Raw genomic sequence first — 72,089 nt, forward strand, 5'->3', positions numbered from 1 at the left:
TTGCAGATGACCATCCAGTCCCTGTATAAACTGCATCATGCGGGATCTGTCCTCTGCAACTAACTCTGGACAAAACCTAGCCAACCGGTTGAATTCAGTATTATACTCTGTCACCGAGCGATTGTTCTGCCGTAGACTCATGAAATCCTGACGGCGAGCCATCTGATATGCTAGTGGAAAGAAACGGCTCTCAAAAGCCTCTCTGAACCTGGCCCAAGTAATGCTCTGCTCGCCGATGATGGAACGCTGAGTAATCCACCAGGCGTTAGCCTCATCCCGTAAATGGAAAGCAGTCAGCTCTGCTTTCTCCCACTCGGAGCAAGCCATATAGAAGATGGTCTGCTCCATAGTCTCTATCCATGATAGAGCTATACTCGGATCAAGGTCTCCTTGGAAGAGTGTGAATCGAGTCTTCATCGACTCTGCTAATACTGGAATCCTAGCTCGTGCCGCGGCAATGTCAGTGAGGTGTGTCGGGATGGCTGCAGGAACTGGCGGAACTACTGGAGCTGGTGCTACAGGTGCTACCGCTGAATAAACCGGAGGAGGTACTCCCGGTGCTGTTATATAAACTGGAGCATAAGCCGTCGGTGGCACTGCAGGATGAACATAGGTGGCCGCGGCTGGAGGTACGGTAGGTAATGGTACCGGATGTCGAGCAGCCGATATCGCTGGTGTAGGTGTTGCTGGGTATATTGTAGGTACTGGGGCACAGGTGTCACTGGTGTCGGGTACACGGTAGGTCCAGGTGGCGGTGGTGTCGAGTACGCCGTAGGCTGGTCCGGAGCAGATGCGAGGTATGCCGATAGTACCCCTGGTGGTATCGGAAATACAGTAGGGATAGGTACACTCGGCACAGCCGAGGTAGGTACCTCTATAGGAGCCATCGGGGTCTGAGAGCCCGACGCGCCCGCAGTATGCGGAGTCTGTCCCTGATTGACAGGCTCAGCCCTAGTAGGCATCTCTGGCAAATCCAGAGATCCCACGGTCCTCGTACGTGGCCGTCCAGCACCACGTCTCGCAGCAATACGTGTAGATCTCCTCATATCTGTTAAGTTATATCACAGATATTATTACCAGTATAACAATTATAAAATAACATCATACCTATTTGCCGTCTGGAGATGTTCCATCGTTGTCCAGTCCCCAATTTGACCTCAAAATTCTGAACGAGAAAATCACCGAAAATCCATATAAATCCGAAACGGAAGTCCGAAACATAACCATAACGGAAATCCGTACAAACCGAAATAGATATCCAAATATCCAGAACACCAAAAGCAGGTATCATAACCCGCTCTGATACCAATAAATTGGTATCAGATAAATCTTGAAAATCCAACACACGGAAATCAAAACAAATATCGCCAAATCTTGCCACTCTGATACCAAATGAATTGGTATCAGGTTATCCCAAATATCCAAAATATGAAAACAAAGATTGTAAAACTTAAGCTCTGATACCACTAAATTGTCACGCCCCGGAGGAGTCTCTGTCCGAAGAAATTTCGGCAGCATCTCCCCTGTACGGCGGACAATCTGAAACTCAACTACATCACCATATACCTCAGCCACATACGGCTGGATTAATAACAATAATAAACAAAACAATAACTCAGACATCTACACAGTTTATATCAATTTCAGCCTCTGGCTGACACAACCACGCAGTTTAATAGTAGACAAACTGAATAATGATAATATGACTTAAAATCCACCCTACTCAACTACACTCATAAAGCTCAAATCCGACGATAAGATCAACTTACCTCTTCTGCCGTCTAGGCAGGCATGTAGTAAAACAAATTCAAATTCAAACCCATAGATAAGTAAAACAATCCATACACAAGATCCAAGTATCAAAACGTAACAAGTCTAAATACAGTCTAATAAAGAAAACCACAAGATCAACGCTCATCCTCGTGGACTGCAGGGGACTAGCAACTGGAACTCTCTCCTGACAGCATCAACCTGAAAATAGTAAATATCCACGGGGTGAGTCAACTGCTCAGCGGGTAACAACTGATATACATAGTAGAGAAATAACATCTAGCACTAATCATGCGTACATTCTCCTGATATAAGAAAGATAAAATGCAACTGTAGTAAACAGGAGAAAACTGTACTAACCAGGACCTGATACAAGGATAAACAGTCCGAGAGGTATAGAAATCTTGTATGCATGTCAAGCATGGTCATCCAATCAAAATGCAACAAATAAATGCAGCAAACACAATCACAAGAAATAAATGCATCAATGCGTATGATGCCAATGATGTGTCCTGGTCACCCCTGACATCAGTCAACCATCTCACACACAATAGTAAGACAGAGTGGGTAGGGCTGTGACAACCGTGCACTCTGTCGTCACTGCTCCTGATGAGTGACCGAGTGGACGAGATGCTGTCGGAGTACACCTATCCTCCTACCCCAAATCATAAATGGGGGAGCGCAATGCTCTCAACTCCCGGTACACGATGACGGGGAAGAATCTCTGCCGGCTACCACGCTGCGTCACACTACCCATGAGCGGACCAACGAAGCTAAACAAAGTCCCTGCTGCAACACACTCTGCATGAATCGACCACTAACCCATGAGTGGTGGTGTGTGCAGATCCATGTAACTGGCGATGTGCTCAACAATAATGGAGTGGACTATCGCACAACATGCAATCATGCGAATGGTGCATGACACTAATCATGGAAATATCCTGAGCTAAACCATATATATATAGAAGGTGTACCTTAGGTCAATGAATCAAATCAAAGGTACACAGATAAGATAAGGTATAAAACCTAGGTCCTGAACATGGTGAAACATGGTATATCACTACTCCTATAAGCATGTATAAGTAGGTAAGGAATAACATGAGATGCAAATCAATCAACCAAGCATGTAACAAGTATCGGGTAGTGACTAACCAAAACAGATAAGAAACATAATTATTGCAATTTGTTAAATTCACTACTATACATATCAAACGACATAAAGTCAGAAGTACCCGCCTCCAATATAGATCGAGCTAAATGACCTCTGTGTCGAAGTGCTCGTCCGCGTCAAAGTCCTGTATCCAATAGATATACGATTATTTAGCTAAATTCCTATAAATAGCTAAATAAATTCTTTAACCCTAAATTAGGGAAAAACTCTAATTTCAAAAACACATAAACCTAATCAACATACACATGATCGTCTAACCAAATCCTCCAATTCGGAACATGATCTACAACAAGTATTCAAATACGCCTAATCCTTACCCTAATTCACAGATCTCTGTTATTGATCCGCAGCCAAAGAGGTGCTGCCGGAACCAAGATCAATCCACAGCAAAGCAAGCCCTATAGGAAACCTTCCCCACTGCTCGGATCAGATTGAGACACAAATCACCAATCAAAAATCCTAATTACATAACACAATTTCTTACCTCCCAGATCACAGTTAGGGCACTGAGTCAGAAATTAGGGCACGGGAGGACACCGGCGTTGCTGGAGAGAGTTGCTGCCGGAACTAGGAACAGGCCACAACACCCAATTCCTAAATCCACCGAACACCACAACGTGGAGACAACCTGCACTCGAAAGAGGAGAAGAAGGGTCGGCACCAGGGAAAGATCTCCCACAAGGGAGACAGCCTACCGGCGGTGGCTTGCACGTCGCCGGCGCGTGGGAAGATGAAGAGAAGAATCGGGCGGAGGATGGCTCAGCTAGGGCACAGGCGATTGGTACCGAACCTGGTGGCCGGCGCTCGGCCTCGTCTCGGCGCGGCAACACAACTCGAGAGAAGGCGTTGGTGCTGCTCCGTGCGGCGCCGATCTAGGGCAGAGGTGTCGCAAGGGAGGAGGAAGAGGGATTCGCCGGCGATGCTGCTCGGTGCTAGGGAAAAAAAGGATTGGGGAGAAGCGGCTATCGGCAGAGGGAGAGTGGAGAAAAAGAAGCGAGAGGCGCCGGTTAGGGGCAGTTAGGGCACGGGGTTTCAGCGGCGTCGGGCGCAAGAAGGAAAACGAAGAGAATAAAAGAAATAAAGAAAAAGGAATATGAATAAACAAATTCGACTTTTCCTCTCTTTAAAATGGGTAGCCTAAACAGGCTTTCCCGGACCCTGTTTTTATCCCCGTTAACTCATCCGTACGAGCTCCGAAAAATTCCCAAAAAATTTCTAAAAATTCCAGAAATTTCCCTTATCATTATTCCCCATTTTTTCGGTATTTTACAAAGGACATGAGACAGAGTTCAGGATCTAGATTCTTAATTGACCGATCAAATGGGTCAATCAATTTAGACTCCTGAAAATTAAGAAGATTTATTTTTCTTGATTAATAATATTGGTTCTATGCATGTATAAATTGAATTAAGATGGTTTTATACTGGTTAGTTGATTTTGTACTGACTTATTTAATTTCAATTTATAGATGGTACGGATGATTATCAGTCTTGGAAACTTGAACAAGAAGAGTTTTCAATCCTAGATAATTACAGGATTTGGACGTTGATTTGTTCACTGTTGGAGAATCCAAAAGTGGTAGCACACTAGATATAGAGGCTCGCCAAAGGGAGACTCTTATATGCATAGTTGTATGTGGAACTATTTCACCATGAGTTCCTGGAGGAAGATCCTGAAGAATTTAAGAAGGATCTAGAGGAGGATCCTGAAGAATCTGAGGGGGATTCTGAAGAAGTTTCGATGATAGATCAAATTGAAAATCTTAAAGTTGGTCTATCTGAGATTGCCTTAAATGAGTCCAGGTTGAAGAGGATTATGTTGGCCACTGCACTAGTGTCTGTCCTAGTGGGAATGATGTTAACCTATGTAGTTTGTTAAAGTTCTGTTATTATTACTGTCATTATGTATGAACAGTATTAGTCCATTTAGTTCATGTTAGTTTGTTATATGTTAACAAACTACAGCATGTTTATGTTAATGATATATTCATTCCTATGCCGATTGCTCTATATGATGTCATGAAAAATGATTAGTTTATTTAATTAAAGAAATCATGCTAGAATAATGATTAAGTTTATTAGTTGGGATGTGTGTAATAGTATTGTTCAATGTTGATTTGATTGGACGATACAAATAATAAGTGGAAACATAGTTATTACTTGATTTTGTAAATCAACTCAAATTAACAATGAGTCAATCATAAATTGTATGCATGTGAATTATACTGAATACTAAATAATAAGTTTATTTATGTTAGATCATGGCAAATAAGAACATCATAGCTAAACTCAATAATAGAGAGAAATTATATGAGGATAACTACAAAATCTAGCAGCTAAAGATACAATATGTTCTTGAGGAAAAGAAGTTCTTGAGGTTGTAAAATAGGTTATAGAAGAACCTGTAGATGATCCTTCTATACATAATAGACGAGATCTTGATGCCTATAAGGCATGAAAGAAAAAGGACTTCATTGTAAAGTGTATATTGATTAGTTCAATGGTTGATGACCTAGTTTTTTAGTATGAATTATATCTTACGGCTCATGTAATCTAGGTAGCCCTTAAGAAGAAATGCAGTGGAGTAAGTCTGAGCAAGTTTCGACAACTGACGATTAAGTTTGACAGCTACAAGAAACGTCTGAATCTTACAATGGTTCAACACCTCAGGGAGATGTCGAACATGATTTGGGAGCTTAAAACTGTTGGTCATGAGTTAACCGATGAATAACAGGTTCAAACAATTATTCGTTCTCTTCCAGATTCTTGAGAGACCATGAAGCAGACCCTAACTCACAGTGAAAGTATTAAGACTTTCATTGACATCTCATGCCATGTAGAATTGGAGGCGGAGAGAGTTGAATCCGTAATAATTTTTGGACTAGCTTATGTGGCTATTGGTTCTGTTGGATCATCTGGATCTAAGAAAAATAAATGTTCAAGAAGGGAAAGGGAAAGAAGAAAGAAGTTGCTACTGTGGGACAAGACCCAATCAAGAAGAAAGAAAAGAAGACCAGATTGAGACAATGCAAGTGTGTCTTCTTTTCTTGAGCATTTTATTGCTAGTTAAATATTATTAGCTGATTCTTATCCTTTGTGAATTATAGATTTAGGAACAACCAACCATGTAGCTCAGGAGTGAGTTACATTTGTAGAGTACCAACGGGTACTAGCTGACAATAAATTGATCTATATAGGAAACAATGCAAGAGTTGAAGTCAAAGAAGTCGACACTTGCAAACTCAACCTCCATGGTGGTAGTGTTTTGTTTCTACACGATGTCTTGTATGCTCCTGAAATTCGACAGAATCTTGTTTCATTATAGGTCATCTTGATTTAGGGTATTGTATTAATTTTTATAGCCGGAGTGTTGAACTTAAGATTTACTCAGTGCCAATCGAATATAGTTTTTATCAAATGGTTTTATGGTTCTTGATATAGAACCAGATATCAATTGTGCTATTAAGGACCATTTTTCAAGCATTGCTCTAACTAGTGATGTAGATATAACTAATGAGGTTTGACATGTTAAATTAAGACATATACAAGAACGTATGAATCGGTTGGCTAGAGAGGGTCTATTGGGAACTCAGGCTAAGATTCACTTGTCTATATGTGAGCATTGTCTTGCTGGAAAAGTAACTTGGAAACCATTTGGTAAGGCTATAAGTGTTGAATCATCATTGCAATTAATTCATTCGGATATTTGTGATCCAATGAATGTGAAGGCTAGACATGGAGCTTCATATTTCATTATATTTATTAATGATTTCTCTCATTTTGGTCATATGTATTTGATTTCTCATAAGTCTGAAGCATTAGATTGTTTCATTCATTAAGTGAACGAAGTTGAGAATCAAATGGAACGTAAAGTTAAGACTTTACACACTGATTATGGAGGGGAATATTTGTTTGATATGTTCAAGATAATATGTAATGATAGAGGGATTATTAGACAAATGACAATCCCTGGAACTCCACAACAAAATGGGATTGTTGAAAGAAGAAATATAACTGTTCTAGATATGGTTAGGTCTATGATGACACAAGATAATTTACCGATCTCCTATTGGGGAGATGCATTATTAGTTGCAACCTATATTCTTAACAAAGTGTCTTCAAAGTCAGTTTCATTTGTCCTATATGAATGTTGGACAGATAGAAAATTAGATTAAGTAATCTGAGACCCTGGGGGTCAGCTGCTTATGTTCATGATAGTTTTCACAAATATGAAAAACTGTGACCTAGTGGTAAGAAATGTATCTTTATTAGATATCATAAAACATCCAAGGTTATGTTTTCATAGGTGAGCAACTAGATGGAACCATCTCCGAAATAAATTTGAGAGATGTGATTTTTCTCGAAACAGAGTTCTCAACCAATGGTGATGTTGATAGAAGTGTGTTTTTTTTAAAAGGATGAAATATTATCAACAAGAGAGGTGTCAAAAGAGATGTTTGAGTCTAGTCAACCCAAAGGGAGTGATTTGCCAAGTCATAAGTTGACTTCTCAACAACCCAACTTACGAAGAAGTATTTGTAAGATTAAACCTTAGAAATGGTCTAATATTGAGAATAAGGCATTAATAACACTCTCATTAACATAATTAACCTCGAACGGTTGAGGAAACATTAAGATGCTCAGTTAGAGAAAAAAGGTAAGTTGCAATAGATGAGGAAATGGAGTCGATGAGAAAGAATCAAGTTTAGGGTTATAATTGATCTTCCTATGGGCCGAAGGGCTATTGGGAATAAGTTGGTTCTCAAAATCAAGAGGAAAGTGGATCGATCGATTAATCGATACAAAGCTCGACTAGTTGCAAAAAAATATACCCAAATGGAAGGTATTATTTTTGAAGAGACGTTAAGTACATATTAGGAGTAAAGATCATGAAAGATTGATTAAAAAGACTTTTGAGTTTGTCTCAAGAGACTTATATCACTAAGATGCTACAACACTTCAATATGTCAGATTATAACATTGTATCCCAAGACTCCTAAAGAAATAGCCAAAATGAAGGTAATACCATATGCCATTTCTATTGGTAGTTTAATGTATACTATGTTGTGTACTTTTCTTGATATAAGTTATGATGTTGGCTTAGTTAGTCATTTCCAGTTAAATCTAAGATCGAAACACTGGAAAACGATGAAGAGAATATTTAAATACCTCAAAAGGACAACAAATTATGTATCTATTTTTAAGGATCTAAGATGAGTCTAGGTGGTTACACAGATGCAAATTAGGCGTTGATGACAGAAAATCCACATCTGACCATACATTCTTGTTAAATGGTGGTGCCATCTCATGAAATAGTAAGAAGCATGCTTATGTAGCCTTGTCGATAATGGAAGCTGTGTGGCTCGGCTTGTGTAGCCTTGTCAATAATAGAAGCTTTATGGCTAGGCTTGTGTAGCCTTGTCAGCAATGGAAGATGTATGACTTGCGCATCAGTTGTGTAATAATCTGTCTGGTTGAAAAGATTCCTGAAGTATTTGAAGATTGATGAGGACAGTGGGAGTTCTGTTACAGTGTACTGTAACAGTCAAGCTGAGGATCCCAAATATCATAGCAAAGACGAGCATATAGAATTAAGCATAATTTTGTAAAGGATATTGTGGACAAGAAAATGATAATTCTTGATTATATTCCTACACGTACTATGATTGTAGATCCTTTTACTAAGTCATTGACTAAATAGTCATTTCAAGGATATGAGAAGTCTTTGTGACTTCGTAAAATGTAACACATTGTAAAATGTCATGATCTATTCAGTGTATATATTATTACATTTTAGATTAAAATCTTGATGAGCATGTTGGCAGATTGAGATTGGTTCACTCACATAGACAATCATCTCTATTTGTTAAGTATAAATAAAGGTAAGACTGTGACTTATGGGACAACTTATGTAGCTGTGAATAGAGACACACCTATAAGTTAAGTCACCTTGATAATTGTGTCAAGATGAGATCATTCATGTAATAATCGGAGTAAATATACCCACTATTTACTGAATTTGTTTAAGGCAAGATTGGAATTTATATGTTGAATTCAAGATTAGACATTAGGTATGTCTAGATCAAAATCTATATGATGTTAAAATTTGAGAAAAATATGCCCTCTTTTTAGTAAAGAAAATAACATCGTAGCATGTGATTTATACCACATGTGCTATGATGACAAGAATGGTAGTAGGAGAATGGATCTCTGCTTCTCTACTATGTGAGACCCTTGAGATTATAAGTTAATCTCAATTTTACCCTTAGTGACTATTTGGCTGTCTACTTGAAGTTATAATCAGTGTCTACTACTTTAGCATGTTTCCTATTGGCTATAGATGATTTGGTTTATGGAGCATAACTAGGGAAGCGACTGATTAAAATGAATAGATTCTAGCTAAAAAGTAAGATTAAATAGATTTGTATTTTTTGATGTTATTCATCGGTTGACCCATTTCTGTTATATATAGAAATGATTGTGAATATTAAATATGGAACATGCTCTTGACATACTAGTCATTATGAGGGATTAGAGATGTTTATATTGATGTAAATGAAGATTATTTAATTTGGATAAATAGCAAGACATGATTGTTGTGTGCCACTGGGAGATTGTATGTTTCCTGGATAACGGATATATACTGCTAGGCGAGAGGCTATGCACCATTATGAGAATGTCTTTGATTCATTATTTAGAGCAGCTATGTAATGTGTAACAATTTTCTTAGTAATAATTGTTGTGTACTTACTGTCGCATGAACCATTTTTCCTAAAGTATAGATTGGATGTTCTTACTTGATATTTGTGACTAACTAGTGTTTTCCTATGGTCTTTGTGACTTGATTATAATATAGTCTATGTGACTTACATGGTCTTTGTGACTAGATGACCTTTATGGATTGACTTGGACGAGTGCGAGATGTTGGAGTTAAGAAGATGAAAGGGCACCCCTTCATCTTCTAACTCATTTAATTCCTCTATTAATAGAGGGAGAGGAAGAGTCATCTTCCTCTTATATATATGCGTCCAAGCTAAAGAAGGAAAAAATGGGGAGTTTTGCGGGAGCTTGTTGTGTGCGAGGTTTGTGAAAAGTCAGGTTCGTCCCATATGTGAAAGGTCTCTGTGTAGGGTTCGTCCGTATGCACAAGATTGTAAGAGGAGAATATCGATTAGAGAGGGATTTGACTCGTGAAATCTTAAAGAGCTTTTCGATTTGTTCGTGATCGTTCTTCCGACGACAAATTATTCTTTGATATCTTCTCGAATCTTCTTCTTCGAGTATCACTGTGAGTTTTTCGTTTATACGAAAAGTGAAGATCAAGATCTACTATGCGAGATCATTGTAAATTTTATAATTTTTATATTAACCTTGGAACGAAGATAGTTTGAGAGCTTACATAGACTCAAAATGTATATAGGTTGAGTCATAATACCTTAGTCGACTAATATTAAGGTAACAGTTGATTATTAAACAAAAATATATAAACCTTAAATTCAAACAAAAATGATTGGAGTCAGCTTATCGACACCATGGATGATTATTGAAATTATGATTTATATACAGTTGACTGATATCTAATGACTTAAAACTCTATTGTATATGTCAGACAGGATAATACATAAACTCAGAGAACAAAAAGCTTTATCATTTTTTGTCTTTTAAATTTTATTCACTCCTTAAAAAAACATGATAGACCATTTGCATCTGAATAAAAATTCGATGTGATGTCCAAATCGTTCCCACGCATATAATTCTTATGAGGATGTTATCATATCTCCTCAGGATGATATTATAGTTAAGACATAAAATATTATCATACGAAGTCTTGAGGTTTAAATTCGATATGTCCGAATATACATAATAGTTAATAGTTATCTATAATTTATTTCCCCTAGATGGACCAAGAAATGATCTGATGAGGAAGGAATCAGCTCTCACTGCATGTAAGAATATTATCATCGATGAGTCCGGGATAGATTTTCAGTGGAGGTGAAATGCTTCATTAGGTACCTCGCCTCTGGCCTATTGCTGGGAATGAAATCCCCATAATTTATCCCATTTCAAATAATGTGGAGCCGCCACCTTGACCGCTTTTGCCAGATGGGACGCCCAAATCCCCTAATTGGTACATACGATAATCGGCGCCAACGGCCGTTCAAAGGCGAAGGGAAGGGCAAGAATGTGTCGCCATCCACCCACCATTCGCGAATCCCTAGCCTTCCTCCCCAAACCCCAGATTACTATGGAAAACACATCGCCCACACAACCCAAAAATCCACCGCCATGGACGCCTCCTCCGTCGTATGCGTCACCCTCTTCGTTGCTCTCCTCTGCGCATGCATCCTTATCGGCCACCTCCTCGAGGGATGGCACTGCCACCGAGGCCATCGCCTCCTCTTGGTTTTCCTCTCTACCTCAGTTATTATTTTCGTTTTTATTGGAACTGAATGCGCTGTTGAGCTTACTTTGCTCGTTTCAGGGATTGTGTGCCGGTATGGTGACACTGTTGATTACAAAATGGAAAAGCTCAAGGATACTTTCCTTTGACGAGGAGCTGTTCTTCATTTTTCTGCTGCCTCCTATTATCTTCAACGCTGGGTATTTTTCTAAATTACAGCTGGCTGTTATAGTAAGTAGATGAGGCTGGAAGGTAATGTTGATATGAGCAAAGAAGAAAAAAAAGTACCAAAGGTGGTTTTTTTCTTCTTTCCTCTTATGCTATTCAAATATATACTTCTAATACCCTCAGAAAAATATTCCCTCAAAAATTATAGAACAAGTAAGAAAACATATGATTGTATTGGATGTTTAACAAATAGGTTATTCATTTCAGATCTGCAAAAATAAAACTGAAACTGTGAATGTTTTGTTTGCATAAAATTAGTTGAGAGGTACCAATTTACTGATTCTGATAATTTCCTTGCTGATATTCCCTTCCCTCATTTCTACCAAACTTTCCCTGCAGCTTCCAGGTCAAGAAAAAACAATTTTTTCGCAACTTCTCAACAATTCTACTATTGGGTGTATTTGGGACACTGGTATCCTTCTGCATTATCTCCGCTGGTAAGAGTTGAGACTTAAAAGGTTGACTAGCTAAATCTAGAAATCAACTCTTTCGTGATTGTCATGTTCTTTTCTTTCTCAAATTGTTCAATTTTTCCAATTAATGAGGAAAGAACTATCAAATTTTGTACTCTTCTGATCCTATGGAGTAAATGGTGCAATGAATAGAGGGAGACAATATAAACCTCTAGGTAACATAATAAAACTGTATAATTGATTTGTATATTACTAGTGATAAGCTTTGCACATGGTTCAATGGGAGATAGGATCCATCTAATCAACACCAAATTGTTGGGACAAACACAATGTAGATGCTATTTTACTTAATCTTCATGGTATGGTAACGTTGTATGTTCCAAGTTGTATTTACATTACTTTGCCTTTCCCTATGAGCTTTGGAGCCTATGACAAACTTGGAATGCTAGTGCAAAGGTAACCTATATCCAATCCAACAAACTTTGCAAGGGTATTAACTTAAAACACTATCTTTGTGATAGCAAGTTGATTGTCATATCAATTAGTATACATTTACATTTGTTACAACCTCTTAGAGACTTGTTAACAAATTTGCTAACTAATCATTAGAGCTACCAAAATGAAGTGATGGTCTCCTTTTATTACACCTTTTCCATCACAAAATGACAACAATCTCTATATTTTTTATTCTAAAAGATTGAATTGGATGCAATATTCATGATAGCCTAATTGCCACAATATAGGTTCATTAGCTTGGTGGTACAATTACCCAACTTAGTTGTTAATTATCTGAGCTAGATAATCTCACATATGGGTAGAGTCACAACCTTGTATTTTTTCTTGTGCATCTAACCGGCCATGATCATAGTATTTTGCTTAATTTTCCAAGATATTAGGTTTTCTTCTAGAAGAACTTTTGTTTAATGTTAATCACCTATTCATGGAAGAATCTATCCAATCTTGTGTCCTCACCTATTTAGAGAGAACCACAAACATAATATAAGAGACATTAAATTATAGCATTCGTAAAGTACCACATAATCCTTAAAGTTGCCTCCTAATGTTAATGACATAGAGCCTTAAGAAATTAACTATTCACACTTACAAGAAATGTGATGTGAGGTCTAGTGATGTATGATAGTTCAATTTTCTAAAAAATATTCAGTACTTTCCTAGATCAGATAATAGCTCCCTTATCATGACATTAGTTGACATTTGGGCCATCTAGCTAATAACATACTTATCTTTTTCAAGCATATTAAATACATACTTCTTTTGTGAGATACGTATCTCCTTTTAAGAGAAAACGTCTGAAGTAGTACTTTAGATTTCTCAAATCCTTTTTTGGAAGTGTTGATGAAGATATACTTGGAACCTTATGATCCTTATAATGCCATCATTAGTAATGATAATGCCATTTATATAGACAATTAGAAAAATCTCTAAGTAAGGTGAAACATTATACACATATTGGGGTGAGTAAAAAGTCGATTAAACCGAATTAACATATTGAACCAATTGAACAAGTTAAAAGTTTGGTTCTGTAAATTTGGAAATTCAATTTTTTGTTGAAATATCGGTTATTTCGATCAAATTGGTCCGGTCTTAGTTTAAAAATCCGGATTCGACTAGGCCTGAACTAGAACCAGAGTTTAAAATCCCTAATTCCGTAATTCGTGACTTTCCTCCTAATTCCCAATTTAACCAGAAGTTCGTTTATTTTGGTTTTTGATCTAATTAACTGATGTTTTATCGGCTCGGTTTGTTCTATTTTTATACAATAGTTCGATCGGTTCGGTAGGTAAAAAAAAATTGGCTTGTTCGGTTTCAGTCAGTTGGTTATTAATCGATTGCTCACCCTTATGCACATAACCTTACCAAGATAGAGAATAAACTAAATTTACCAAATCATGCACTAGGAGATTACTTTAGCTTTTTTTTGTTTACACACAAGTTATAGTCCTTTTGAATAACAAATCCAAGAAGGTAATATACATATACTTTTCGCATTATGATCACTATAAAAGACATTTTTTTTATTTCTAGTCGATAAGTTAACTAAGTTAATGTTGCCACCAAAGTGAAGAAGGGTTGAGTTGAAGCCATGATAACAAGAGAAAATATGTTCAGTTTAAGTCTATTCCTCGACCACTATATGGCGTACACTACAATACTTCGGTCATTATCTTCAAAATAAACATCCACTTACTACTATTTATATATTTTCTGGGAGGAAAATAAAAATTCAACTATCAAACATGGTTTGAAATTTCCTATTGTGTCGAGCGGCATGGTCAAAAGGTATCATTCCGATAAATTAGCTAAATTCGAAACTACTAGGCACATATAATCTATCCTGTGTTGTGTAAATTTTATTCAATATTTTTAGCTTTTATTGATGCAATATAATGTTAAAATTATACCATTTTATGTGGGAGTTTGTTAAGAGCCGGTTGGACGATTAACATTCAAAAGGCGATTACAGTTCATGATTCAGAACTGCTGATTACGATTCAGTTCATTTTTCGTCACAGTTCAAGATTATTATTATTATTTTTATGTTAAAAAATATTTAAAATTTTTATAAATTTGAAAAATAAAAAAATATAAGAGGACTTGCACTTATTTAAATTGTTTAATCCCCTTAGGGTATAGGGGAATTAAAGCCCAAATAGGTTTTTTTTATCTTTTTATCCTTATTATCTTAGGAAGTGACATTGTTACTGACTCTATTTCCCGTTCCCGTAGTGTTAGTTCCTTCAGTATCAAACTCTTCTACCTTGTTATCTGAAAGTTTCATTCCTTGCATTATGTTTTGTAGCTCTTGTCCAATCATCAAGTAATGCGTGTGCTTAAAAGAGTCGGAAGACAAAGTATATCTTCTTTCATCCAATATATTACCTTTGGAGCTAAATGTGTTCTACAATAACGGTTGACACTAGACAAACTAAAATTTCCTTTGATATGATGGAGAGAATGGAAAAACTTTAAGTCATTTGTGATGACAGAATATCGAAATTCGGCTCACTCACTATCTGTTTCACTAAAATCATAAATTGTAAAATTATTCTCAAGTTCTTGTCTAGAACTTGAGGATCTTCGTGGACATTTCTTCCATTCTCTTAATAAAAATTATGTTTTGTGAGTTTTAGATTAATAGTGCTACTGATAGTTTGTGTTTCAGCCTTTTAGATACATTAGTTTCTAATTTATATTTCAAACTATAATCTTTATAAATATCATATAAATTATTTTTAGTATTTTCTACAATATTAGCTGGCAGGAGAAAAGAATAATCTTTAAATTAAATTAAAGCATCATAACACATAACTAACATTTCATGTAAAATATCTAATTTAAGTTTAGGATCTAAAATAAATGCAACTAACTAAATATCAAAATATGCTAAAAATATTTTTCCTATTTTGCCTTATTTGCTAACATGCAAGGAGATAAAAATTTATTTGTTATATATTCATTTAAAATTACAGCTATGTTACAAAAATTCATTCTAAATGAGAAGTAGGATAATAAATATCGGAGAGTTGTTCAGTTGCATTATTAAGCGTAGTTATTGTTTAAAAAAATTATCAAATAATCACAACCATTCAAAAAAATATAAAATTTACTTTAAACGGTTGGAATTGTCGGTTAAGGGGCGGTTCCAATGATAATTAAATTAAAAAAATTAAATGTTTGAATTGACGGTTCAAATTGCCGATTCACAGTTAAAAACAAGACTGAATCGTAATCATCCCATTCCTAGACAAGTTGATTACGATTCCAAACCCCTCTAATAAGGTCAACGGCTAATCAATCTATTGACTCGGTTATGGGTCCGGACGGGGTTTGAAATGGGCCTGACCCGTGGTTAGGTCTAGCACAGTTCAAAATTTAAAGCTTGCTCCTAAATATCATTAGAATGTAAATATATGGCTTGAAATCTTGTATTACTAGGCTGTATGATCAAAATTTATTGTTTCGGTAAATTATTGAAACTTGAGACTACTCGACACAAGTAATCTAGCCTATGTCATTGGGTCAATCATGTTGATGACTATTATATCATGTTGACATTTGATATCCCTTGGCATGTTATAATGCACATATCAAGAAGAATTGAAATAATAATATTTTTTTACCTCGTGCACAAATAATACAATATCATATTGTATCATTCTATATGGGCATAAAGTAACTTAGGTATATGGTCGTGTTCTTTTTTTCTTTTTTTTTTCATCTTCTTCCTTCAGCCTCCAATTTGCTATCTTAGAAATACCTCAAACACTGGTATGGTACCCAAACTTATGAACAACTCGATTTTTTGGACCTTGTGTCAATGTACCATAGCCTACCAACATGGATTAAAATGTGCCTATGTGACAGTGTTGAATGAAATGTAAAGGTAAGAAGAATTAATGTCAGATTACATGGAGATAATGAAGCATAAGAAATGTAGCAAGAAAAAGGATGCCCATAGTGCTTTTGTTAGATTCTTATCGAAGAAGAATAAAGGTCCAAATTAAAGGCAATGTCTGGAATTATTGATTGTGCTGGAAAAGGAGCAGAATCTTGAAGAGTGGCTGTGATACGGTCCTGTGCTGGCCTTCTGTAGTAGCATCACAGTGACTAAGGTATAGTGTCTGTATTTTTATAGGGTAAGATGATGAAATAAATAATCAAGTAGCAGCGAGCAAAACCTCTACAACAGGCAAAAAAACATAATTAGGTGAAAAAAATGTCTCATCTGCAAAGATAAATACACGTTTTAACTCAGGAGATTACCAATGTTACCTCTTTTTGCATGCAAGAGTAGCCAAGGAAAATACACAGGTGTCTCCTACCAAGGAAGGAAACTAGAAAGGAAATATGGTTACTGAAAATTTTTCCCAGCAACATTTTATATGATTTAGGAGATAGTTTGTCTCGATTGAGAGATAAGAGAAGTACAAAACAAGTACAACTAAATACACAATAGTATATGGCATCATGATCAAAATGAATGGTGAGAGAGATTTGATTATTAAAAAAAAAGAAGATATAAGGTGGCATGCAGTGAGAATTCTATTATTTTATGCTGGGGAATTGCATTATTCTGAAAAATAGTAAGAGATTTGATTTGAAGTAATAACATATAATTGTCTCAAACATAGTTTTAAAAATTGGTATATGCCGCATTGGTGAAACATATTGTTTAGCTCGCCGATCGACACATGAAACAAATTTGAGATAGTGATGACCATGGCAACCAGAACAGTGGTGACGACCACACCAGAGCAATCATGTGAGGCTTCCATGAGCTACACAAGGCTTTTGTGAGGGCTAGAGTTTTCCTATTTTGTGATAAAGCTTTTACAATATGAGGTGATGAAGGATCTTTTGCAGTTCTACCTCTTCTCTTCTTTCTCTTCTCCCTGTCCAAGTCCTTCCTCCTCCATAGTTCCTCCGTCGTTGCATGACATGAGATCAATATCAAATCATTCTGGCCAGGTTCGAAACCCAAACTCAGAATTGTATTAAAACTTGGTCTCGACTAAGTGTATAATTTATCTTTGAATAGTACCATTTTGTCGGGGTTTATGTGTGTAGGATGACTGATGAAGGGTACTTTGGCTAGAAAAGTCACTCCTTAAAATTATAAGGAACCAAAAGGAAAATCATAATGCTCTTTCATTAAGAAAAGCCATTTCCTTCATGAGCAGTCATTAATAAAGGAAACAAAGTACTTAAATTAAGTTTTAAATAATATCCAAAGCATGCTTATGGATATTATTAAAGCATGAAGGCAAATCATGAAATTATCTAAGCGATAAGACAAACACTCAAGGGTTTAATGATTTAATAAAATAGGGACCTTTTTTTTTGTGTGCAAGTTATATGGTCTCAAATGACATGGGTGATTGTGTTTTTGAAAACAAGATAATTCATCCACAATTGCTCATGAATATGGGGGCACAACCAATTAATAATAATAATCTTGGAGATTTATTCTCTACACTTGTCAGGCCACAGAGGAGTCTGCCAGACAAAAATCCGACAACATCTCCCCTGTACCGGTGACAATATGAAGCAATATACATACACACAAACAACATATAACATATTCATCAGCCCACACGGCTGGAACATACATAACCACGCAGTTAATATTCAACCGACACAGCTATATTAAAAGCACAGCGGAAAAACGAAGAGAACACCCCCGATCCACAATTAAAGCTTACTAGCCAATTAGGCTTACACAACCACAAGAGCACGAAAACAAAACACCACGAATCAAACTCCAAACACAGACCAATTCATACAATACCAAAATCGCTGTATACTAAAAATACAAGTAAAGCGGAAATAAAATCGATATAACGCAGGACCCAGGACTGGCAGCCGACATCTCTCCAAACATCCATGAATCATCTACTGCTACCTGGCGAAAGAAAAATCATTTTGTGGGGTGGTGAGTATTGGAACTCAGCGGGTAAAGAAAGATAGTGCATGAACATATATAAACAAATAGAGAATACCAAAGGAATACAATCTCATAAGGGGAGTAGCAGATACTAGAATAAAACCATAATAAATACTCATACCTGAAACTATATCCTAAGCTAGTAATAGAAGGTCAGAAGTGGTACTAACCTGCTACAATACTGCTCACAGCTACAGAGGTAACATGTAAGGTATATACACATTTCCAATAAATAAACCAATGTCTAAACACCTACGATGAGAGCATATCTCCACATAAGCATGTCAACATAAGGGAATAACAGCAGTAAGTGATGACAGCATAAATATACCACAGCAGCATAAGTAAGCAACAACAGTATATGTAAACAGCAGCAGCCAAGCCAATATAATAACAGCGTATGCACAGATGGTCACCCCGCCCACCTCTCTGCACCACGACCCCTGTATGGTCGAGAGGCCGGATCGATGACAACTGTACCACTCAAAGGCCGCCACTCCTATTAAGTGACCGAGTGGACAGGTGCTGAGTAACTAACTAGCTACACAGCGAAGGGGGTCCCTGCTGCTCGCAACTCCAGCTACCACCAACTGCAAGTGGCCGAGTGCGGCACGACAGGACAAGCGGCATCAACTCCAGCTACCACTCTGTCGAGTGGCCAAGGATGCGGCCCTGGTCAACGACTCTCTCGACCGCAAGGGAGAATTGGTGGTTGACATATCTGCCATGATATGATGCACCAAATGCAACAGTCATCATATATATCTATATAAACAAGAATCAGATATGCTACTGGAAACCAGCATGCTCAATACAAAACATAACTAAACAACAATCAAAATATGCAAACATGGTATCTAGTATCTGCTAAATATCATAGATGACGACAAGAGACTGTATGGATATAGAAACGAATAACTCAAAGGTTTGAGTGGAAGTATCAAGCGCAAGTAAATAAGAGTGGAGTCAAGGTAAAACAGTCCTTATCCAAAAATAGCTCATGCACTAAGTTCAAAGAACTAAAGAGATAAAGTAAGAAGTACCCGCCTTTATACGTAGATCGAGCCAAAACACGCCCCGTCGCATCAACGGTCTCAATCAACGTCCTGCACCAACGCACACAAATTAGCTATCTTCTGTCCCAACAGTTCACTATCAAAAGAAACCTAGTTTAATATCGAATATAGACTCCTAACTCTCAAATCAAATCTGTCCAGTAGCTTTCTGATTCAATAGAAATCGGCAAGAACACATCAACTCTCAAATCTCGTTCTACCAATCGATACTAGAAGTCCGGAACCATCATGAAAATAAAGCGACAGCAGAGACAATCCCCAATCCACTCAAATCTGTTACAGCATCCTTAAATACCACAAGAAGAACCCAGCATCAATTTACTATAAGTAAAACCTCAAACTAATACACATTGGAAAACATCAGCGAAAAATCATAGAATTAAATCCAGATTCTGCTACAACTATCTAGCTTAAGCAAGCACAATTTGGAGAACATTAACAACCAAAGATGAAGCATTAAATCCAAATTTTGCTGCAACCAATAAAACACTTCAAAAGAAATGAGTTACGAACTTCCAAATCCGTTCATAATTCATTCTACGCGAAGGAAGCAAGCACAGCTCCAAATCAGAATCGAAACTACCAACACCAAAAATAAAAGCACCATAAAAAGCCATTTTAACCTCTTCCAAACTGTTTGATAATACCGCAGCCAACACTAGATCAAAGCACCATGTATAGCCATCCTAAATGACTCAAATCTATCCTAGCAATTAAAATCCAAGAGTGAAACAACATTGGAAAAGAAATAATCGCGACCTTCCCAAATCCATAAACCTAAATCACAATTAATACATTCACATTCAAGCATTAGACCTAATTCTTAACCCCCAGTCTAATTCCAACTTCTAATCAGATCTAACGTAGGTTAACAAATCTAAGGCTAGGGAATTTGTTACCATTCAGCATCGGCCTCCACCAATCGAGGCTAGGGCTCGGCTGGGAGGGAAAGAACGGTGTCGCCACTGCTCCGATGACTACCCACAGCAACAGATGTTGGCCACTAGCAGTTGGCTATGGTGGCTTTGCGTCGGCGAAGAAGCGAGATTGGTGGAGAAGGGGCCTCGGTCGGCGATTCGAGAGGAAGAACATCCACTGGACAAGCTCCGTCGATGGAGGAGGATCGTCGTTGTGCTGCCCGCGTGAGGGAGAGATCCAACGGCTAGGGCTCGACTCTGGTGTTGTTGTGAGGAGGAGAGGCCGACGAGGAGGCGGCGATGGCACGGCGCACAGCGCCATCTGCGCGTGCGAGTGTGAGAGGGAGGGAGGAGGGTCGGTGGGGTCGCGATGAAGAAGGGGAAAAAGGGGGGTCAACCGCGTGAGGGATTTAGAGCATGGGAAATTTCCTTTTATAACTTAGGGATTTATAAATTAAACCCTAGATCAATTCCTCAATCAACTTCCACCTCCGGATATTCCAAACAGGTTTTTCTCGAACCCACAAGTGCATCCCCTCTAAATACGTCATAAGAACTCCAATTAAATCCCAGAAAATTTTTAAAAATTACTAAAAATACCAATAAGATTATTTCCTCAAATAACCTTATCATTTAATCATTAATTGTTCTGTATTTTACAACACTTATCACCTTTCATAAATGTGATAAGCAATTCAAAGATTTGGTGAGTTTGCTTATTGACAATAAATTTAAAGAAAACTCATGTAACATACAGCGTGAACTAATAGGGATAGAGCAATAGAAACTTATCTAATGCCTTTTACAAATGAGGGAGACCTATTGGCAAACATGATGTGTTGGTGCAGCGGGCCGGCAAGAGGGGAGGGGTGAATTGCCTGAAACAAAAAAATACCTTTCTCGTTCTTTCAACTCTTAAGGTGCAACAATAATAAATAAAAATAAAAGAACAGAATTAAAGAAGAGACTCAGGATTGACTTGGTTACAACCTAGGTGGTTGTTAATTCAAAGCGGTTGAAAAGCTCAGTCAGAATCTCATTCTCTGAAGGCGGAGAAGCCATTTACACAATAAAAGCTTAAGTAGTTGTTAGGAAGTTAGTACAAGAGTTGATTCTTAATTCCCTAGCTCCAGGGCCCTTTTTATAGGGCCTGGAAACTCTATCTTCGGCTTGAGGGCACCTCCCATAAGCATGGAGGGCGCCTCCAGCGTGACATTTGGATAAAGTTTTATCCAAATATGAAACGGTCACTTTGACTGGTTTGAGGGTGCCCTCAACTCTATGGAGGGCACCCTCAATGTGGAGGGCGCCCTCAATGCTACAGCGTATAAATAGCTCCAACTTTCCTTTGGGTCTTTCGTTGCTCCGTTCGCTTGGGTGATTGTGGCCAACCGAAATAGGGCTCACCCGAACACAATTTCCGGCCTTCTTCTCGAGCAGGCTTCCGCTTCGGCTTCTCGTCTCTCGAACGTCGCGTACGTTCTTCTCATCCACCGATGTACTCTTCCGCAGCTCTTTCGTCCCTCGGACGCACCGAGCTCGTCGGCTCCCTTCCCGTGCCGTTCGTCTTCCGCTCAACTTCCTGCATTCTTAAGTTCCTGCACAATTAGACACAGGGATTAAAACAAAATAGGACCCAACCTAACTTGGTTGATCACATCAAAACAACCACGGGGTCCAACAATCTCCTCCTTTTTGATGTGTATTAACCCAAGTTCAAGTTAGGGTAAAACAAACAAGTAATAATTTAAAGAAATTACCATACTAATAATTTAAGCATAAAAATTGCAATAAAAGAAATTGCAACATTTAAATTAAAAATTTTCTAAGCTAAAATAAAAATATTCTTCGAAGTTATAATAATTTTATCCCCCTAAACTTGTACTTATTTCTCCCCCCTTTGATCACATCAAAAAAAAAAATACAAATGTTTAGAAATTCCGAATAAAAATTTTCAAGTTACAAATTTTTAATTTTCAAGTTAAACAAAATTTGAAACAATTTCCAAGTTAGAAATTTCCAAAAAGAATTTGAAACGTTTAAATAGTTAACAAGAATTATCTTAATTGCTTATCAGTTTGTCAATTAAATATTTAATTCAATAATCAGCTTCCAGGCTGTGGCCAGACACTAGGCCTTTTTGGTTATTGGATTATCAACCACTTCTAGACAAAGTCTTTTAAGGAATTTAAACATTTAATTTCTTCTGAAAGCCTTGATTAACAGAAAGTTTAATCTAGATATGATTTTGTAACCCAATAGAGGTTCCTTCCTACTGGGTTAGTTAGATATCTAGGGGGTACATATCCTTTAGGTATTCTTCTAAGTTGTCCTTGATGTTTTCTAATGTACCAGTTTAATTTTCCATAAATCTTAAGTTTTGACTTTTGAAAATTATTTGGTTTTTGACAACATGTATCTGTTTTCAAATTTTCAATTTGCAATTTTAATTTTTCATTTTCTGATTTCAAGTTATCTAACATTCTGTTTAACTTAGCATTCTCTTTTTCTATTTTTACTAAATCTTTTGAAAGTACTTTAATGAACTTAAAAGAGTGCTCAGGTGAAAGAGTACGTACCTCACTTACCGTAAGTGCTAATGCTCTCTCTTCATTGCTGCTTTCTTCCGATGATCCTCCCCCTTCATCTATGCTCATCTCTGAGCTGGTCTCATCTTCTTCTTGATGGATTGCAGTTAGGGCTAGTCCGACGTATGCTTTGACTTCAGATTCGGAGGATGATGAATCATCCTACGTGGCTTTGAGGTTATGTTTGGACCGAGCTGGTTTCTTGTTCTTTTCCTTATCTTTCCTCTTCAATTTTGGACAGTCGTCTTTGATATGCCCTTCTTCGTTGCAGTTGTAGCAATGGACGGTCCTTTTGTTTCGCTGATGCCTTCTTGTCTGCGATTTAAACTTATTAGATTTAAGAAATTTATTGAACCTTTTTACTAGTAGAGCCGTTTCGTCTTCATCGATGGATGTCTCGGACTCTTGATCTTCCATTCTTGCCTTTAGGGCAATGTTGAGGTTTGTCTTTTCTATGTCTTTTGAATCTGTGATTCGAGATTCGTGAAGTTCGAAAGTAGAAAATAGATTTTCTAGTGTACTTACCTCAAAGTCCTTAGAGATGTAGTTTGCATCTACTAAGGATGCCCATTCTGAAGTTCTCGGGAAGGCGTTGAGCGCATACCGGATTGAATCTTGGTTTGTTACTGATTCTCCTAGATTGTTTAGCTAAGTTATTAGCTCCTTGGTTCGTGCTTGGAGTTGTGCTACCTTTTCTTCATTGTTCATCCGGAGATTTGTTAGCTAAGTTCGGAGGATGTCCCGCCTTGCTAGCTTTGTTTCTGAAGTACCTTCGTGGAGCTCCAGGAACTTCTCTCATAGATCTTTGGCGGAGACGTAGCTGTCGATCCGGTTGACCTCCTGGGGCTGAAGGACGCTGAGCAGATGGAACTCTGCTTTATCGTTCGCCACGAAATCGGCTTGCTCTTTCTTTGTCCACTGATGTTCTTCTTTCTCGGCTCTTTGTTGATCCGTAGGTGCTACAAAACCGTATTTCATTGTTAATAGAATATCGAAATCTGTTTTAAAAAATACCTCCATTCAGTGTTTCCATGTTGGGAGATGAATACTTGCACCGACCATTGTCTTGATCTTTGTTGCTTCAGATGACAATTAGTCCTTCTGAGGCTGTTGGGCTCTAATACCACTTGTTGGTACAGCGGACCGACAAGAGGGGAGGGGTGAATTGCCTGAAACAAAAAAATACCCTCCTCGTTCTTTCAACTCTTAAGGTGCAACAATAATAAATAAAAATAAAAGAACAGAATTAAAGAAGAGACTTAGGGATTGACTTGGTTATAACCTAGGTGATTGTTAATTCAAGGCGGTTGAAAAGCTCAATCAGAATCTCCTTCTCTGAAGGCGGAGAAGCCTTTTACATAATAAAAGCTTAAGTAGTTGCTAGGAAGTTAGTACAAGAGTTGATTCTTAATTCCCTAGCTCCAGGGCCTTTTATAGGGCTTGGAAACTCTATCTTCGGCTAGAGGGCGCCTCCCATAAGCATAGAGGGCGCCTCCAGCGTGACATTTGGATAAAGTTTTATCCAAATGCAAACTTTATCCAAATGTCACGCGGTCACTTTGACTGATTTGAGGGCGCCCTTAACGCTATGGAGGGCGCCCTCAATGCTGCAGCGTATAAATAGCTCCAGTTCTCCTTTGGATCTTTCGTTGCTCCGTTCGCTTGGGTGATTGTGGCCAACGGAAATAGGGCTCACCCGAACCCAATTTCCGGCCTTCTCCTCAAGCAGGCTTCCGCTCCAGCTTCTCGTCCTCGAATGTCGCGTACGTTCTTCTCGTCCACTGGTGTACTCTTCCGCAGTTCTTTCGTTCCTCGGACGCACCAAGCCCGTCAGCTCCCTTCTCGTGCCGTCCTTCTCGCCAGCTGCGTCTTCCACTCAACTTCCTGCGTTCCTAAGCTCTTGCACAATTAGACACAGGGATTAAAACATGACCCAACCTAACTTGGTTGATCACATAAAAATAACCACGGGGTCCAATATGATGTTGATAGGAGGTGGTGGTGATGCAATGCTAGAAAAGGAAGAGATGTTTCTAAACATATGCCTAGAGGCTTTGAATCTAAGATCAATAAAAATTATCTAGAGGAATGCATAAGGCATCCAATGAAGCACCTCAATGGAACAAATGGTCTAAGATTTTGTTGCAGCATAGAACTGAAGGAAGTGAGAGTAATCCTCAACCAGGATAGTGATAGATGGTTCAGGATAAGCTATATGAGCCACATACAAGGGATGGTCAAGTGGAAAATTTATGTAATATATCACATATTGTTAACATATTCAAGCTTTCTATAGTATGTGCACTTAGCTTAGGTCTTCCATGCCCTTCTTCACAGTCTCCACGTCCTTGCTAATGGCCTCCACCATCTTCTCCTGATCTTCTTCATTGTGGTAGATGCACAAGAGTAGAGTGGTCCAACATAAGCTGAAAGGGTGGAGCAGAAATATAAAAGTATACAACATCCTGTAATTAGCAGATAGGGAACGAAAGGGCATGCCCTAAAGAATCTGAATCTTCACAGAATCTTCATTGGTTTGAGTTCATGATACCAAGCATAAAGAACCATAAAAATGAATAGCTTAGCAATGTGATCTCTTATAAATTGAGCATCTGATTTGTATAATATGAAAACTTAAAGCAAGTTTCTAAGTCAATAGTAGATGCCTAAAATGGACCAACATTGGTTTGAAGATAACTTTGTCAAATTGGCATAGATGAAAAGATTCCTAATCACCTTCATAGGCACAAGGGGTATCACTATTGTAAAAATGTTGCCTTGGTGTATGTCTCGTAATGCTCATATGGTTAGGATTAATGGGGCTTGCCAAAAGAGCAAAAGCAATTATGCTTCAATTATTTCTCACATGACTTTGTTTGGTCCAGACATATTTGTAGCCCTTGTTGTATGAGGTGTTCCAGCTATTTTTGATCCATAGACCACACTTTGATTATTTCTACCTCGGAAACATAATTCTTTCCTCAAAGGAGTAGCAGATTGAAAAGATTGTTATCAAGGATCTTGGTATTTTTAGATGGAAGACAACTTTTCATAAGGCAAGAAGACCTTTTATTGATATTAAGAATTTACAAAAGGAACCCGTGAAACAACATAATAAGAATGAAATCACATCTTAGAAGCAATAAGGAAGTGGCATACTGAGAAGAGATCATCGAATGATAGCAAAAATAGTCTTTGTAAAAGAGGTGAAGATGCCAAACAAAAAAACAAGTAGATTGACCATTGTGAGAAGGTGCAAAAGAAAATAGCCTTGCCTTCTGCTATGGGATTGAAGAATAAATCATGAATGTTGTGATAAGAAGTCACAACCTGGGGCGAAGTGTTGTATGGAAGAGAGAAGAAGGATGATCTAAGTTGACGAAGGTTGAGAAGAATAGATATGAGATCCATGTAGAACAAATTATGTGATGTGCATTGGGGTGAAGTGTTGTAAAGGACTATCAGGATGCACACCAGAAATGATGCTTCTGGGCCTCACTTGAACAAATCCATGAGTGACTATTAGGTATAGGCATTTTGAGATGAAAATGGGCATTAAATAAGGAGGTAGAGACCTCTGGGTATCATGCAGCAGAAGAATATGACACTAGAAGGACAAAACACCTAGTGTTGTGAGTTTCTATGGGTGTTGTATATGAAGGGAGTGACCATATTCCCTTTTCATACCATGTTGAAAGGGAAAAATATTAGGGTTAATTTTCCTTGATAATTCATGTATTATCTTATTTATCAATTTGTATATGCACTTTATGTTATTTGTATATTTACAAATAGGCCTCTTTCTAATAGTATCAAATTTAATTCTAGATTAAGAAAACCTGAACACTTAAACTTTCAATTATGGATGATGAGTTTTGATCTGAATGATTTTGCTATATCGTGGTCACATGATGTTGGCACATGGTTTGCTCTTTGCTGGGGCCATGCCAGCATTTAGTAAATAAATTTTTCTTTAACAAGTTGGCATGGACCAGATGGCATGCTCTGCTGTCCAGCACATAGTGATATGTTATTGACTTCTTGATTCCATGGTTAGAAGAAAATCCTTTTTCATGTCACCTTACCTTCAGAGTGTTATGTCTGTAACTGATATTTTTTTAATATACTTCCAAAACTTCTTAATGTACTTCCAGAACTTCTTAATAGGCTCATACTTTTTACTCAAGAAAATTGGTATTACATCCTTGAAGATTCAAGATTACTTAGGTAAATTACTATTATTTATCTTATCACCAGGTCTGAGTGTAATATTTTAATTTGCTCCTCTGATATGACACCTTAAACTAAAACTCTTGTAGCTATTGGTGCTATATTTTCATCCACTGATTCTGTATCCACATTACAGGTACAATCTACAAACACTGTACCAAAACCCATAGTTTTCTCTTACCTCCATTTCTAATTCTTTATTTATTTATTTTTTGACTTTTTCTCTGAAGGTTCTCAACCAAGAAGAAACACCCCTACTTTACAGTATTGTCTTCGGGGAGGGAGTTGTTAATGATGCTACCTCAGTTGTACTTTTTAATGCAGTCCAGTCACTGGATCTTAGCAATGTTAACACTATGACTGCCTTTGAGCTATTCGCAAAGTTTCTTTATTTATTCTTCACAAGTACTGCACTTGGAATATTGGTGAGTTTTTATTAATAGACTGGACCTACAATGAGATCATCCCCTGATTAGATATTGCTAGAGTTGCAATAATTATGTCTAACTCCTTGTTCTGAAATAGTAGAATGGAAACTTAGCATTCTCACTTGACTTCATCATGTAAAAGTCACATTCAAACTAATTAACCTTTATCCTTTTTTAATGGTCATGATTTGAGATTCTTCTCCTTTCCAATGCCAAAACATTCTAAATGTTGTCTTCTGGACCTTTCAGGTTGGACTTATCAGTGCATATAGCATAAAGAAATTATACATCGGAAGGTCAACTTTACAAGTTCTCCATTTATATCACTTTTGCATGGAGTAAATTTGTACAGTTTCTTTCTGTGAACATGTCTTTAAGCATGATATAGTTCGTCTGCATATATTTCTTCTTCCTATTTCCATTTTTCAGAAAAATGAAAGGCGCAAGGAATCCTTACCTTCTATTATTCTCATGATTTTTATTATTATCAATTGTGTTCCCAGAACTAGGTAAACAACTCTTCTTAAGGACTGTCATGAACAGGCTATGTTTGCTTCTCTCGGCGAGTTAGTTTTCTTCATGGAAACCAGAATTCTGAAACTTTGCTTGTTATACATCTATTGACAACTAAATGTGCTGCAGCCTGATATCTTCAATCCTCACCTGCATGTCAGCTCAAGTTAAAGGTCTATGGTTTAACAAGCTGTTTGTATTTGCTTGAAGCACATTACAGTATTTTGTCACACCTAAGTACCTATGGGATGAAGAGGTGACACAATTGCTTATTTAACTAACTCACATTGTCATATCAAGGTTGCATTTCTTCTAGACTTGTTTTCCCAGTGGTTGGATGGGACTAATGAAACACTTCATATTTAGGTTGAATCAAGGTTTGAAATCATGGTTTCTGATGCAAGCCATGCCAGTTGGCATATGCAAAATTTACCATTCCACTCACCGATTAGTGCACGAGACAACATCAACACTAGTGACGTATGATAGGCCAACAAAATAGAAAGAGAGAGAAAAGAGACTGAGTAAGAGGAGGGAGGAGAGGGAGAAGGAGAAGAGATGGATGGTGACAAAAAGAGAGGGAGAGGGGAGGAGAAGAGAGGAGAGGAGCATGGTTTAAAATCTCAGCATGCCCAAAAAGTATTATTCCAATAAATTACTAAAACTCGATACTACTTAGCACAACTAATCTATCCTTTATCATCATGTCAATCATATCGATGAGTATCGTGTCATGCTGGCATCCAATTCATATTTGCATGCTACAACATATGTCAAGATGAAATGAAAAAAATATATGTTGGTTTTTTTAGTTTGTCTCTGCACAACAGAATGTCAAAATTATACCATTCCAAATAAAACATAAAGTGGAACTTAGCTATATATTTGTGTTCCTTTTTTTCATTTCCTTCCTCTTCCCTTTTAATTTATTATTGGCACCATTCATTGGAACACAAACACAGTACCGAAATAGTCTCGTTCAAGTGAAAGACCAAAACACATGCTCTTCTTGAGATTTTAAAGCATGATATTTTTTAATTTTTTCTAATAATCCTAAAAATCCATCTTAGGATTCTCATACTACATTAACTTTTCACACTTTGTTTCCTAATTACCCAATATTTATCAAGAAAGTCTAACGAATCAAATCATAGTTTTATAACAATTTTTTTCTCCTAAGGAACACTTGACGATCTCACAGATTTCAAAATGGCTATTCTCTAGTCTATTAATAATATATTTATCAGTATATTCTTTGTGAATGATAGAACCAATATATCTAAAACTCATACTTACAGTCATAGAATTTCATATCCTTCCATCTTTAATAGTCTCTCTCTATTTTCTTATTTCGAAACTTTATGCTATATATTTAGTCCTAATTTTACTTAAAACCTTGAAGATTTGAGTTTAATCTATTTACCTCTCAATAATTAGTATTGTATCATCTTACATACACCAAGAGGGCTTTTATTATGAATATGATCGTGTGTTTATCTAGTCATGTAAAAAAACAAGAACTTAAAGATGACCATTGATGTAATTTGGTAAGTTTAGAAAAATAATTTATTACATTCCTAGTAACTCTAACACTAGTAAATACATTATAATTTGTATCAGTTCATTCTTTTTTGAACCCACCATGATATCATTTAAGAACTTACCTTCTAATTCATTGAAACTTATATATGAATCATTCTTAGTTTCTATATATTTATCCATTAGTCATCATTTTAAATTTAACATTTATAGTTGGCTTTTAGACATGAAACTAATTAATTTTATAATTTGTTTCTTCTCTTAATCACCCTTTCCAAAGATCAATGGTATAACTCATCAACATGATCCCTTTATAATTTAACAACATTATACACCACCTTTATTCTTATAAATTTGTACTAAATAACTTTTTCCTCGAACATCTTTATTCTCAAAATTTTATTGAATAACTCAGTTAACCAAGTTATACCTTAATCTCCAAAGCTTGTCCAAAGTGAAGGTTTTTTGGATGTACACTTTTCCTTATTTTCATCTTTCTTAAAGTTTCTTTAACATCATTCTATGTAATACAGAACCAATCTTTGATACTCAAGATTACCATAATTCTAGTCACTTAAGCCAAATCTTTTGTGGTATTCTCATTAAATAGATGTTGAAGATAGTTTTTCTATTTGTTCTTAATTTATTTATCACATTAAGAGCATTTTAATTTTTGTCTTTTCTGCATCCAACAACTATAATTAAGATCCATGCTGATAGGGTTTAGATATTCTATATTGGGCTATTCATGTCTAAGACAACCCTCATTTTGTTTTTTTAATCAGTTGTTGGAATAGTCATTGTCTTTTTTATAACAAACAATATTTAGATATTGCTAAGCTTTTGACAGAAAATTTGAGGCAGTTTATTCATTTTTATATAGCATGACTCCATGAAGAGTTTCATTATACATTTAATTTATCTTGCATATCATGAAACTATTGTTTGCATAAAGATGGTGGCTACCATAGGCTTTATGATTCAGGCCAGGCACTTCAACAAAGGGGAATGTAAAAGATGATATATGGTTATTATATATATGTTACCATGGGGCATAGCCTTATGTACAGTGTAATGGAAAGAGAAGGTTCATAGTTCACAATTTGTTTGTTGTTTTATGCACATGTTACTATGGCAGGACAAAGAATGCTTAACAAGCAATCTTTCTTTACTTAGTTTTTTTCTTTATTTTTGTTAGTGGCCACAACTTGTTAATAAATTATGTTTCATGGAATTCATAATTTTCAAAAATGTGTATCTATCTATCTATATATATACATATACATATACATTAGTATATATTCATTGTTACTATTTTTAAATGATGTGTGTTGGATCTTATGCAGGCATTCCACAAATAGGGAAGTTGCAATTATGTTACTTCTTGCATATCTTTCATACATGATTGCAGAGGTAAGAATGATCAAGAGTTTACTCTCCACAATTAGTTTGGTCTATTTCTAGAAAATATTTATTTTATTGGTGGATTTTGTTCCTTAAATAGATATTTTTTGCTGGCTTGTTGTCTCTATATTTGAAAATCTAAAGAGATTGAATGTGAGATAATTTTTTTGCTTCATATAAAGGCTTACTTGTAATACACAACTAAATTTAATCATTCCCAGTGTTTGATGCTTATGTCCTACATCTATGAGTAAATTTAACTTGTCCTTACTGAAGGAGAAAGGAAGTAAAAGAGGGTGAAAGAATGCATCTCATAAGGACTTCATTTGTTAACTTGGAAGAGATAAATAGAAATTTTGCTAGGCAATAAAGTGTCTTTGATTTAATCTCTGGAGGGTTTGTGTACATTTGGAGCATTTAACTAGAAGGATCTTGGAAGGGGAGTCTTGGCGCAATGGAAAAGTTGTTGTCACGTGACCAAAAGGTCACGGGTTCGAATTCTGGAAATAGCCTCTTGCAAAAAGCAGGGTAAGACTGCGTACAATGGATCCTTCCCCAGGACCCAGCATGGCGGGAGCTTCGTGCACCGGGTTGTCCTTTTTAACTAGAAGGATCTTGCTTAGTAATATTTCCTTGCATAGAGCTCCATGGAGGCTTGATGATGATGTTGTTGTTGTGCTTAGTAATATGAGAGAAATGGATTTTGCACAAGCATATTACTAGTAATCGCATATTTTCCCTTAAAAAATTATTTATCAGTGAGTTTTACAGTAAGTGTTGGCTGTATTTATTTTGAATTAATCAAATGTTGTTTTGTGGTTATCAATAAATTTTAGCAAACTAAATGTGACACTCCAGTTTAGTCCACATGAGTGTGTGAACTGTTAACTATCAACACCAATAAAAAAACTAATAAGCATCTATACTTGAAATTTTTTTGCACTTATTCAAAGATGTATCAAAAAATTCTTGCACTTATTTGAAAAACACAAATCATTTCAAAAAACAAAGAAAAAAACAAAAAACAACTGCTGCAGCAGTAGATAGGTATTAACATGTATCAAAGGACTCTTGCGCTCATCTAACGACACAAATTTTAACTCTTTCATTTTTTTTCTTCTCATTTGTATGTTGATCCCTACACATAGGTGCAGTTATTCCTAACAACACGTTTGCAAGATTATGAAGAGTTCACCTAAACATACCGTTGAAAAATTTAAGACCAGTTCACTAAGTTTTCATTCAAAGGTTTTTGTTTGGTTTAAGTGATTAAGGTGCGATAATTTTTTATTGCTAAAGTTAACTTTTAAACTTTTAATTTTACAAAAAATTAGTAGGATTATAATGTATACTAGTTATTGTACTAGTTTTACTGTAAATTTATTTATCACAGTAGTAGTACTTTTATTACTATTAAATATTTGTTATCTATTTTTGATTTGCAGATACCCACGGATATTTGAGCCTGTCTGAATACAAACATATAGCTGCAAATACCCAACTTACCAATACCTAAACCAGATCTGCCATAGCAAATGGGCATCTAAATCCTACCCATTTAAGTTGGGTACCCACAAGTACCTATTGCCATTCTATATGTCATTCAACTCCTTGTTTTTCTTCTTATGTCCTTGCTTCTTTTCCCTTCCAGCAACAAGTGTCGTTTTCTAACACTTCTTGGATTGTCTTCTCTAGTTAGTTTTATGACATCTGACTTCTTTCCCTTGTTCTCTTCTACTTGTTCTTCCTGAAACACTTCTCCCAGAGCCAAGATATCCTTCTTTCTCCTAGATCTATAGTTCTTCCTCTGGCTTCTGTCCAAGTCTGTATCATCCCCTTTCTTTAATTCCTATATCTTCTTCCTAATCTTTAGCCTTAAGACTTGTTTAGATTTCCTTCTATTCTCCATGTGCTGTTGTCTGCACCCCTGCTGGAGATGCAGAATCAGTTGCAATGAGTGGAATATTATGTTCACTCAACGCTATTGTTTTTCCTTGCTGCAATTGCAATGTTTGAACCAGTGATGACCTGAACAATATGGTATCTTCCTCCAACATTCAGGAGAAAATATCATGTTCTTAGTTTCTACTTGGCTATGCTAAGCTTCTTTTCTTTTCTTCAATTAATTTTTGTTGTTGTATGTAGCCATTTAACGAAGAAGTCCACTTGAGGATTAGTTTTTGAGATCGCTTTTCAATCTCAATTCACTTTCTTCTTTCTTTTTGTCTATGTGCTAATTTAAAGATAAAGACATCGTTGGTTGTTGTGGTTGAAGTGATCATTAGTTGCATGTTCTATTAACCCACTAAATTTTGTTTTGCCATTGTGTGAGTATTATAACTCCGCCCATGATGAACCAGTCATGGTCGGTCCTAAACTCGAATAAAGGAGGAGGGTTGCGTTAGGTTGCCGGTCAGCGTTAAGACTATAACAAATATTTAATGAATGGATCCATTTAAATATTATGCTAATGCTAGGTTGCTCCCCAGAAGGAATGTGTTGTAGGGTCCGATTGTAACGTCTCGGCAAGGATTGCTACATCCCCAGAACTCAGGTGTAGTGCTAAATATGCAAGATTTCCTGTTGCAGGGTTCGATTGTAATGTATCGGCAAGGACCGCTACATCTCCATGAGAACTTAGGTATAGTGTTTGTTGTGATGTATACTATAAGCCTAGCTTTTGTATGAACATCTGTTTTGAAATATTTTGAAATGAGAATCACTTTGGTCAAATATTTGCATTTTATATTTATATATATGTCAATGCAGTTGTCCATTTAATTTATATTGTAAATAACATGGTGTGTGGTGCCACACAGAAGATCATGTTATCGGTTCCTTATAAATGATAAATAGTAGCTCACAACCAAGATGGATTGGGACAAACCATTGGAACGGTTGTAGTATAATTTGGTATTAGTCTATCTTGACTATAAAATTATACTAGTACACTATGTGTGTATTGAGCAGGACCGTTTCAGGTTGTTCGATTTGTATTGACTACATAAAAGAACAGAACCTCTATTATTAGAATGTGTGTCCTCTTAATCGCTATATGATAACAAGCACGTATACATAGTATTTATTTCTTTACCTTATCAATGAGTGAGATTTATTCGTTAAATCAATATGCCCGATGAGTTGGGAAATAATACTATTTATATGGTGTGTTATTGATTATAGAAGGAATCTGTGTCCTAATTATTTAGGCTGATGATGCCCCCTTAATGAGCTCATAAGGATTATCATGTAAACCTTGCAGGTGGACTTAGTCCGACATGATAATAAAGTTGAGTGGTACTACTCTTGGAATCAGATGTTAATTAATTGAGTTGTCAGTAACTCATTTAATTAATGGACATATGATATCTTAAACACAGAGAGATTAACGCACTCATGATAAGAAGGAGCTCATATTGTAATATGGGATTGATGTGGTAGTTTAATAATAATCCTTTAGTGATATATGTTATTATTGATGAACTTGAGTTGGGTGTTCGGGCCGAACACAGGAAGCCCAGGAGGCTTAAACCAATTCCTCCTCTAGGTTAGCCTCTATATAAAGCCTCGCATCCACCCCAACAGAATTCGATTATAAAAAAAGGGAGATTTTTTCTAAACAGAATTCTGTTATTCTTCTTTCTTTGTAACCGATGGCAAGGGTTATAAAAAGGGGAGGTGGCGCCCCCTAAACATAAGTTTTCCACAACTCTCTTGCTTAGGGTCGACAGCACAAGGTTCTCCTTCTCCACCTTAAGGCCGGCGTCGCAAGTTCTCCTTCTCCACCTTAGGGTCGGCGGCACAAATCTCTTCCAACTCCACCTTAGGGCCGACGGTTTGGAGGAGAGGAAGAAGAGGAGAGGGCACCCATCCTAGAGCCTCCTTTTGGTGGTCGGCGGTTTGGAAACAAAGAAGAGAAGAAGGGTGGTTTTTGTCTTGGTAGATCATCGCCCACATGACGTTCAAGAAGAGGAGAGGAATACAGCAGAAGATCAAGAGGTCTTTAGCTACAAAGGAAAGGTACAATTAGTTCTTTGATTTTGCTGCGTAATTAGTTTAGTTTTCTGTGTATCGATTTTGAATACCAACACAAGAGGCCAGCGATCTTGTACTTCGATCAAGGTGTGCTTTGATCCGTCAAAAATTTGCTTGATTGATCAAACACATGTCTGATCGAACATGCGGGTTTCTAGGAAAAGTTCTGTACTTGTACAATTTTTGTATAGGGAAATTTAAACAGAACGGAATTCCAACGCCTTCAGTGTTAAATAGGCAAGAGTTCTCACACCATAGGTTGGATAAGAACAAATATAATAGAAAAACTAATTGTCTAAGATTTGGAATATGGAATATAGAAACCTTTACTGGTAAATTAATGGAGGTAGTTGATACGATGATTAGGAGAAGAATTAGTATTTTGTGATTCATGAGATAAAATGAGTAGGTGAGATGACAAAGATTATAGAGAACTCGGGTTTTAAGTTATAGTACATAGGAAAAAGTAAAGCAAGAAATGGAGTGGGTATTTTATAGATAGTTGTTAAAGAATAAAGTTGTTGAGTAGTTAGAAAAGAGGATAGAATTATAACCCTTAAGATAATAGTGACGAAAGAAACTATGAACATAATTAGCGTATATACACCGCAAGTAGGATTAGATGAAATTACCAAATCAAGGTTTTGGGACTACTTAGATGAAGTATTACAAACATTTCGCCAAATGAATTGATTTTAATAAGAGGAGATCTAAATGAGCATGGCCGATTGAAAAATGAGAAATATGAGAGGGTACATGAGGTTATGGTTTTGGAACGAGAAATGAAGAAGGGAAAACTATGTTAGATTTTGCGATAGTATATGACCTTATAATGCTAATACATTTTTTAAGAAAAGAGGACACTTAGTCACGTTCAAAAGTGGAAATAATAAATCGCAAATTGACTTTCTTATGATTAGAAAAAAGGATAGAAAGATTTGTAAAGATTATAAGGTTATTCTTGGAGAAAGCTTAAGTGCTCAACATAAGTTAGTAGGGTTGGATATACGTCTCAAGTATAGTATCAATAAAAAGAAAATATATATGACTTATAGGATTAAATGGTGGAAGTTAAAGGAAGGGAAGCAAAATATATTTAAGGAGAAGGTACGAGTACAAGCATTAGGTGAAATATATAGTGACTCTAATACGACATGAGATAAGATGATATCAAAGTTGAAAATAGTTGCTAAGAGTGTACTCGGTAAGTCAAAGGGACTTGCACTACTAAGTAAGGAATCTTGGTGGTGGAATGAGAAAGTAAAAGAGAAAGTGAAGGAAAAATGAACAGCTTATAAGGAATTATATATTTGTAAGAACGAGGAAAACTTAAAAAAATATACAATAACTAAGAAAGAGAATGAAGCAAAGAATGAAACTTTTGAACGATTATATTAAAAGTTGGATACAAAAGAAGGGGAAAGATACATTTATAAAATAACTGAAGTGAGAGAAAGGAAAATAAGATATCTTATTCAAAAAATGTATTAAAAATGAATATAATAGGGTACTAGTAAACGATGGAGAAATAAAAGAGCAGTGGAAAAAAATATTTTCATCAACTTTTTAATGAAGGTTTAGGTGACCAGTTTAGCTTAGGTAATTTAAGTAGGTCAAATGAATATAGAAATTTAAATTTTTATCGTAGAATTCAAACTTGAGAAGTAGAATAAGCTTTAAATGGGGTGCACAATGGAAAAACACCGGATGATATTTCGATAGAGGTATGGAAGTGCCTAGGAAAACAAGATATTGAATGACTTATAAAATTATTTAACATAATATTAAAAATGAAAAAAATACTCGATCGAGGGCAAGTACTCTAGTTCCCTTATATAAAAACAAGTGAGACGTATAAAATTGTGCAAGCTATAGGGGTATTAAACTAATGAGTTATACCATGGAACTTTGGGAAAAAGTAATAGAAAAAAGATTAAGGAAAGAGACCACGGTGACCGAAAATCAATTTGGGTTCATGCTTGGAAGGTCGATAATAGAAGCTATACATCTTCTTAGACAACTAATTGAAAAATATCGGAGCAAAAATAAGATCTACATATGATATTCATTAACTTAGAAAAAGCTTATGATAGAGTTCAAAGAGAAATTATATATGGAGAATTCTAGAAAAGAGAGGTATTTGCGTAACATATATTGAACTAATTAAGGATATGTACGAGGGTGTAACGACCAGAGTAAAACCTTCAGTGGAGTAACTGAAGCATTTTCAATAAAGATAGAGTTATATCAAGGATAAGCTCTAACTCTCTATCTTTTTACACTAATTATGAACGAACTCACTGCACACATTACCCATGTTTGCAAATGATATTGTTTTGGTATATGAAACACGTGAAGGAGTAAATGCTAAACTAGAATCTTGATGGGAAAGACTAGAAGAGAAATGTTTTAGACTTAGTAGAATAAAGACTGAATATATAGAATTTAAGTTTAGCAATATTAGACGTAATGAAATAATTGTTAAGATAGGAGATGACAAGTTATCCGAAATCGAGAGGTTTTAATATTTATGATCATTTTTGCAAAATGATGAAGGGATTGAGAGAGATGTCTTATATATAATACAAGCAGGATGGTTGAAATAGAGGAGAGCGTCGGGTATTTTATGTGACCGTAAAGTATCTTTAAAACTTAAAGGAAAGTTTTACAAAACCTGCTATGTTGTATGAAGCTGAATGTTGGGCTATGACTTGAGGATAGAAGATGCGAGTTGCAAAGATGAGAATGTTAAGGTGGATGCGTAGATATACGAGGATAAACAGAATAAGAAATGAGAGCATTAGAGAGAATGTCAAAGTTGCATCTATTGAGGAAAAACTCCGAGAGACATATTTAAGATGATATGAGTATGTACAACCAATAAATGTTCCAGTTAGGCGATATAAAACTATGACAAATACACCTATCAAACAAGGAAGAGGTAGAAAAAAAACTTGATTAACAACAATAAAACAAGATAAAATTTATTTAAGTATAAATGATGATATAGTAGGAGATAGAGCTCAATGGTGTAAAATGATCCATATAACCGATCCCACCTAGTGGGATAAGGCTTGGTTGTTGTATTGTGTGAGTATTATGTTTTCATTTCATTATGGTCAATGTCTTAAACTACATTTTCTATTTCCTGTAACACACTGGAACATAGTAGCTATATTCCTGCATGAGAGGTGTATTAAGTTAACAATAGGATATTGCTTGGTGGATTTGGTCCATATGGGAATTTCAGGTTTATGGTTGTGTAGAGTACTAGTTAAAAAGATGTGGGATGCCATTATCTAAATGGTTATCTGTGAATTCCTTTTTTCTCTCATTTTTTTTTTTCTTTTTCTCCTTGTTATCCAGATGCCATCTGAATATGCATTATGATTATGGTTGATTACAATATTCTCTTTCATTATCTAGACATAATACTAATTTTATAGGTAGAGTGCATTGCAAATAACTTAATTTATTATGCCTTTTGATAATGCCAAGCTTTTAAGAAATATATCATTGACAGAAAAAGTAAAGGTTAATTTTCTGTTTCTACATCACATTTCTAACAGTTTGCTTTATTACGTCAGCTCCTTTCTCTCAGTGGAATACTGACCATCTTCTTCTGTGGAATCATCATGTCACATTACACTTGGCATAATGTTACCGAAAGGTCAAGAATAACAACTAGGTAACTTTTTTTGACCAATTCATGATTAATCATGTTTAGATAAACAAGGTTTCCCACCAGTTCAGATTTGACAGTGGACTGAGCTGCAATAGAAAAGTTCTTGAAACAAGTTGTTTATAGTTATTTTCTTTTGTGATCTAATTAGTCTATTACTATGTGAACTTATGCCTGTAAGTTTGAAAAACTTATGAAAATTAAAATTGGTTTAACACATTTATTTATTTAGTAAATGAATCATCAGTTCATCTTTTGAAGAACCAAAGGAAAACAATGATATTGCTAATGACCATTCTAAGCTTTGAAGAAATGGCTGAAACTTGCATTCAACGACAGCAACCTAAAATCTCAAATGATCTATATAATTGTTTGCTTGATATCCATAAAAGAGTCATGTAAACCAGATAGTTGGGACTTGTATATTTTTATTGTTACATAAACAAGGACTTAAATTTATTTCCTTTTTCTCCACTTATGAGTTCAACTAATTGTCCGACCTTTGAATGGAAAAAAAGTATCTGTTCAAATTTGAAAAGACTGTTTGGTTGATGTTGCATATAGGTGAAGGATTACATAAGACAATAATTAAAAGTAAAACCTGTATGGAGAGATCAAGGTTCAAAATCTCGAGTTGTGAGTGTTTCAGTCTTTATGGAACAATAATGTTTCAATATCAATATCGTGCTGACTTTCCTATGTATGGTGACAATAGCAATTAGAGGTGGAAGGATGAATGGATGAAGAAGAAAAAGAAGATAAGACAACTATATCAACATTTATTTTCCATGAGGAATCGTATTATTTTAGCATCATCTCAATTCATCTTGAATTCTGTTTTAGCATGTTCTAAGGTGTTCAGTGTTGGTATGAAATGATATTAATCGACATGATTGACACAAAGACATAGGAGATATTATCTATGCCAAGTACTATCGAGTTTCGATAATTTATCAGAATGATATGTTTCGACTAAGTTGCCCGGTATGGACCAAGATTTTAAACAATTATGTCAAAAATCTTATGCCTCTGGATTTACATTTGCATGTGTGATTTTGGAAATCAACTCAATGCCCACATAGATCACCATTATGCAGAATGAATAACTGGAATAAACTTTGGGCTAGACCATTTTTTTTGGAGAAGAGGGCTGTGCGTTAGACAGCTAGTTTTACATAGGTGGGAGGAGACAAGAAAGTATCAACAGCAAATGGATGAGGGACTCACTATACATTACCCATTCTTTCTCTTGGTATCAAATATCCAATCCTCATAGCCAACCAAACTTAGGTCTAACCACTGTAAAAGTGGTCTCCATTAGGATTTTTTGGAAATTCAAAATGCATACTTTGAGTTCTTAATGTTTTGGTATGCAAAGCATAAATTCTTTTCAGCCACCTTATCATGGAACTACTTTACTCTTTATTACTCATCTCTTAATTTTCTCTTGCAGAATATATGCAATTTCCAATTTTTTAGGAACATACAGCTATAAGGTTAATAAGGCTGTTGTATCTATTTATTTCTTCAACTTCTGGAGTGCATATATTGAAAAATTCTCTTCTTTGTGATGTTAATACAGGCATGCATTTGCAACAATGTCATTCATTTCAGAGACTTTTATATTCCTCTATGTTGGTATGGATGCTTTGGATATTGACAAGTGGAAGATGAGTGATGCTAGGTAGGGAAGAAGTTCCAGCAATATCCAGTTATGGTTCTACTTCTTTGTTGCTTCTCATGGATATGTATATGAAGATTGATTGGTGTATTAACATGCCCTCTATATTTCTCACTGATTCACATAGTTAAGCTAGTGAACTAGTGGAAGCCTACTAATTTTATATCTGTATTATGAAAGCTGCACACGGAAGTTCAAATTTTTATTTTTATTTTTTGTGAACTAGAACTCTGTAGCCATTATCTATCAACTTTTCCATTTTTTGGTGTGTGTGTAAACTCATGTCTTGGTGCAGTTTCATCCATTGTTGAAGGATTTTGCAATAAACCTTGGGACAACTTACTGTTCTCCATCCAACATATTTTCTATTATTTCTGCATTATAATGCTGCACGCGTCTCATTTGTCTCAAATTTGCCTCAGTGTTGGAACAACGATCACTGCTAGTGGAACTTTGTTTTCTTTGGTTATGGTTGGAAGAGCTATATTTGTCTTTGCTTTGGCAAATGTTTCAAACTGTTTTACACATCGATCTAATGCTAAAATTGACCTTACATCACAGGTATCAACATTTTGTAATATAAAACTTTGAATTATTATGATTGTTACTGATTGAAATGCTTGTTCTCTCAACTCTTCTTTAGTTTGTAATATGGTGGGCTGGCCTAATGAGAGGTGCTGTAACTATTGCTTTATCATACAACCAGGTCTTCCCTAGATCACCGATATATATATTGTGAAGGTTACTCTTAGTATTGTCATAAACAATTTTGTTTTTTTGTTGTAGTTCTCATCAAGTTCAACATCAAAAGAATATGCATTCATGATAACTACTACAATCATTATAGTGCTCTTCAGTACTGTGGTAAGCCAGCAACTCCTGCCATATAATTTTCAAAAGATATGATTGGTGAACTATTTTAAAGTGTATGCTTGATTTGTTAATAAATTCATCCGAATGGAAGTAGGCAACATTCCAAAATAAATGAAAAAATGGAAAGGTCCTTTACTATTCCTTGGGCATTAAAAGTTTATGGATTTATTCTATCATTGTAATACTTTTTATTTCTCTAATTTAGGCACTTGTTCTTCTTTTGGTTGGAATGAATAACAAGTAACAATAGAGCAAACAAACAGGCCAACCAATTAGAGAAAAAATTAATAGGGTGTTACTTGAAGTACAACAAAGAACACTTACTGTACAGGTCACTATGTATTCTTTAGGGCTTTATGCCAAATCAGCCTGTATTGATCACACTGAAGATGGCTGATTTCTACATTTGTTCACAAACAATCTCTCGATTCAGAGATGATATGCAGTAGCATTTAGCAGTAGCCTCTTTTAAAGTGCATTTGAACTGTTATGGATAAACCAGCTGCCTCTTCTTTTAGTGTATTTTATGCAAGATCAGACATTATATTTAGCATTTTGCAGAATATGATTCCATACTTAAATAGAGTAAGCACGTTGAGAAAAAGTAGGTGGATTACTTTATTTCTCAGAACAAGGTATACAAGTTTAGGGTTCTAATACCACATTTTGCCAATCTAATCATTATCAGTCTATATGGAAATGAAATAGTAGCCAAGAGACAAATGAGAATTTGAATATGTTTACTTTATAATTTACACCATACCTTATGTGACAAGGAGCATGGTGATTGGTGATCTATTTCCGCATAAATACTCATAAGGTTACTAAGTGAAGAGTTTTTGTTGGAAAGTGTTGAAAATAAAATCAATCAGTTAAGACATTGGCATGATCTTAGGAATATTCAAGCTGTACAAATATGTAGTTTTTAAGAAAGTTAATTAATTGTAATTAACTATTTCCTTTTTTAGTTCCTTTGTATATCTTTAAATACAAGACATGTAAACTGTTTTAAAATTGGAAAAAAAGATACAACAATATTTTTAGTATCCGAGCTACTTCTCATCTTTTTTTAAAACCCTAGCAGTTTACATGTCTTGTATTTAAAAAAAGATACAACCCTAGCAGTATCCGAGGTGTTCTAGGCGCCTGGAGGGGGATAAAATTTTATCCCCTTCACAATGGATCGCGGTCAAACGCAATCCAGATAAAATCCGGTTCTAGGCGCTTTGACTCCGCGCGCCAGGATCAGGGAAGTCAACCAAGTTGACTTTTTTAGTCCGGGCCTTCCGCTCCGGTTTCGCTCGTCTCGGTCCGGGTCTTCCGCTCCGATTCCTCTTACTTGGGTAATCTTGGCCATCCGGAATAGGGTATGAGAAGCCAGGACGCTTAAGGAGGACTAACCGTCGAACGAAGCACACGAGATGGTCGAACCGATCATCTATCCACCGAAGTTCAAGGGGGAGTTCGCGAGTTGGAAAAAGAAAATGGAGGTATTCTTTAAATCCAACTTTGAATTACTTTTAATGATGAAATTCGGTTTTGTAGCACCCGAAAGAAAGGAAGAATACCAGTGGACGAAGAAGGAGTGGATCGACTTCATGGCAAATGACAAAGCAAAGTTCCATCTGCTGAGCGTCCTACCGCCACAAGAAGTCAACCGGATTGGCGCCTACGACTCAGCAAAGGAACTTTGGAAGAAGTTCCTTAAGCTACACGAAGAGACGTCCGAAGCCAAGCTCGCGAGACAACAGAGCTGGGTTCACCTATGGAAGTCTCCCTGATGTTATTCAACAGTGGGAGACTCCTTATGGAAGTAAAAATACGAGCTATACTACGGTATGATATCACAAACATATAGGCAAAAGCATATAACAATAAAAAAAAAAATCTAGATATGAATCAGAATAAAATAAGGGCAAGCATGTAAAAGGTAAGTGTTAATTCAAGAATAACAAAGAATAGAGTACCAAGATAAAAGTAACTGCGGCCTAATTAATTTATTTAATAAATTATTCATGCACTAAAGATAAAGATTCTAGAGAGATCAAAGGACCCATATCTAAATATAGCGGTGTATTGTCAAACTTTTTTGTTCTTAAATCCTATTACATGTTAAAATAACTTAATCTTTATGCTACATTTTATAAGAGTGAAATAAATCAAAAGTTAGGATTTTCAACTAGATTAGGGGATATTAATTAATCATTTGATTAATCAATCATTTATTAAACCAATTACTAATTTCATTGATGCTTAATTGATATCTAATCAATTATTAATCTGATTAATAATTTAATTAATCACTAATCATTTATTAAATTGATTAATAATTAAATTTCAAGTTAATCAATCGATAATTCAATTAATTACTTCTTAATCAATTATTAAATTGATTAATGATCCAATTAACTCATAATCAAATTAATTATCTAATTACAACTAACTAATCAATTAAATCTTACTTTAATTAAATTAACTAATTAATTTTCAAATTCATTTAGGTGAATAGTATTATAATGGTAAATCAATTTATCTTGAACTAATTAGTAACTTAATAAATTATCTAATTTGTCAATCAAAATGATTCGACATCTAATTACCAATTATTAGCTTTTTCATCAATTAATCAAACTGATTAATAGCTTAAGTAATTATCTAAAAAAAAGGGCAATCCAGTGCATGAGGCTTTTGTCAATTAGGGATGACAATAGGTCGGGTTTGGGTCAGATTCCATATTCTCCGTCTCCACATCTATCGGGGATCGAATATCCATCGGATATCTTCTATACTAATACTTTTTCTTCTTTCCATTTAACTATCTTCATTCAATAAAAAGTATATTAGAATTAACATCCTATTAAAAAAATATAATTAAAAAATAGATTAAACATCTATATAACCTACTCCTAACATCTAAAAAAACAGTAGTGGATTTTGGGGATATATATTATTTAATTAGGTATTCGTGTTGAATATCGGATATCGGTAGTCTCTCCATACCCTCCTCCATTCGGGTTGGATTTCAAATCCTTCATCGGATTCAAAGGAAATTCCATCTCTACTGCCAATATGGAGTCCCAGGGAAGGGTCTATTTTATGCAACCTTACCCTACATTGCAAGAAGCTATTTTAGAGACTCGAACTCATGACCTCCAGATTACACGATAATAACTTTATTGTTACGCTAAGGCTCCCCTTCAACTTAATTAATTTCTAATTTATTAATTAAATGAATTAATCGTCATTGATTAATCAATTAAATTGATTAATTGTTTAATTAAACTTAATTAATTTCTAATTTATTAATTAAATGAATTAATCATCATTGATTAATCAATTAAATTGATTAATTGTTTAATTAAACTGATTAATAATTTTAATTAATCCTCTAATTAATTTATCAATAAATTTAAATGGATAAAGTTAATAATGGATTAAGAGTCTATTAATCAATTAATCAACCTATTAATTAATTAATTAATTAATTGATCTATTAATTATTAAACCCTATTAAACCTTGTTACCTCCTCCTCCTTCTTGGAGGTTGATTAAGGTTTAGGGTCTATGGTGCAACGAAAGGGCGCTAAGTTGTCACCAGGCACTTGTGGTTCGATCCCTAGCTACGATCCATTTGTATGGAATTTTCCTCCAAATGATACATGCAACCACGGGATAGTGGACTTCTGGGCCGTCCGCCATGAGTGCTTCCCGATTTATCCTTGTGACGGGTGGCAAACTTCTGTTGGGCTGGGTCGGTCGCCCCAGATTCGATGTTACCAGGCACTCGCAATTCGATCCCTTGTTGCACACGCGGTTCGATCCCTAGCTACGACCCATTTGTATAAAATTTTCCTCCAAATGATACACGCAACCATGGGATACTAGACTTCTGGGCCGCCCGCCATGAGTGCTTCCCGATTTACCCTTGCGGTGAGTGGCAAACTTTTGTGCGGCTGGCTTGTCATCCCAGATTCGGTGTTACCTGGTTCAACATTTCTTGGAGGTTGGTTGTGGCAGCTCGTAGTAGTTGAACTAGGTAAGGTTGGTCATCAGCAACGGGGAGGTTGGCATACGGTGGTGGGGACGCACAAGCATGCACGTGAGGGACATGAGTAATTAAAACTTAGGTTTTGTAATTAAAGCCTAGATTTGTAATTAAAACTTAGTTTAATAACTTCAATCAACTTAAATAGGCTATAAGCCTAATGGAATTATCCCATTGATCTAAAATTTTCTTTATAAAAAATATTCCAAAAATTTATAGATTTATTTGTTTATATACTTTATATATATTTATATATATATATATATATATATATATATATATATATATATATATATATATATATAAAGAATGTTAGCCTACACACCCAATGGTGCACAACTTGTGAGCACCATGTGTAATTTTTTTTTTTGTTTTTAGAGCTTAGGGTTTAAAATTTATGATTTAGTTTTTAGGATTTAGGGTTTGTGCTATAGTATTAAAACTAAATAAATTTTTAAAAAAATTACACATGGTGTTCACAAGGTATGCACTATTGAGTGTGTAAGCTAACATTTCTCATATATATATATATATATATATATATAGGAATGTTATGCCGCACATCCACCACCTAATAAAATTTTTTTGTGTGCTTAATACTATGCCCTAACCCCATATAGCTAAAACCCTAATTGGATAAACCGTAAGCTAAAAAAAAATACTATGCATATATATATATATATATATATATATATATATATATGATGTCGCACACCCCATGACCACCTAATAAAATTTTTTTGTGTGCTTAATACTATACCATAAACTAAAGCCAAAACCCTAATTGGCTAAACCATAAGCTAAAAAAAAATGCTATGCATCGATAGGCACGTATTATGAGGTGTGTAGCATAACTTTGATGTGTGTGTGTGTGTGTGTAATAGACACATGTGTTTTTTACCTTGGGCTGCCTTTGTGGGCGGCAATGGTAAGTGACACAATCGCCGAGCATGGTGTTTATATATATATATATATATATATATATATATATATATATAAGCTTTCGGTTGTGCCAATAAAATTTTTTCCTTTAAGGTTTAGAGGTTGGATTATAATATTAAGCATAAAAAAATTTTAAATCAATTTTTTTTAGGTGTATACACACACACAGAGATGATATCCTAGGTGACTTATCTCGAGTGACGGTGAGTAACATCCAACGTGGATGGTTTGACGTGGCCAAAATTTTTTTTTTTTTCCTCTCATCTGCATGCAATTTTTTACTCTTCTGCATGCACGTTGGTGCTGGTTTATAGCTAGTTTCTACAAACAAGTACCAAAATGAAAATCAGCACCAACACGTTGGTGCTAATTTGCACAAACCAGCATCAACATAGTGTTGATTTACGCAAATCAACACCACGTTGGTGCTGGTCTTTAAAGATCAACACCAACAATGGCGCAAACTAGTGTAAATCAACACCACATTAGTCGTCTTTAAAAATTGACACCAAAAAGGTGGAAACTAGCACAAATCAACACCATGTTGGTGCTAGTTTGCACAAACCAACACACCAACGTTGGTGTTGGTTTGCGCAAACCAACACACCAACGTTGGTGCTGGTTGGCGCAAACCAACACACCAACGTTTGTGCTAATTTGTGCAAATCAACACCAACGTTGGTGCTGGTCTTTAAAGATCAACGCTAACGTGGTGCTGATTGGTGTTGGTCTTTAAAGACCAGCACCAACTAGTGTTGGTTTCAAAATAGCGTTGGTGTTGGTCTTGAAAGACCAGCACCAACACTAGTGCTGCTCTTGAAGATTAGCACTAAGCATCTTGGTGCTGGTGTTGCTCTTGAAAGACCAACACCAATGCTATTGTGAAACCAGCACCAATTAGTGCTGATCTTTAAAGATAAGCACCAACATGGTGCTAGCTGGTGCTGGTTTTTAAAGACTAGTACCAATGGTGGTGCTGGTTTTTAAAGACTAGCATCGCCTTATATGTAGGAGAGAGATTTGCATGTAGGAGAGAGAAAAAAGTTACATGCAGATGAGAGAGGAATAAAAAAATGAGTAAAGTCTGCGTCAGAGCATTCACATTGGATGTCGCCTAAGGTTATGTAGGGTAAGTTGTGCCTTATCATTCTTACTTATATATATATATATGCTTATTTGTTTAATTTGAGTGTCTATATGCATGAAAATTGTTGTAATTTATATGATAAGCACACTTATAGCTTATGTTGGCATGCTTATATATAAAAATTTAGGATAACAATTCAATCATCTTATAAAAATTTCTTGAATAACTTTTATTTTCTATTGAGACATTAGATGATAAGTTATATGCTATGATGATACTTCACACCAAAAGTGTCAAATTTATATACTAATCATGTAGAAAAAACACTACTCTACTCAATTATATATATGCAGTCCAATATAATTACTTATAATAGTTTTGGCATGATATCATTTTTAAAAATTATAATTTTTGTCATTAAGTATCAAAATCTTTCCTAGTTTCATTAAAATTGCCTATTTGTGCATTATTCAAAGGCATTCTCTTGTCGCTTAAAAAGTAAATTCATTGTACCTGCTTGTCCACCGTTTTTGTGAAAGTATTAGGAAAAGTGATTCCATGCTTTGCGATTGCAATTTCAACATCCTGAACAAGCCATATTCAGAACTTACTAGTTTGAGGGGGATTATAAGATATAAAGGAATAGAGAAGTATATTTTACATTCACTTGTCTAATCCCTGTCTTCCTTCATTGTACCTGCTTGTTCACTATTTGTGAGGGAGAATTAAGTCTTAGAAAAAGTGATTCCATGCTTTGAGATTGCAAATGCAACATCCTTGACAAGTCATATTCAGACCTTACTAGCTTGAGGAGTACAAGATATATAGGAATAAAAATATGTATTTTACATTCAGTTGTCTAGTCTGTCTTCCTTGTTCCTTCCCTATTTTCATCATGATATGTGAGTTTTCTTTTAACCACCTTAATTGTTAATAGTCTGGTCCTGCCGATCTCATTCCTCAATGACGGTTTTCCCTTTGTGATGGTTCTGACTGTATCTTTTGCTAATTATAATCGAAACATTGTTTGACTGTTTCTTTTCCAGTCAATTTTACAGTGTTTATTTTTTGACATAGTCAATAATCGAGGCATGCAGTGTACATTTTTCTAGTTCGGCTGTTTTCTTTGTTTCTTCTAGCTGCTGTATGGATCCCTGCTTTCTGCTTTGTCATTGTATGATAGCAATCTGACTAGACTACTTGCTCAGGTATTTGGAACGGTCACTAAACCTTTAATAAAAGCTGCATTATCATACTCAACACATGGTGAAGACTCTATTGTTTCCAGCTTAGAAGATATGCGTATCTTATTTATGGAAGATTGCAGTTCGAACAACAATGATGTCGCAAACACAAATGTGAAGAACAGTATCGGCATGTTGATGAGGTATCCTACTTCGACTATTCACTACCTGTGGAGGAAGTTCGATGATAGATACATGAGACCAGTTTTTGGTGGACGTGGTTTTGCATCTCCCAGCTCATTGCTCCCTGCCACGGATGGCGATGATGTTTGACCAGTGTCCCTTAAGTAAACAACTACTAGCAATAGAAGTAAATCCTTAGGATGCATACATAAGCTTGTATATCTAAAAACAGTAGACCTTGTTGGCTTCAGGAGAAGCATTCGTACAGTGATGTGATCATTATAGGGGAAGGAAAGGCAACTTATTCCTCCTATACATTCTCCAGTATACATACTTGTAGTTCTGGCTTCTTCACATGATATTGCATATTGTCGTTGACGTGTAAATTCAGTGATACTTTTTTTTTGAAATAAAAGAAAATTTTCAATTTACACGTGTAAAATTCTTTTAAATTTTGACATTGTCTAAAAATATCTTCTAGAAATTACAAATTTTAAATATCTTTTTAGCTACTTTATCCGGCACCTTTTATAATAATATCCACTTTGTGTAAATAAGTAAAATAAATATATTTAAATTGTTATTTTTTTTCTCAAGGCACAATTTTAAAAATGCTATTTAATAATTAGCTCAAATTTATAACTATTGTATATGCCAATGAAATAGTATTGAAGGACACCGGCCAAAGAGTCCAAATCTCTTGGTAAAAAAAAAATGAATAAGGAGATGAGTTATAATTATGGTCGGATCGTGATTATCATTCGGTCGTAATTGATTGTGATTTTTTCTTGGATTCATCGTCCTCCCTAAGTAATAGTTTGGGTAGAGATAGGTAGTCGAATGCCATCTGGAGGCGGTCTCTCGCTCGAAGTCAGGCTGCATAGCCACTTGCCCACTGCTGGTGATCTCTAAGTGGCCTTCGGCCATCTGCCTTGATCCAAATTATAACCTGGGGTTGGTGAATCCAAAAAAAAATCATAACCAATTATGATTGGATTGTGTCCATAATCCGACTATAATTATAAGTGATCCATCTCGCTGGTTATATAGATAATGACAAATTTCCTCGAAGCGACATGATTTAATGGAAATTTAAGAATTCATGTTTTTATTTGTGTTATGATTAAAGCAATAAAAAGATATTTACAACCAACATAATAATAATAATAATAATAATAATAATAATAATAATAATAATAATAATAATAATAAATCTCACAATGCTAATACAATACAATGAGTTTAACATATCGAGTTCCAACTTCATCGTCTTGTCCCTCTAGTGCAACAATATCAAAATAAAAAATCACTAAAATGACTATTCGACACCAAGGAACGAAACAAGTCTCAATTGTTTTTAAAAAAACGTTATCAGGATAAAATAGAAACTTAGATTATGAGGATAAGCCTGGCGCCCGTGGCCTAATGGATAAGGCGTCTGACTTCTAATCAGGCGATTGTGGGTTCGAGTCCCACCGGGCGTGGAATTTTTAATAATCCAAACCATTGTGGGAGACGGGCTCGGGAGAGAAAATAAATAAAAAATTAAAATATTTTTCAATTAACTCTTAATTTAATTGGGTATTTCAAATAGGTTTTTTTACCGTCCAATATTTCATCCCCTTATTATTTTTCAAATAACATTATTATCCTTGGGATGCTTGACAAGTCTCCTCTGCGTGATATGAATCCTATCATATCAACTAGGTTCAGTCGACTAACCTCTTGTTCAATTGACTGATCCCTACAACTTCTATAAAATAGAGTTAGTTCCATATAAAAAATATCCCTACAACACAAAGTTGGCACAGTAATATAATGATGCATGAGTAAGAAAAGACAGTAAGAGATGTCTTAATCTCTTGAAAATTTCTTTATTTCTTTAGTTGGATCAGTGACCTAGGTTTTGTCCCTTCCCAAGACACGACCTCCCCGTCGCTCCACTCCAATTGATTACCTCAACCTATAGTCCAAACATTTGGTCCTCCAGATCTATTTGGACTATTTCTGCTCAGTGTCTGATCGTCTGATCCACTAAGACTTTTTATGCAATACTAAATTAGCCAACAATAACAATAACAATACAAAATACTATAGTAAAACTAAACTTAGGTTTACCAAGATCTATTGGTCCAGTCGACCGTGTGAGGTTGACCGGAAACCTTTCGATCAACCTTGCTTGGAGTTTACTCTTCCAAGACTTCTCGTTACCTAAGGTTACCTCCCCCTAGGGATTTCATCACCTGGTTTCTCTCACTAAGATCTAGGATTACCCCCTCATGATTTTCACCACCTGGCTTCACTCACTAGGACCTAGGTTTACCTTCCCCTAGGGTTTTCACCGCTTGGCTTCACTCACCAGGACCTAAGGTTACCTCCCCCTAGGGTTTACACCATCTAGTTTCACTTACCAGGACTCAGCATTGGATCGGCCTACTAGGGATTCAATATCGGGTCCTCGAGACCTACTGAATCGTACCTAGTTTCCACGATCCGTTGAGATTTTCCTTGCCTAGCAACGACTAGGATTTTCTTTATCCAACCGCAGTTAGGATTAATCATTTGGTAGACTTCTCACCCTTCTCTTGCTAGCCACCTTGACCTGACTAGACTCCATTAAACATATTGGCAAACAAACATCAAAATCCTGAAGTCGATTGTACCAACACTATCATTATTTAAAATTTGAACAGAAAGCTCTAACAGAAGAATTCGAAAAAAAAATATTTTTCTAAGTTAAGAAATCCTATCCTAATAAAATATTTTTTTTTAAAAAATAAATATTTAGTTTAAACATATTTTTGGAATCCAATATGTAGAGTTAATCATTTGATAATTTTTGTATGAACTCGTTGTATAATATTCTTGTATATAAATAAAGACATTTGTTTTTTGGTTATTATACTTGTATTGGTGCCAAATAACTAAGTATAATAGCGTCCTTGAGTAGAAGGTTCTTACCTATATCAATCGATTGGTTGAATCGATAGTGAGATGATATAGGGAACACTACTCTTAATCATTCCTAGTCGAGTATTAACATTCAGAGATAATGTTAATGTGACGAGACTAGCATGTAGGTCAACTCGATGACTTGATCTCACAAGTCATGGATATGGAGATATCAAGTTGACACATGAGTATGCATTGGAGAATGTATACTGAATGACCCGCTATGAGAAAGTATCATGGATTGTTATATAAGTCATATACTTTCTCATATGGCTATTAGTATGACTACTAGTCCTTGGACCTGAAGTCACCATGGTTCCCTACATAAGGAGTTACGTACTTTGGATTCGTCAAACGTCACCCGTAACTGGGTGGACTATAAAGGCGATTACTGGGTATGTAACGAATTATGCAGAGGGATGTGAGTGATGTAGATGGGATATATCCCTCCTATATGACGGGAGTGATATCGATATTCTTGATAGAGTGAGACCACGAAGTGCATGACCATGTCCAAATGAGTCAATATGAGATATTGAGCTCATTTGATTGAGTCTACTTGGAGTTTCAAGATTTAGATTGATTAGAGGATGACACGGTCTATGCCTCACATTGATCAATCTAGATGTCTAGGATAGAAGGATATTGTCATATATTGTGAGGAGTCACAATTAGTAGTCACAAGGTGATGTTGGATCTCAACATTCTTATAACTTGGGTAGTAATGATATGTTGCTAGATACCGTTCATTACTTATGCTTCTAAATGGGTTTAGGAGTATTGCCAACGTTATAAGAACCTATAGGATCACACACAAAGGACAATTAGATGAAGATTAAGTTCATTTGATGAACCTAAAGGATTAGGTTCATGTGATGAATCAAATTAGATTAAGAGTAATCCAAATTGTGCTAACTGAGTTGGACTCAATTTGGTTCATGTATTAAGTGAGTCTAATTTGGACTTAGACTCATTTAATTAATTAATTCAATGAATAGAGATTCATTAAATTAAAATTGACTTGAACCAATAGTTAGATTAGATCAACCAAGGGAGAGAAGTGGTCAAGTTTGACTTGACTTGAGAGGAAAATGAAGGGTCAAGTTTGACTTGACCATTTGCCACCTCATTGGTGAGTTGACATTAAGTGGCTAATGGTGATGTGCCACATCATCAAGGCTAGCACATGTGTGTGCCACCTCATGAGGGAGATCAAGAGTTTTTGACTCTTGAAATTCCATGGAGTATATAACTCCTCATGAAAAGTGGCCGGCCACTTTAGTGCTTGTGAGGAGTTTCATTTTGTGTGGTAACTCCATCTTCTTCTTCCTTAAGCTCTTTCTTCTCTCCCTCTCCTCCACCCTTGGCCGAAACTTCATAGAGTGCTAGCACACTCTAAAGTTTCTCCTCCATCGATTTGTTCGTGTGGATACGCATAGAGGAGTATCTACCTTGATACTCTCGAGATCCGGCGAACCTAGGACGAGCGGGATTACGCGAAGGGCTTCGCTTCAAAGGTATACACTCTGATCTTGTAGATCTAGTGTAGATCTAGGAGTAGAAAACATGTATATGAAATTTTATTCTTCGCACGGATCTGGTGGCGGGGATTTCGGGGTTTCTGCAACGCAAAAAGCGATTTTTGCGGCCCGAAAAAATCCAACAGTGGTATCAGAGCCACGTGCGAAGCGTATACATGTTTTATTTTGAATTTTATGAAATTCTACAGATCTGTAAGTTTTTGTATTTTTACAATTTTTATTGATTTTATGGATAATTTTCTCGTAGAAGCGAAGTATAAGTGTTTAGACACTTGTAGGCTTCGACTACCGAGAAGATATTTTCGAAACGACAAGGTTTCGCCCCAAATCCTTTTTGGGACAGCGGACTAAGGCACTGTAGGATCGCTTAGAAACACTTGCGATGGTTATATCGCGGGTAGGGGTGCTTCCCTTGACCCTGCAAGGGGCTTCGTTCCGCGATTGCGCCCGAAAATCGCTAAACGGGACCACCGGGAATTTTTACTCATAAAAATTGTAAAAATTGTAAGAAAATTACAGAAATTTATAGAAATTACATAATTTAGAATTATGTATTATTTTGTGATGGTCATAGCCCAAAAGACCCAATTAGATTGGAAATTCTGTGTTATAATTCATATTATGGCCTGTGTGCCATTTTCTGTGATGTGTGTGTTGTATTTGATACGCGACCTGCGCGTCGTGCCTTTCCTATTTTTATTTCCTGTTGTAAATTAGTTTAGACTTGAATGTAACTCGAGTTTCACTTTTGTAATGTACAAAATGGAGCGGTGGAAGGTTCACTCGAGACGGAGTTATGAGGAGGGCGCGAGCAACACAAGGTGGTCAAAGGAAGGAGCTTGAGAAGCTGTTGACCTTAGGTTGACCATCCGATCTTCTCATTGGCTTGAGAAGATCGTAGTAGGGCCATGACTAATCACAAAATATTTAATTAATTGCTTGTGTGTGTATATGTGATGCATGCTAGAATAGTTATTAATTAGCGCCTTGACGATTAGATTAGATCTAAATCGCGTACATGATGCGCCCTAACGATTAGATTAGATCTAAATCGCGTATATGATACACCTCAACGATTAGATTAGATCTCAATCGTGTCAACTCGTAATGCCTACCATGCCGTGATACCTATCACTACCTCGATTGCATGTTGTTGTTGAATCTGCTAAAGCAGAGCAACGCATACTATCTTGGTAGGGTACGGAGGGACAATTTTGGTCCCGCCTATCAACGCATGGATGAGTACAACTCAATTAGATTGAGTAACTAGTTAACTTAATTGGATCAAGTTTAACTATAGGCATTTTCCAATGGTTGGTATATAGATCACAATCACGTTTATATTAACTCTTGGGCGTATTAGCCAAAGCTAAATAGAGTTTTAATATAAATGCGAATCTTGATCCTATAAACAAGAGTTGCATAGAGAAGTAATTGGTAATTAGTAACCTACCGATCATACTAAGTCTTGGGCGATTTAGCCAAAGCTAACTCAAGGCGTAGTATGATGTGGATCTTGTCCCACATGAATTATAGAATTCAGTGGGAGCATCATTTAATTAAAAGACCTAATTAAGTGATTACTAGAATATGATGTTTATTTATTTTCTGCATTTTTCTGTTGTAGATTACCATGACATCAAACACGAACACCTTCTCTCTGCGTTCTGTCCTTGACAAGGACAAGCTCAACGGAGCAAATTTCCTGTACTGGTACAGGAATCTGAGAATAGTTCTCACCCAAGAACGTAAACTGTACGTTCTGGAGCAGCCCATTCCAGAGGCTCCTCCTGCCAATGCCACGCGAGCAGACAAAGATGCTTACAAAAAGCATCAAGATGACGCATTAGATGTATCATGTCTAATGCTCGCGACCATGAATTCTGAGCTTCAGAAGCAACATGAGTTAATGGATGCTTATGATATGGTTGAACATCTTCGTCAACTATATCAGGGACAAGCACGTCACGGGAGATTTGAGATCTCAAGGGCACTCAAGGGCACTATTTCAGTGCAAGATGTCAGATGGGGCTCCCGTAGGTCCATATGTACTCAAGATGATTGGGTACATGGAGAATCTACAAAGGTTAGGATTCCCACTTGGCCAAGAGTTGGTCACTAACCTGATCTTGCAGTCTTTGCCAGAGAGCTACAGTCAATTTGTCATGAACTACAACATGAACGAAATTGACAAGCCACTGCTCGAACTGCTTAGTATGTTACGAATTGCTGAGCTCAACCTTAAGAAGGTTAAGCCCAACTCTATTCTGATGGTTCAGAAACACAAGGGCAAGGACAAGCCTAAAGGCAAGGGAAAGTCTCAAGCCAAGGGCAAAGGCAAGACACTGAAGCCTAAAGGAGGGGTCACCAAGGATGCTACCTGCTTCCACTGCGATCAGACCGGGCACTGGAAGAGGAACTGCTACCTGGAAAATCTTAAGAAGAAGAGAAGTGAGACTTCCACTTCAGGTATATATGTTATAGAAGTCAATCTATCTATTTCTTCATCATGGGTATTAGATACCGGATGTGCTTCTCACATTTGTACTAATGTGCAGACGCTGAGAAATAGCAGGGCATTGACGAAGGGCGAGGTGGACCTACGAGTAGGCAATGGAGCACGAGTTGCTGCTATTGATGTAGGGACTTATTTTCTATCTCTGCCTTCTGGGCTTGTACTAGAGTTGGATGATTGTTGTTATGTGTCTGCTTTGACTAAGAACATAATTTTAGTTTCTTGTTTGTACAAGAAAGGTTTTTCATTTATTATAAAGAACAAATGTTGTTCAGTTTATTTAAATAAAATGTTCCATTGTAGTGCACCTTTGATGAACGGAATCTATATTCTAGACCTTGAGAGCCCTATCTATAACATAAGTACCAAGAGGTTCAAGTCAAATGACAAGAACCCAACCTATCTCTAGCACTGTCGCTTAAGTCATATAAATGACAAACGCTTATCCCAGCTCCATAAAAATGGTTTGCTGGACTCATTTGATTTTGAATCATATGAGACATGCGAGTCATGCCTTCTAGGCAAGATGACCAAGACTCCCTTTAGTAGACACAGTGAGAGAGCGACTGACTTGTTAGGTCTTATACATAGTGATGTACGTGGCCCTTTCAATGTCACTGCTAGAGGTGGTTATAGGTACTTCATTACATTTACTGATGACTTCAGTAGATATGGTTATGTGTACCTGATGACACATAAGTCAGAATCCTTTGAAAAGTTCAAAGAATTCAATAATGAAGTACAAAACCAGCTTGACAAGAGTATTAAGATACTTCGATCAGATCGAGGTGGAGAATACCTTAGCCATGAGTTTCGTGACCATCTAGCTGAGTATGGGATTCTATCTCAACTCACTCCTCCTGGAACACCACAGTGGAATGGTGTATCCGAAAGGAGGAATCGTACCATATTAGATATGGTACGGTCTATGATGAGTTACACAGATCTTCCTACATCTCTTTGGGGCTATGCTTTAGACACAGCAGCTTTCATTCTCAACCGAGTTCCATCTAAGGCTGTAATAAAGACACCATATAGGATATGGATTGGGAGAGATGCCCAGGTGTCTTTTATGAGGATTTGGGGTTGTGAGGCTTACATTAGACGTCAAGTTTCAGACAAATTAGGACCCAAATCCGACAAGTGTTATTTCATTGGATATCCCAAGGAAATGAAGGGATATTACTTCTACATTCCCGGTCAACACAAGATAGTTGTGGCTAAGACTAGGGTATTTCTAGAAAGGAATTTTGTTTCTAGAAAGACTAGTAGGAGTACGTTCGATCTTGAAAAAGTTTAAGATAAGGACCATAGCACAGAAGCCTCGATGGAAGTTGAACTGGAACCACAAAGTGTTGTGGATGATGTTGTTCCACAAGGAGTTGAGGAACAACAACTAGTTCAAGTAGACATACCTCTTCGCAGGTCTAATAGGGTACGTCGTCAGCCTGAGAGATACTCATTTCTCTTGTCTGACCATGATGACATTGTGCTTATAGAGGATGAGCCCACCTCCTATCAGGAAGCTGTGATGAGCCCAGATTCTGAGAAATGGCTAGAAGCCATGAGATCCGAGATGGAATCCATGTACACCAACCAAGTATGAACTTTGGTTGATCCACCTGAGGGTGTAAAACCCATAGGGTGTAAGTGGGTCTTTAAGAGAAAGATTGACATGGATGGACTTATCTATAAGGGTCGCTTAGTAGTTAAAGGTTTCAAGCAGATTCATGGTATTGATTATGATTAAACCTTTTCTCCAGTAGCAATGTTTAAGTGCATTCGGATCATGCTTGTTATTGCAGCATACCATGACTATGAGATATGGCAGATGGATATCAAAACCGTGTTTCTGAATGGAAACCTGCTCGAGGATGTGTACATGACACAACCTGAGGGTTTTGAAGATCCACAACATACTGGCAGAGTATGCAAGCTGCATAGGTTCATTTATAGACTAAAGCAAGTTTTTCGGAGCTGGAATCTTCGATTCGATGATGCAATCAAATAGTTTGGTTTCATCAAAAATGAAGATGAACCTTATGTCTACAAGAAGGTTGTAGGGGGCATAGTTGTCTTCCTCATATTGTATGTGGATGACATACTGCTCATTGGGAAAGACATCCCTTTGCTACAGTCTGTCAAGACTTGGCTAGGGACTTGTTTCTCAATGAAGGACTTAGGTGAAGCATCCCGCATTCTAAGCATATAGATCTATAGAGATAGATCTAAGAGATTGTTTGGCCTAAGTCAGAGTACCTATTGTTAGGATGTATACTAAAAGCCTAACTTTTGGTATAAACATTTATCTAGAAATAAGAATCACATTGGTCAAATGTCTACATTTATGATAAATATAGTTGCTCAATTAATTTATATTGTAGATAACATGGTGTGTGGTGTCACACATAGAAGATCATGTTATCGGTTCCTTATAAATTATAAACAGTAGCTCACGACCAAGATGGAAAGGAACAAATCATTGGAAGACCGTAGTGTAATTAGGTATTAGTTTATCTTAACTATATAATTACACTAGTACACTTAGAGTGTATTGAGTAGGACCATTTAAGGTCGTTCTTTTTATACTGACTTTATGAAGGAACAAATACCTCAGTTATTATGGAAGTGTGTGCTCTTAATCCTAATATAATAACAAGCACATATATTTGATATTTATTTCTTTAATTTATCAATGGGTGAGATTTAGTTCGATGAATCAATAAGCCCAATAAGTTGGGAAATGATATCACTTATAGTGTGTGTTGTTGATTATAGAAGGAAACTATGTCCTAGTGATCTAGGTTGAGAATGTCCCCAAGAGGAGCTCATAAGGATTGTCATGTTAAACCCTGCAGGTGGACTTAGTCCGACATGACGATGAAGTTGAGTGGTACTACTCTTGGAGCTAGATATTAATTAAGTGAGTTGTCAGTAACTTACTTAATTAGTGCACATTTGTTATCTTAAACACAGGGAGACTAACACACTCATAATAAGAAGGAGCCCAAAATATAATTTGGGATTGGTGCGGTAGTTCAATAATAGTTCTCTAGTGGAATGAATTATTATTGATAAAATTAAGTTGTGTGTTCGGGGCGAACACGGGATGCTTAATTTTATCGGGAGACCAAAACCAATTCCTCCTCTCAGTCCCTATCGTAGCCTCTTAATTATAGAGTACTATACCCACCTATACCCACCTTCTTACCCATCTCATAGGGGCCGACCAAGCTAGCTTGGAGATCAAGCTAGGGTCGGCCAAAGTATGGTTTATGGGTGCTTCAAGGTGGCCGGCCCTAGCTTGGGTTCAAGCTTGGTGTGGCCGGCCCAAATTAAAATAAAAGGATTTTTATTTTTAAAATTTTTCTTATGTGGATAACATGTTTTAAAAGAGAGTTTAAAAATTTAAATCTTTCCTTTTATAAGATTTTACAAAAGATTAAGAGAAGAGCTAAATCTCTTTCCTTATTTGTAGATTAAAACGTTGATTTTAATTTTGGTAAAAACTTTCCTTTTTAACCATGTTCATGATTTAAAAGAAAGTTTAAAAAATTAATAATTCTCTTTTATTAGTTTCTACAAAAGATTAAGAAAAGATTTGATATCTTTCCTTATTTGTAGATTAAAAGAGATTTTAATTTTTAGAGATAATTTTCTTTTTATCCATATGTTTAAAAGAAAGATTTTAATTTATTAAATTTCCTTTTTATAAACCAATCATGAAGGGATTAAATTATTGGAGAAATTTTTATAAATTTCCGGAAACAAATTAGGAAGGTTTTAATTCTTGATTGAATTAAATTTCCTTTGATTGGAGATTTGTTGTGTGGCCGGCCATGTTGATTAAGAAGAGGAATTTGATTTTAATTAATTAAATTTTCTTTTTCATGACAAAGGAATTAAGGAAGTTTTTTTTATTAAAGTTTCCTTATTTGCCAAAACCAAGGATTATAAAAGAGGAGGTAGAGGAGCCTTCATGTGAAAAACCTCTATTCTTTTCCTTCCTCTCCTTTTTGGTTTTGGTGGCCGGCCCTATTTCTCTCCTCTCCTCTTGTTGGCCGAAACTCATCTCTTGGTGGAGCTTTTGTTTGTGGCCGGATCAAGGAAGGAGAAGAAGGAGAGAAAGCAAGCTTCGTCTCTAGTATCCCTTGGAGCATTGATAGTGGCCGAAATTCTTCATCCTTGGAGGAGTTTATTGTGGCCGAAATCTAGAAGAAAGAAGGAAGGTGGAAAGGTGGTTCTCATCTCGGAAGATCGTTGCCCACACAACGTCCGAGGTTAGAAGAGGAATACGGTAGAAGATCAAGAGGTCTTTCTAAAAGGTATAACTAGTAATTTTTCTTTCCGCATCATACTAGTTATTTTTGGAAATAATACTAAATACAAGAGGCATACGATTCTAGTGTTTCGAATTTGTTTTCGATATAGTGTTCTTTTGTTTTTATTTTCCTTGTGATTTGATTGTTCTTTTCGATTGACCTAAAGTTATTTTAGGAAATTAAATATTAGCTTTCCTTAAAAGGTTTTGTCTAGTCGGCGGTGGTTGCTCCCATATCCAAGAAGGTCATGTGCCTCGCCACGTCAGTACTTGGAACCAATTTTAGAAATTAATATTTAATGGAATTAATAACTTAGGTGATTTGGATCAAACGTGTTAAGTTCCGCAGGAGATCCAAGTCAAAACCTAAAAGAACAAATAGATTAAGTTTTGGATCAAACGTGTTAAGTTCTGCAAGCGATCCAAAATTTAATTTAAAAGAACACATGGTAGCTAAGAAAAGGTTCAGACCTTTGTACAAAATTTTTGTACAGTGGAACCTCTAGGTCTTCCGAGTAGCAACCAACACCTATATTGACAAGGTACTCCTACGGTTTGCCATGCAGAACTCCAAGAAGGGATTTCTACCGATGTCACATGGCGTGAGTCTTTCGAAGACTCAAGGTCCCTCTTCTAGAGAGGAGAGAAACCGCATGGATCAGATCCATTATGCCTCATCTATAGGATCTATCATACACGCCATGCTATGTACTCGTCCTGATGTCTCGTATGCTTTGAGCATGACAAGCAGATACTAGTCAGATCCAGGTGAAAGTCACTAGATAGCGGTCAAGAATATTCTTAAGTACTTAAAAAGGACTAAAGAATATTTCTTGATATATGGAGGCGATGATGAGCTAGCTGTAAAGGGTTACAGTGATGCCAGCTTCCAGACCGACCAGAATGATTATCGATCGCAGTCAGGGTTCGTGTTTTGCATAAATGGTGGTACTGTGAGTTGGAAGAGTTCGAAGCAGGACACAATAGCTGATTTTACGACAGAGGCCGAGTATATTACTGCATCAGAAGCAGCAAAGGAGGAAGTTTGGATCCACAAGTTCATCACTGAACTTGGGGTGGTTCCTAACATCGCTGACCATATTGAGCTCTATTGTGACAATAATGGAGCAATTGCGCAGGCTAAGGAACCTCGCTCACACCAGCGGACCAAACACATACTACGGCGCTTCCATCTCATTCGAGAGATTATCGAGAGAGGAGATGTGAAGATTTACAGAGTACCTACAGAGGCTAATATCGCCGATCCCTTGATCAAGGCTTTGGCATAGAGAAAGCATGATGGTCACACTAGGTCATTGGGGCTTAGAGCTTACACTGATTGACACTAGTGCTAGTGGGAGATTGTTAGTTAGAGCCCTAGAGCCAATCATTTGATGATTGTTGTATGGACTCGTTGTATAATATTCTTGTATATAAATAAAGACATTTGTTTTTTGGTTATTATACTTGTATTGGTGCCAAATAACTAAGTATAATAGCGTCATTGAGTAGAAGGTTCTTACCTATATCAATCGATTGGTTGAATCGATAGTGAGATGATATAGGGAACACTACTCTTAATCATTTCTAGTCGAGTATTAACATTCAGGGACAATGTTAATGTGACGAGACTAGCATGTAGGTCAACTCGATGACTTGATCTCACAAGTCATTGATATGGAGATATCAAGTTGACACATGGGTATGCATTGGAGAATGTATACTGAATGACCCGCCATGAGAAAGTATCATGGATCGTTATATGAGTGTCATATACTTTCTCATGTGGTTATTAGTATGACTACTAGTCCTTGGACCTGAAGTCACCATGGTTCCCTACATAAGGAGTTACGTACTTTGGCTTCGTCAAACGTCACCCGTAACTGAGTGGACTATAAAGGCGATTACTGGTATGTAACGAATTATGCAGAGGGATGTGAGTGATGTAGATGAGATCTATCCCTCCTATATGACGGGAGTGTCATCGATATTCTTGATAGAGTGAGACCACGAAGTGCATGGCCATGCCCAAATGAGTCAATATGAGATATTGAGCTCATTTGATTGAGTGAGTCTACTTAGAGTTCAAAATTTAGATTGATTAGAGGATGACACGGTCTATGCCTCACATTGATCAATCTAGATGTCTAGGATAGAAGGATATTGTCATATATTGTGAGGAGTCACAATTAGTAGTCACAAGGTGATGTTGGATCTCAACATTCTTATAACTTGGGTAGTAATGATGTGTTGCTAGATACCGCTCATTACTTATGCTTCTAAATGAGTTTAGGAGTATTGCCAACGTTATAAGAACCTATAGGGTCACACACAAAGGACAGTTAGATGGGGATTAGGTTATTTGATGAACCTAAAGGATTAGGTTCATGTGATGAACCAAATTGGATTAAGAGTAATCCAAATTGTGCTAATTGAGTTGGACTCAATTTGGTTCATGTATTAAGTGAGTCTAATTTGGGCTTAGGCTCATTTAATTAATTTAATTCAATAAATAGAGATTCATTAAATTAAAATTGACTTGAACTAATGGTTAGATTAGATCAACCAAGGGAAAGAAGTGGTCAAGTTTGACTTGACTTGAGAGGAAAATGAAGGGTCAAGTTTGACTTGACCATTTGCCACCTCATTGGTGAGTTGACATTAAGTAGCTAATGGTGATGTGCCACATCATCAAGGCTAGCACATGTGTGTGCCACCTATGAGGGAGATCAAGAGTTTTTGACTCTTGAAATTCCATGGAGTATATAACTCCTTATGAAAAGTGGTCGGCCACTTTAGTGCTTGTGAGGAGTTTCATTTTGTGTGGTAACTCCATCTTCTTCTTCCTCAAGTTCTTTCTTCTCTCCCTCTCCTCCACCCTTGGCCGAAACTTCATAGAGTGCTAGCACACTCTAAAGTTTCTCCTCCATTGATTTGTTCGTGTGGATACGCATAGAGGAGTATCTACCTTGATACTCTCGAGATCCGACGAACCTAGGACGAGTGGGATTACACGAAGGGCTTCGCTTTAAAGGTATACCCTCTGATCTTGTAGATCTAGTGTAGATCTAGGAGTAGAAAACATGTATATGAAATTTTATTCTTCGCACGGATCTGGTGGCGGGGATTTCGGGGTTTCCGCAACGCAAAAAGCGGTTTTTGCGGCCCGAAAAAACCCAACACTACCTACTGGATTTATCAAAAATTTTAGTAGAACATAATTTTTAGAAATTTTTCTAATTTGACCCTATGTTTCCTGATATACCAACCAAGTCATTCGTATTTTCTAAATTTTAAATTTTGAGAAATGTTTGTATTTGAGCATGCATAGTTATTTCTCAATTTTTCTAGTTGATCTTTTATCTTTTCATTTTCTAACTTTGAATTATCATATATTTCTAATGGACATGTTTTTGCTAAAGTTAATTTTAAACTTCTATTCTCTTTCTCTAATTTACACATATTTCTAGATAATATTTTAATGAACTCAAATAACTTTTCAGGAGATGAGGAACATACCTTATTTACCATGATGATTTCTTTATCCAATGCTCCCCCTTCGTCACTGCATTCGTCCGAAGACTCTCCCCCTTCATCGTTGTTCATTTCTGAAGTACATTCTTCGTCCCTTTGATGGTTCACTGTTAGTGTTAGTCTGACATAGGCTACGATTTCATACTTAGAAGACGATGATTCATCTCATGTGGCTTTTAAGTTGTTTGCTTTGTTCGTCTTGGCCCTTTTTCTTTTTCTTTCTCTTTCCTCTTTAGTTTAGGGCAATCGTCCTTGATGTGCCCTTCTTCTTAGCAATTATAGCATCATATCTTCCTTTTGCTTCGAAGGTGTTTCTTTGCCTACGACTTGTGAAATTTGTTAGATTTAATAAATTACTAAAGTTTCTTACTATGAGGGTTGCTTCGTCTTCGTCAATAAAAGCTTCAGAGTCTGGTTCGTCCATTTTTGCCTTTAGGGTAATGTTTTGATTTGGCTTCTTCCTTAGTTCTGCACATCTAGATTCATGAAGTTCTAAAGTAGAAAATAAACTTACCTCTAGATCTTTAGAGATATAATATGAGTCGATTATGGACATCCGCTCGGGCATTCTTTGGAAAGTGTTTGGTGCATACCTTAGTGAATCTCGGTTTGTTACCATTTCTCCAAGATTCATGAGTCTGATGATCAACTCCTTTAATTTGGCGTGTACTTGAGCGACTGACTCTCCTTCTTTCAGTCGAAGGTTTGTCAGTTTATTCCGCAGCAGATCCCGCTTCATGAGCTTGGCTTTGGAAGTCCCTTCGTGTAGCTCCAAGAATTTCGCCCAAAGTACTTTTGTCGATCCGTAAGCACCAATTATGTTAACTTCCTGTAGCGGCAGCACACTTAGGAGGTGAAATTTTGCTCGTCCATTGGCTACGAAGTCAGCTTATTCCTTCTTTGTCCACAGATATTCTTCTTTTCCTTTTCCTTGTTGATTTTTGGGAGCTATAAAATCATATTTGATTACTAATAAAATTTCAAAATCGGTTTTAAAAAATACCTCCATTCACTTTTTCCACATCGTGAACTCCCCCTCGAACTTTGACGGGTAGATGCTTTGTCTGGTCATATTTTGGTACTTCAATCAGCGGTTACTCCTTTTGAGGCTACTGGGCTCTAATACTAATTGTTGGCATAGCGAAGGCCGACAAGAGGGGGTGAATTGCCTGAAATCAGAGTTAGAAAAATCTCTTGCTTTTGCTTAACAAGGATGCATAATTAGATTAAGCAAAATATAAATAATTAACATTAAAGAAAAATAACTTTAAAAGAGTAGGTAAAAAAGACCAGAATTTACTTGATTGGAACCTAGGTAGTTGTTAATCCAAGACGTTGAAAAGTTCACTAAAAACTCCTTCGTTGAACGATGAGAAGCGTTTTACACATGTTGACAGCTCAGAAAAGACTAGGAATGTTAATACAGAAGTTGTTTTAATTCCAAATTCCAGAGGTTTTTTATAACCTCCTGGGATGATGTTACCTTTGGTTTTCATTGCTTGGAGGTGCCTCTAGGAAGATAAGTTTAATTCACTGAAGATAAAACTTTATTTTCTTCCAACGGTAGTTTAATGACTATTGAAGGCACCTCCAACAAGCTTGAGGGCGCCTTCCATGAAGGCTTGAGGATGCCTCCAGACAAGTTCGAGACATCTTCTATACAAAAGGCACGAGGGCACCTCAAACCTTGTTGGAGGCGCCTTCCACAAGGTAGATCATCCTCCAAGCTTATCTTCTTCGAATGGGTGATGCTCCGTTATCCAGAGTTAAGCTCACCCAAACCCAACACTGATCTTTTCCTCAAGCAAATTTCCTCCCCGACTTCTCGTCCCTCTAATACACCGCGCGCGTTCTTCTCATCTACCTATGTACTCTTCCACAACTTCTCGTCCCTCGGACGCACTTAGCCCGTCAACTAGCTTCTCATGCCATCCTTCTCATCCACTGCGTTTTCAGCTCAACTTGTTGTGTTCCTAAGTTCCTGCACATTTAAACATAACGATTAAACTAAACAAGGTTTAACTTAACCTAATTTACAATATCAAAACTAACTTGAGGTACTTACAACTTACTCACTGACGAGAAAGAGAGGAGAGAGAGACAGTCAGACCTACACAAGCAATAGGGTGCGATTGGCGATTGCGGTGACAACGTTAGTTAGAGGCACGTCGCTCTCAGCAACCATAAGAAAAGGCGACCGTTGACCCAAGGGAAGGGGTGCAATGCCGACGTGGCTTGATCGGATTGACAGAGGAGCAGCACCAACAATTGGATGGCACTAGTCCTAAATGCAACAAAAGCGCTGCAAGAGTGAGGGAAAAAACGAAGAGACGGGGGCGGAAGAATATAGGTTAGAGTAAAAACAATAAAACGAATTTAGAAAAAAAAAAACATTTCCTTGACTTTCTTCTTATATGTTTATTCCCATAAAACATAAAAAAAAAACTAATTAAAAATTTTAAGAAAAATCTCCATAAATCCTTAAAATTCACATAGTCTTTTACCTTTATTTTTTTATTTATTATTAATTATTTTATCCATATTTTCATCCATAAATTTTAATTATTTTAGTTTTTCCCTCCTAATATATATATATATATATATATATATATATATATATATATATATATATATATATATATATATATATATATATATATATATATATATATTACAGTATCCATGGCAATACACCTTGAATAAATATCAAAAGAGAGAACCGTTTAGTAAACATCAAACTTCAAGAGCACAGTTTAGTGAAATGCCATAAAATAAACAATGGTCGACTCCGATACAATATCAAGACTGTTTGAGATTTTCCACATTTTCAATTTAAACAATCCCAGAGCAGTTTCTTGAATATTTGTTGGAAAAGATGATGATGCCTTAACTGGCAAATCCTTGGGAATATAGCTGCTATTTTGAAGTAATCAGCACCACAACTTCTCTGTAGAAATCACAAATTCTCAAAACAATCAGTTAATAAATTTTATCAAAGAAAAAAAAAACATTCCCAGTCAGAAACTTTCACCTTCTGTATAGGAAAACATTTCGGGTGGTTCCTCTTTGAGAAGCATTGAATATTGATTCAGTACTTTACAAACCCTGTGTTTTTCTGTGCTTTGCCCAGGAGTGATTCTATGTCACCTTGGCACAAGCCAAGAGTCTTAGCTACTGCAAAACCACAATACATACCATCAACAGCGGCACTGACAATGCCACCTGCATAGCCTGCTCCTTCACCTACTGGGTACAACCCTTTCAGCGTCGTGCTCTCGTAAGTATCTATGTGGCGGCAGATCTGAACAGGAGAACTGGTTCTTGTCTGAAACCACATGAAAATGGTCATTGGCAGCATGTAGACATCAGCATAATGGATTATCATCTGAAGATAATTTTCAAAGTATAAATCAGCCATGAGGACGAGGATATTATTTGTTTTGGTATGATTGTCATAGAAATTGACTGCCAGTGGATCAAAATGATGATTTACTACCAAGTCATACAATTAATCATCCAAAAGAACCCAGTTGCTTTCCATAGGATTTAGGGTTTACCAGGTTGAATCTCTTGGGCTTAGAAAGCTGGACTGCAAACGTGGAACTCACACATGGATTGACAATCCTACATGGTGATTGAGGTGGAGGGTGATTCAACACAATTGATGATGATACAAAGTGCAAAGTGATCATGTGCAACACACCATGCACAATGCAATGCAGTGAATCACGTGCAATACCACTCGTGCGTCGCACATAACTCATTCCCATTTGCACGCAATACTTTCAATAAATTCACTTTACAAAGCCAACTTTATGTAAAAAAGTATATTTAAATTTCTCAGTCTCTTTCAAATTTTAGAAGCTCCCAATAAGCTCCAAGAGCTCTCTATTTTTCTCCTTCTCAAATGTTTTGGAAAACAAATTATTATGAAACAAAAAGTGTAAAAGTGCAATACCAACAATAGATGAATGCCATGAGCTCCTTAAAAGGGAAGTTACGTTTGCACATCTGGTTTTACTTGAACTGAAGGGTAGTATGAAAACAAGGAGAGAACATTATTTATTTAACGTAGAATTGATCAGACAACTAGAAAAAGTTGTGGGTGTCACAATTGTGATGACAAACATAAAAATGTAAAATTTGAAGTTTAACATGATTATGCCCACCAAAAGAGAATTCCCGGTGGTCTATTAAACAAGGGAAATGGATTATGATTAATGGTTGAAGAAAAAATAGAGAAAAAAATTATGAGGAAAAGAAATCCTTAAAATGGTGTTAATGATCTCAGTGGCTAATATTATCAACTTATCATTTTAGCGAGACTAAACAATGGTATGATGATCCCACCAAATAAGCTGGAAAATTACAGGGAATAATTGACGCTTGTTTAGGAGGAGATGCAATACTATGTTTAACAAAGGAAATTTACATTACCTCTACACCATGAAGGAGAGCATCTTTGGATATGAAGCCTGGTAGCTGAATTCATTGAATCAAACCAATTCAGTGAGTTTAAAATTGCTTCTACAATCACCACCATGATCACAAAAAGTAGATTAGCAATGGAAACCTCTTTATTAAACATTAGTATTGAATGCTGCAAAGCTTCTGTGATGTGAGATGGGAAGAGCTCATGAAGGTTTGATGCACGAACACCCATGCGGTAGCTTGATGGTGGTAGAGATGTTTCTGGAAAGAGAGCCAAATCAGCTACAAAAGTTATAAATAACAAAAATGTAAAACTTTATTGTTACCTGACAATTTATTGGCAAGAAAATCAGGGACAGTTTGCACAGGGACCACAAAATTTCCACCTCCCATTATAGCTGCCCTTCTTTCAAACTCCCTCTAATTTAAATAAGAGTTTCAACGAATTGATATTAAATCTATCTGGTTACTGCAAAAGAAACAAACTAGCTTCCACAAAACAAGCAGCATAAAAGCCATCATCAATGTATCCAAACCATGTGATGACTTCATATGGAATTAGAAAACATGTCACAAAAGGTTAATATCATTACAGGGTTACTATCATGACATCTTGTCAAAGTAACTATGTGATACAAAGGGTAACACATATCAAAATAACCACTCTTTTAACAAGCATTTAGATTGCAAGTTCACATCCCTGTTCCAACACAAACTAGTCATATAGATCCAATAATTTGACAACTTTAGATGGCATAGCATGCGGCAAAAATCCTAACATCACACAAAGTGAGAAAAAGTGAGATATTATTTTCTCAAAAGACAAGACCTTTATATTCACTTGATCTAAAGATTAATTAAACAATTGCCCCTATTAATTTTACTACCAATTAAAATATCAAACTACTTGAAAAAATAACAAATCAAATTGAAATTATTACAACTTAAAATTGAAATTTTAAAATTCAAATTGTCGCCCCCACTTTTCTACATCTTTCTTCCGTGCAAAAAGAAGTAACTCTATCAAGTGAGAAGAAGACACTTGTTGAATCAGGCTTTTGATGTCAAACATAGGTGCAAAGTGGAGACACCTCTGTAGGCAGAGCAAACGGTTACTGCTTCATAGCTTCAAGTAACTTGGAAGCACAATGTCAAAACTCGTGTTCAGTAATCTAGGTGTTGTTGATCTCTGGAAATCCTTGCCAATGCACTAAGTACCTTTGGGTGTTTCCACAAGGTGCTATTATCGTTTGCATCCATAATGAGTTGGAACTGAAGGTGGGTGGTGCCACAGGTGAGAGTGCAAGAGCTGGTATTATATGACCTTTAGACAAATTAACAAATAAATAGAAAGACTCGAATGTCCCTCGAAAAGGTAGCAAGTCAATAATACCAATCTTTATCACAAGTTAAAAGCGACTAAAGGAGCAAGCATGAAGTTCTTGAAGTGGTAAGCATCTTCTTCTCTGCAGAAAAGGAAGTGATTTGGCTGCAATAATTAACATCAATTGCCTGCATTAATTGTCCATATACTGATTGATTTGTTTTGGGTGGCAATTTCCCTTTGAGGCTCGGCTGGGACCACTTTCCCAGTTTGGACGGTCATCAATTGGTTTCTTACCAATAGCGAAGAGGAAAAAAAACAGGGACTCAATCAATCTCCTATAAGTCAACCAAGGAAAACGAATAAAAAACTGGAGGACCCAAATATGGCAACCAATGGAATTAATGGAGTCAATGATATGGTGGACCCAAATATGGCAGTCAATGGAATTAATGGAGTCAATGATACGTTGGGCCCAAATATGGGAGCCAATGGAATTAATGGAGTCAATGATATGGAAGTGCTAATGGGAGTGGCCCCTCCATTGGTAGCTTCGAATACCACATGCCCACCCACAACAGATGTGAACACAAGGCAAAGTGATGATGTGGCTTCTCAAGTTAATGATGTGGTCATCAAGTTGCTGTTACAGTTGCTCAAAGAATCGGGAATGATGATGTAACACATAACAATAATGAAGAAGAGGCTGCTCGAAATGCTGAGGGGGAAGCTGAGGTAAATGTACAATGGACAGCAGGTACCGAACAAATTAATGGTGAGGATGGAATTGAGATGGGGGCAGAGGTGCGGATGGGCAATACTCCAATTGTGTGACTTCTGAATTAGTTATATTTCTCAGTGTCAAAGTGATTTCGGTACATATGAAATCTTCGGTATGATGGGTATGTAATTTATACTCTACCGAACATTCAGTATAATGTTCGGTACAATATCTGATACAAATTTTTTTATACCAAAATTTTTGGTACGATATACAGTATCGTATATAAAATTCGATATACCGTACCGAACCAGCCCAATCCTAGCCTCACTGAGAGAGGAAACCTTACATAGACAATAAGTGGAGATATTATCTCAAAAGTAAATATTACATAGACAAAAATGATCATATAGACTTGTCCAAAGACTAAGTAATCAATTACCCCTTTTAATTTTTCAAGCAATTCAAATATCAAACTATTTGAACAAAATAACAAATCAAACTGCAATTATTATAGTTTAAAACCTGAACAAAATAATTCAGATTATTTTCCCTTTTTCTGCATCATTAGATTTTTTTGAATCATTAGATGTGGAATTGTATCATGTGGTTGTAGAGTCCACTGACCATAAAACCAAACACAAATCCATGAAACTCAGACTAACTCACAGATATTGAATTCTACATGTGATAAATGGAAAAAAGAAAAAGAAAACAAGCAACCATAGTCATAATTAAACTCTCTGCTCTAATTCTCCAGAAATTTATTATCCTTTGATTTCTATAGCATTCTCTTGTAAAACCTTCAAGTAATGCTGGCTATTAAATTTATGATTAATGTTGAATCAGAACCTCAATGCCAAAGAAATTTAGTTGGCATTGCATTGCTTGTCATTACAAATGAAGGGAAAATGAGATGATGTTACTTCATTAATACATTGAATCAATCTAGTCAAAGTATCAGAAACAGGACCCTACACCTATAACTAAATTAGTAACTAACAACATTTGCTCAAAATGTAGCAGTCTGACTGCATCTCAAAGTATTCAGATAATTTCTGTATTAAAATGAAAGGTATCCTGAAACGCATTGGAAGTTTGTGGATTATACCTGAAACTCAAGACCTGCAAGAGGACCATGGGATCTATCAAAATCATTTGAAGAAACTGTTACAACTAGTGCTGAATTTGCCCACTTTGATGCACGCCGTGAGAAGGACATGCCATTTATGCAAAGTTCCAATGGATTTGTGCTAGTTAGAACAACCTGCCAGGATACACTTCAACAAAATCTATATTGGTTCAATTGCTAAAATACATATATGTTATCGCCAGGAACCAAACCAAAATGTACCTGTCCACCAGGACACATGCAGAATGAGTAACAACTATGAGTTGGATCTTCTAGACCATTAGCCCTGTAGTTATCTAGATTGATGTACTTCACCAGCCTGTAATCTGCAACGGGTACTCTTCCACGACCATTTCTGACTTGGTTAGCCAATGCAGAGTACTACAATATATACAAGGAGTTAACTAGATCAATATACAAAATACAAAAAAAATGATACATTAGCAGATTAAATATCCACTTCTATCAACCACAGTCCAACATAAGTTCTTATTGTCAGATTCTTGTGATCTACTTATTTTGATTGAGGAAAAGTGTATCAGATAAAATAAATGATACCAATCATGATTTCAATATCTCTTGTGGTAGGAACTGGATTTACTCACTAGTTTCTGCTTTTCTACATGTTATCTCATTTTTATATTATTTCACAAAGAAAAATAGTTTAATGCAAACTTGATGTAGATAAATTTAAAACAATGTTATTCTGGGGGAAAATGATTACTTGATTCCAATACATTCAGTAGACAGGTGACAGCAATAT

General features: G+C 36.2%; 2 protein-coding genes and 1 non-coding gene across 3 annotated transcripts in view; 2 read left to right on the forward strand and 1 right to left on the reverse strand.

Moving 5' to 3' along the window:
- Nucleotides 1-11,427: 11,427 nt before the first annotated feature.
- LOC121967407 (sodium/hydrogen exchanger 2-like) lies at nt 11,428-49,150 on the forward strand. Its single transcript, XM_042517607.1, has 13 exons — nt 11,428-11,541; nt 11,909-12,006; nt 27,197-27,256; nt 27,349-27,395; nt 27,490-27,684; nt 27,937-27,983; nt 31,086-31,152; nt 38,766-38,866; nt 40,443-40,544; nt 40,964-41,102; nt 41,185-41,247; nt 41,328-41,405; nt 48,697-49,150. The coding sequence occupies exons 1-13, from the start codon at nt 11,438-11,440 to the stop codon at nt 49,003-49,005; spliced, it is 1,410 nt and encodes a 469-aa protein (XP_042373541.1). The 5' UTR covers nt 11,428-11,437; the 3' UTR covers nt 49,006-49,150.
- Nucleotides 49,151-50,266: 1,116 nt separating this feature from the next.
- TRNAR-UCU lies at nt 50,267-50,339 on the forward strand. Its single transcript has one exon. It is a non-coding gene; the product is annotated as a tRNA-Arg (tRNA).
- Nucleotides 50,340-66,418: 16,079 nt separating this feature from the next.
- LOC121967414 (uncharacterized protein Cbei_0202-like) overlaps nt 66,419-72,089 on the reverse strand; it is a 17,231-nt gene continuing 11,560 nt past the window's right edge. Inside the window, exons 8-14 of the mRNA XM_042517620.1 lie at nt 71,549-71,707; nt 71,306-71,461; nt 68,476-68,569; nt 68,292-68,410; nt 68,156-68,200; nt 66,750-67,043; nt 66,419-66,665 (exon numbers count right to left, since the gene is read on the reverse strand). Coding sequence (XP_042373554.1) covers nt 66,807-67,043; nt 68,156-68,200; nt 68,292-68,410; nt 68,476-68,569; nt 71,306-71,461; nt 71,549-71,707 — 810 coding nt within the window. The 3' untranslated portion in view covers nt 66,419-66,665; nt 66,750-66,806. The remainder of the gene's footprint in view (nt 66,666-66,749; nt 67,044-68,155; nt 68,201-68,291; nt 68,411-68,475; nt 68,570-71,305; nt 71,462-71,548; nt 71,708-72,089) is intronic.

The sequence above is a fragment of the Zingiber officinale genome, chromosome 1B (genome assembly GCF_018446385.1).
Source record: "Zingiber officinale cultivar Zhangliang chromosome 1B, Zo_v1.1, whole genome shotgun sequence".
Lineage (NCBI taxonomy): Eukaryota > Viridiplantae > Streptophyta > Magnoliopsida > Zingiberales > Zingiberaceae > Zingiber > Zingiber officinale.

Coding starts and splice junctions, on each gene's coding strand:
- LOC121967407 (XM_042517607.1), top strand. CDS start 11,438: ATGGTGACACTGTTGATTACAAAATGGAAAAGCTCAAGGATACTTTCC. Junction 27,984..31,085: donor AAGAAATTATACATCGGAAG/GTCAACTTTACA, acceptor GATCTTATGCAG/GCATTCCACAAATAGGGAAG. Junction 41,406..48,696: donor TAGTGCTCTTCAGTACTGTG/GTAAGCCAGCAA, acceptor CTACTTGCTCAG/GTATTTGGAACGGTCACTAA.